This window comes from Mustela erminea, chromosome 2, assembly GCF_009829155.1.
Source record: "Mustela erminea isolate mMusErm1 chromosome 2, mMusErm1.Pri, whole genome shotgun sequence".
NCBI classification, from domain to species: domain Eukaryota; kingdom Metazoa; phylum Chordata; class Mammalia; order Carnivora; family Mustelidae; genus Mustela; species Mustela erminea.
This window is the reverse complement of record NC_045615.1, coordinates 91,844,291-91,916,379: the sequence shown is the minus strand read 5'-3', so window position 1 is coordinate 91,916,379 and position 72,089 is coordinate 91,844,291. Positions and strand designations below refer to the sequence as shown.

The window sequence follows — 72,089 nt, the reverse complement described above, 5'->3', positions numbered from 1 at the left end:
ATCACTAAGGAAAGCAAAATTATACAATTCTACCCAGAGAGCATCTGTGTGATAGCAGCAGTTAAATTATTAAAACCAACTCGTTTTTAGAGGAGCTAGTTCTGTTGGATTCAAGACACATTCAAGGGATCTTTCTATGTTTCAGAGACAGTGCTGGCTCTTTTTACTTACATGATCATTTCTGTCAGAGAAATTCCACCAAACATAGATGATTTGTAATTTTTTAAATTCAATTCACTTTGTATCACACCATTATTTTATACTCTATAACTTTACTTTATGAGATATAGTTTACCATTCAATGAATGTGTCATTTTTGACAAAGCAGAGATATAAGAGAAAGGAAACTGAAAGTTGCCAGAACATTTGCACTATTTTGCTCAGCTTTTTAATTCAATAAATTGGTCTGTCACATGGAAAATTAGTCACCTAAATGTAGATTTTTCCATGCACGAGACTCGATGCCCACAAATCCCATTACTAAATAATAGAATCTATGAAGACTCACTTGAAAATGTGCCCCCTATGGTTTGAGCTGAATTTTGTCATGTGTTCCATTGAATGAATAGCCCCACTGTTGGCCCTATCTCCACAAGCTGACAGCCCAGCGTTGGCTCTGATAAAATGTTTTTTGTTTTGCTTTGTTTTGTTTTTAGGTAGAGTCCATAATCACATTAGAAGCTATGTTAATCCCCTGGCCAATCAGATAGCTGCTCTTGGTGAGGCCATTCTTTTTGGGCCCCGCTGTTTTATGAGTAATGGAGTTCCAGGACATCGATGAGAGACATTACCCTCTCAACATAGTTCCTTTTTGTTCAACAGTTGATGCTTTCTGTACCACACAAAGTCTAGAACACATGGGACAATGTTCACAGAGTTGAACAAAAGAAAATTTTTTTCTCTAAACATTTTTACTTACGATATTAATTATTTTGTGCTCTGTGAAAGTGACTCTCAGTATCAACCCTCTGATCTATTTCTTAGGATGGGATGGGGAGGGAAAAATCCACATTTTTAAAATGTACAATGATCACTCGTATCACTCTACTGTTTCATGTCCAGTTTTGGGTGTTAAGAAAGCATAATAGTAGTTTAAAAAGTTACCTATATCAAGGGCAGTTGTTGGGATGAGCACTGGGTGTTATATGTAAGTGATGAATCACTGAATTCCACCCTTAAAACCAATATTACACTATATGTTAACTAACTAGAATTTAATTGAAAACTTGAAACAAAGGAACAAACAAATAACCTATTAATTTGCTGACCCTGGTTTTAAAACCTGGATTTTTCTCTTATTACCTATTTTTGGAAAGTGACTCAACCTCTCTAAATAGAAGTTTATCCACCTGTAAAGTGTAAATAATAATAAATATCTATATCATAGTAAGTTTTGAAGCGTTAGGGAAATAACACAGTATGAGTTAGTAAATACCTGTCACATCGTAACTGCTGCTATAGTAATTGTCATTATTATTATTTAAGACATTAGAAAAGTCATTTATTTTCTTTATACATTTATAAAATTAAGATAATTCACACCTTTAAGAAATACTACATATATAAATTATATAAATTATATATAATATGTATAAATTCTATAGTAAAATTACACATAAATTATATAGATAATTACATATAAATTCTATAGTAAAATTGTACATTTTTAAAAAGAAAATCACATAAAAATGATACAAAAAATGTAGAATACCACATTAATAAAAATATTTTAATTTTAGCAAATCTATTCTTATAACTCTACTAATATAACTTCCATGAATTCTCCTAACATCTCATAATAACCAATCCTTTAAAAAAAATTGTTGTTTATGAAGCAAACTACTTAATGACATATTATTCAGAGAGACTTCTTTCAGCCTTTACCCAAGGCTCACATGGATATGTACTTAAGGGCCCATCAAAAGACTAACAGATTGGGAAAATAAAGAAGCAATCCCTTCCTATAAAGTTCCAAAGGAGCTTAAATTGTACCCATCAAGAATTAAAGAATTCTTAGAGGCACAGGAAAACACCTCCAAAGATCATATCAATGAGATGCTATTCTCTTTGTTCTCTGACAAGGTATTAAAAAAAAAAAAAAATTACACCTTTTCCAAGGAGCTCTGACACCACATATGAAAATAATTGGTCCTGCCCACCAATTCTGGCAGGCTAGACCTCTGGTAGCTTTCAACACAGGGTAATGAAGTTATCTTAGAAACAACTTTAACAACAAAGAGCAGCAGTGTTTTCAAAGAGCTTATGTCCATATCCTCTGAAACTGTACCAAATGAGCCCACAGAAATTTCAAGGCCACATTGATGTTTAAAAAGATAAGGGGATATGAATATTCTCCATCAAAAGTTGAGCCAGTCAGCCTCTTTCTGGCGCTGAGAGGTTGATACTGCCTAAAACCAGGTGTTACAGGATTTCCTTCTCCTTCCGCGCCCGCGGTTCTTGATCATGCTACTTCAAAGAATGAAGAGGCAGACCAGATGAAGAGTGGTGGGCAGCAAAGCAAAGTTTATTGAGCGATAATAACGTTTATTGAGTAATAGTACAAAGCTCTTGAAAAGGGAGGGGTCGCGAGAGGGCTGCCACGGGAGCTTCCAAGTCTAGGGATTTTTAGGGGCTTGTTGGCTGTCTGTTTTAATCTGATTAACCTTCCCTGTTCCTGTCATCCAGTCAGGTTTTTGTCCTCTACCTGTCATGTGGGAAACAGTGGAGGGCTCCTTCCAGTCTGGTATAAAGTCCTTTTAAGGGTGGTTTCCTTTTTTTTTTTTTTTTTTTTTTTTTTTTGAGGGGCTTCCTTGCGGGTGGGGGAAGCCTCTTGTCCCTGGCTGCTTTTCTTCCAGCTATCCTTCAGTGTAGGGTGAAGAGGTGGTTACCGGGCTGACATGCAGGGTTGCCACGTGACGGACAGAATGATCAAACAAGCATACCCACATTCATTGTATATCCTTATCTGAAACATTAACCTACCCACTCCATCCCTCCACGCGCATGCAATGCACAGTACCAGTGTTTGTTTATTTTTTAATTTTTCTTCCTATTCCAGGAAGAACTTTGAGCCAACTAGTTTCTGCAAACAGGTCCTGGGTAAATTCTTTGGGAAGCTTTATTAGCAGAGATGTTCAAAGGGCCCCAAGCCCAGGCCAGATGAAAACATGGTTATTTACATTCACTATTCCTACTTCTAACTCCCGCTCCTATCTGCTGTATCTCTTCCAAAGAGAGGGGAGTCCAAGTGGGAAGATTGCCAGATTTGGACCTTGGGCTATAACATTTGGAAATTGAATTTATATATTATATATATAATAAGAAGGGTTATTGCTAGGATCAGTGAGAGATACAAAAAAGATGTGGAGGAGCAGAAAGGTTTCATAGAAGGGAAATGGGAAAAGAGAACTTAAGATTTTGAAAAATTCTGGAACCAGCTGAGGGAACTTTATTAGGTAGATTCATGTGTAATTTGGTGTGATTAATCTCAGACTTTTACATATAATAGGATTATTTGGAATAAATTAAGATAATAGATATGAGACCGTTTCATAAAAATTAAAGTGCAGTATGAATGTGAAATTTTAGTTGTAAGTTATTGTAGCTACTTTACCAAATGAAAGGTCTAAGGACACAGAAGAAGTTTAAATTAATAGGATACTAATTATTCTGTAGTTCAATCATTTAAAATTTCTTTTCTCATTCCAAAAAAAAAAAAAAAAAAAAAAGGGAGGGCGCCTGGGTGGCTCAGTCATTACGCATCTGCCTTCAGCTCAGCTCAGGTCATGATCCCAGGATTCTGGAATCGAACCCCACATTGGACTCCCTGCTCAGCGGCAAGCCTCTTCTCCCCTTTCCACTCCCCCTGCTTGTGTTCCCTTTCTTGCTGTCTCTCTATCTGTCAAATAAATAAAGGAAATCTTAAAAAGAGAGAGAGAGAATAGTGTCTGAGGTATGGGTCTGGAAAAATCCAGAAAGCACAGCAGCTGTTTTAGACCTCTTTAAGTCCTACCAACTACATTAGCACTGTTGCCTGCACATTCCTCAAACCCCTGGCCATTCAGTTTTTTCACGGGGGTTATAACACTCAAGAGGCTATACTCACCCAGATGACAAATCCTTCAACTTTCTGGCCTAGAGTCAGATCATTCCTCATTTCTCAGAGTCCTTTCCTGTCCTTGGCAGTTGTGCTGGCTATAGTAAATTGCATTAATGACCCCAATGCTTCACCTGTTCTGGTATACCTGCCTTTTGCCATATGGCTTTGTAGTTCATCTTTCTAGAGGGACATAGTATACTTCATCTCCTCAGACTTTGGACTTGGCCCTATAACTTTCTTTGCCAAGTAGAGTATGGCAGAAATGATGGAGGGCCAACTTTGTGTCTATGCCTCAGAGGCCTTGCAAGACTCAAGTTGCTTTGCTAATCCTCTGCCATTGCTGTGGGCATTGCCGTGTATATAGAGCTCATCAAAGGAAGATAACAGACACAAAGAGGAGCTGCTACAGATGACCTGATTTAGGTCAACCATCCCCGAGACGTCCCACAGATGCATGAGCTAAACCAATTCTTACATTGTATGCTCAGAGAACTTTGTGGTTCTGTGCTATGCAAGATTTTTAAAGCAATTGTTAACTAATACACTGACCCTCTAAAATTAATCACTTCTGGCACCATGGGAGTGAGAGCAGGGCTTTCAAGCCTCCTTCCCTTGGCTCTCTCTCTCTTTTTTGTCAATTCTCTCCACCCTGCATCCACAGAGTTGCTGACCTAATCAATATGCAGATTCCCTTTCTTTAGCCATGGTTAAAAGAATTTTTTTTTTTTTTTTAAATAACACTGGAGAAAATGCACTGTCCTTTTTAAGAAAGAGAATGGAAAACTCATGTATGGGAATATTCAGCTGTTCTTGTATAATCCTTTACACCAAAGTACTGGGAGGTTTAAATCCAGTGTTGAAGATTATCCAAATGGAGAGCAACTAAGACAAAACAAAAGAAAACAGAGACTTAAAAAACTACCATTGCATCAGCAACACCTCTTGGGGCTATCAGAATTAGAACAGATTAAGAGTGGCCAAGCTGCGCTCCTGGATGAGCATGGAGGTGTCTTTGGATCTTGGCAGAACCAAGGTCCCTGAAGCTAGACACCAATTAACTGCGTATGCTTGGGACGTTAAGTCACTCTTCCAAGCATCTCTGTCTTCCTTTGCTAAGATGCGGATGGATAATATAATATTTTCTCAGCTAATCAACAGGGATAAAGAAAAAAACATACTTGAGGCATTTGACAAGTTATAGGCAGCCTCCTTTCCTTTTTCTAACCAAAGATATATTCCAACAGTATCCTTACAATAACCTCCTTATTTTTTGCTTAAATAAGTGACATCTATCTCATGGTTATTACTCCTATTAAACAGTGCAATTTATCATAAAGAATAAAGCACTCATTATTACATCAGATGGAACTGGGTAAAATTCAGCTGAAAGAGTCCAGGGCACATATAATTTTTTAGCCCCTATTTTACATTTCTCTGCTCAAAGGATAAACCGCTTGTATATTGACTTTGATTGGGGGTTCAAACAAACCTGAAAATTCAAAACAACACTCAGAGAAGCCTGTTAAGTTTGTTTATTCTGCGGTGACTTTATCTCCTGTATTCCTCCTTTAAGTTCATATGGGATAGCTGAGAAGTTGATGCAGCTTTCCTTGATCAACATCACTTGAAAAGTTCACAATCCTTAAATAGCTTTTGGACTCAAAGGCAGACTTTTTCCCACCAAAATCCAAATTGACAAGATTATCTTCAATACTCACTGTGGGCAAAGATATATTAACTTGAATATATAAAACATTAATAAATATTACAGTATTTTAAAAAAAGGATATGAACGTAATATTTCCTGTTCTGATAGTTTTAAAGTATAGTAAAAAAAAAAAAAAAATGGGTTACTTTTTTTTTTCCCTTAGAGCTTTTCCTAATAAGCTAAAAAAAACATGAATAACAGTATTTCGTGATTTTCTCCACCTCTTAATACCCCCTCAGATACTTTCAGACACTAAAGAATTTTTCAAAGATTAACCTTTGGAGAAAGTCGTCATTTTAAAAAGAATAAACAAGAGGCAAAAAAAAAAAAAAAAAGTGAAATTTCCCAGGGAAGCGCCTTCTAATTTATACTAATGGGTATACAGGTCATATGGAAAATTAAACACCAAATTCTAAATTTTCAAGGCCAGAGAATTTATGCACACAAATCCTATTACTAGCTAATGGGATTTGTGGGGATCCCTAGTGACCTATTTAGAAAATTTACCCCCTGCCATTCAAGATGAATATATCATACAAACTAAGCCCAAATACACAGCCCTACTGTTGGCTTTATCCCCAGCCTGTCAAGTGATCCTTCTATGATTTCTAAAAGGTGCTGGCAACCGTATCAGTTTGCATATCTGAGTGACAATGCAAAATTACATCTATATTTTCTCTCTTAAATTCCCTAATACTTGTTTCAAATATTTTTTAAAGGTGTCTTTCCTTTTTCTTCTCTTCTTTCCTTCCTTCTGTTCCCTTCCCCTCTTCTCTTTTTCTTCTTCTTCTCTTTCCTCTTCCTCCTCCTTCTCCTCCCCCTCTTCCTTTTCTTAGCCTCTCTCCTCCTTCTTAACCTCTCCTTCTCTTCCTTATTCTTGAGTGTGGAAAAGAAACCAAGCAAACTTTAAAGCATTAATGTTCTCCTTTCCTCTGTCCTTGGTTGAAGAAATGGAGGCTCATGTCATGACCTAAGAACGTACCACTGCTGTGTTTCAGAATTCTCTTTGAAGTATGTAAATATAAATTATAGAAAAGGAAGTATATGAATTTTTGAAGGACTATTTGCATTTGCAATAAGAAGGAGGAGAAGGTGAAGCAAAAGAAAAGGAGGAGAGAGACTAGGAAAAGGAAGAGTGGGAGGAGGAGGAGGAGGAAGAGGCAAAAGAAGGGAATGCAGGAATAGTCAGGCCTGTCAGGCACTGAGATATCTAAATCACCGGAGTGACCAAACGTGGTGAAGTTTGTTGGGGGTGTTACTTTGTTTGGACAATACTCTTTTTCCAACATCCATTCTCTCAGGTAGATAGGCGCCAAATACTCTCATGCAGTCCTCTGGCTGGATGCAGATTCACTCTCCAGAAGTACACATCTCAAATTCTTCTTTGGAACATGCAATCTGGAAAAACAGGTGAACAAAACCACTAAAACTCCTGAATCAAATTAATGCAAAATTGAACCATTCCTCCTTGAGTATGTAAAGTTATGCATGTTTTTATAACTAAAGCATTAGACTGTGTGATACTAACGAAACACCGGACAGCATTAAAAGAAATGGAAGGTAAGAAAAGTTTGGACGAGGAATTCTTGGTATCACTCAGATCACTTTATATAATCTCACATAGGTTACCCTTATAAATAAACTCAAAATAGGTAAAACTTAAATTCATTGTTGGATTTATGTGAAGCCAAAATAATGATGTACAATAAGATAAGCTTTGTTAAGTTCTTTTCCCTTAACACCAAAAGATTAGATTACTTACGTTTTAGCAACTGGACCTTTTAAAATATATGGAAACCACAATCAGCTTGTGTGTATACAATTTATTATTATATTATTAGTTTATTTCCTGTAGAAGTTGACTTTCTTTCCAAAATTTTAGGACATCCTAGCAGATGCACTCAGTATACAATCTTCGATTGTTTCACTGTCTGTTCACACATGTATATTTATGACCTCTTAGGTTCATTTCTTTAACTCTCAGTATTGCATTTGGAATCATTAGACTCAATTTTAATTTTTGATTATTTTTTGAGAATTTTATAAGGATTGATATTTCATAAGTCTTATTTTAAAGATATTCCAAAGTTGAAAGATAACATTTTTTAACAGACTAAAACCCATTCTGTTTTGTAATTACCATACTCTTATTTTTTTAAAGATTTTATTTATTTATTTGATAGAGAAAGAGAGATCACAAGTAGGCAGAGAGGCAGGCAAAGAGAGAGGTGGGGAAACAGGTTCCCAACTGAGCAGAGAGCCCTATGTGGGTCTTGATCCCAGGACCCTGAGATTGTGACCTGAGCCAAAGGCAGAGGCTTAACTCACTGAGCCACCCAGGTGCCCAATACTCTTATATTTTAAAAAGTTAAAAAATACATTATAACATAATGATCTAGATTTCATATATGTTGAAACATTTTTATATTTCATAATCCGATGAATACTTTTTTTAGTATTTTATTTATTTGAGAGAAAGAGAGAGAGAGTGTATGAACAGAGGGAGGAGTAGGTGGAGAAAGGGAAGAGGGGAAGGAATCTCAAGCAAACTCCACGCTGGGCATAGAGTCTGGCATGGGGCTTGATCTCACAACCCTGAGATCATGACTTGAGCCAAAATCAAGAATTGGACCCTTAGCTGATTGAGCAACCCAGGTGCCCTGATAATCCTAGGAATTATGTTATCTTTACTCTTCATTATTCATTAATGGATCTCAACTATAAGAAAGATCCTAAAATAATAAAACTAAAGAATGATGAAACATTTAGAAAAATAATGCAAAAATGAAATATACTGTTATCCTTCAGCTTTCTTAGTATGTTGGCCAAAGTATGCATTATTTTTCAGGAAGGCATAAAAGAAACCTGCCTTTCATCATTTTTTGCATCCTACTTTCAGCTTCCATTGATCACAGCTGAAATTCTGTTTTTTTAATTTTTCTCCTTATATTAGCAAAAAGGAGAAAACTGACAGAGAAAGACATTTCATAGTCATCAAGCAAACCAGAAGATGAATGCAAAGAGACAGAGAATAGTACTCTGAAGCATGTGATAATAAAATTGATCATGTAAGCAACTATCTCAGATCATGTGTCTTCAGAATGATACCTTACAAGAATTTTTTCAAACCCAAAACTGATCAGCAGGCAATATTCCTCTAAAGCTAAAAGGTAATATAGTTTTCTTATTCAGTTAGTCAATCAGTGGGAAGAAGGATTTCACCACATAAAATTTTTGATAAAAATCTGGACCATCACATTTTGCCAGAAGAACATATGGCTATGTTATTTTCTATTTTTTGATGAGGCAATAATGCCCTAACACTATTATTAATACTTGATAGTTTGCTATGACTAAATTATGCTTGACTTTCTAACAAAAACTAGGTAATTAAAATTTTAATTAAAAAATTCTAGATTACTTGTAAAAGACTTAAAATACTTTACAAAATAAATAAAAAGTGTTTATTAGAGCCAGATATAAATAGTTGGCTATTTTTCCTGAAAAATTGAGGGTAATTTGCACATATTCTAAATGAGAGAGTTTGTATGTTCTAAATTAAAACTTTCTAGCTAATCTAATAAAAGTACACTTCCTCATCTTGACTTCTAATGTTGGCTAAGGAAAGAAAGGGCTCACAGACTGATTGCTGCTACCCTTGGACCTGCAGGATATGAAAACGAGTGGGGCAAGGAGCCAAAATGAGTAGACAAAGTTCCTGGAGTGACCTAATTTTTTTCTGAATGTATTTGTGTTCACATACAATTTTCCATATTTATTTCATAGGGAACATATTACTATTGAGTTTGGCATTTGAAAGATAAACGCTGTTGATCAAATTACCAACTAGGTTGGTTTAAGAACTTTTCACCAAAACTTTTGGAACCTACTCCCCAGTTCATCCCAGGGCAGTAGCATCAACACTCATGACAGCAAGAGAGTAATATAAAAGGATTCTTTGTTGTTTTATGAGCATATGCCAAGCCAAAATTCCCATTGTGCACCTACATGACCAATTATCAAAATCACCATGTCGGTTCAACTACAGTGCACATATATTTTTCCTTATTTGCAGGCCTATAATTACTCACATTTAGCTCAAACTTTTATCTTTCTAAAAAATGGCCATAACATTTTTTATTGGTTGTACACATATGAACAGACCTCATTTACATTGCTTAAAAAAACTTATCAATCCAATTAAATTAACCTGAAAACTGAACTGAGTGGCAGAGGTCTAGATATGTTAGTTCTTTTGAAATACAACCATCAGTTCCAGAGGCCCACTCATGTGTGTCAAAAGACATTCAGTTGCACAGATAGCTCAGTTAACTCTCATTTACTTGGTATCAATTCATTAAGCTCTCTCAACTGTGAGGCATTAGTAGCAGAAATCAATTCAAAGTTTTTGGGCAATCCTGCCTACTGCCTGGCTCAATCTCTAAGTTTCTGTTACAAAATTCGAATCTTTTTCTCCTTGTGGCCCAAACAATAAGCTTCCTGATATTCACAGCTATTAGTGTCCTATTGCTCTGTCTAAAGGAAGGTAAACTGAGAATCTAGCTCTTTCAATTATTTGTACAAATCATAATTCGATTTTTAATTAATTTTTTATTAAGACTTGATTTTTTTTTTAGAGCAATTTTATGTTCATAGCAAAACTGAGGGGAAGGTACAGAGATTTTCCATATACACTCTGTCTCCACACATGCACAGCCTCCCCCATTATCAACATCCTTCACCAGAGTGGTACATTTGTTACAATTGATGAACCTATATCTGTACATCATAGTCACCAAAAGTCCATAGTTTACTGTTCACTCTTCATGTTGTATAATGAATGGTTTGGGACATCTGCATAATGGCTAATATGCATTATTATGGTATCATACGGAGTATTTTCACTTCCTTAAACACACTCTGTACCTGGTCTATTTATCCCTCCCCACGCCCAGTCCCTGGCAACCACTGATCTTTTTACAGTCTCCAGTTTTCCTTTCCCCGGAATGTCATACGGTTGGAGCATACAGTATGCAGGCTTTTCAGGCTGGCTTTTTTCAAGTAATGCAATTGAACTTCCTCCATGTCTTTTCATTACCTCACAGATCATTTCTTTTTAATGTTGAATGATTATTCCATTGCCTAAGTATCCAGAGTTTACTTATCTGTTCACCTACTGAAGAACAATTTCTTTTCTTCTAACCAAATTTGGCAATTCTGACCAAGCTGCTATAAACACCATGTGCAGATTTTTCTGGAGATGTAAGTCTTAAATTCCTTTGGGTAAATATTGAGGAGAGCAATTAATGGATCATTTGGCAAGAATATGCTTAGTTTTCTCAGAAATCACCAAACTGCTTTTCTGAGTGTCTATACCGTTTTAACTTTCCACCAGCATTGAATGAGAATTCCTGTTGCTCCACATCCTCATCAGCATTTGGTGTCATCAGTGTTCCAGATTCTGGCTATTCTAACAAGCATATAATAGTATCTCATTGTTGTTTTACTTGGCATTTCCCTGATGACATATGCTTTAGAGCATCTTTTCATCTTCTGATTTGACATGTGCATATCTTCTCTGGTAAGGTGTGTGTTAAAGTCTTTGGCCCATTTTTAACAAGGTTTTTTCTTACAGTTGAGTTTTAGGAGTGCTTTGTATGTTTTGGATAATTGTCCTGGATCAGATGTGTCTTTTGCAAATATTTTCTCCCTGTATGTGGCTTGCTTTCTCATTCTTTTGATCATAATTGGACTTACATTTCTATTCTCCAATAGATCTTCTATAATAGAAGGGACACATGGAATAAAACTCATATATAGGTACGTGTTGTAGAGCAAACAATATAGAACTTGATTTTTATAATTTAATAAATATTTTAAAAGACCTGCTGTGCATTAGGTTCTAAGTGAGTCTCTTAAGAGAGATGAAAAAATAAAACTAACTGTCAAAACTATATTGCTAAGTGTCACAGCAGAAACCTATACCAGACTTCAGCATTCCATGGGATTAGTAAGGAGGAACTATCAAGCTTTCATGGAAGGATTCTCAGGGAGAGTGTTAATTCATAAGATGTTGCTGTTCCAAACATGTGTCTCTCAAGTCAGTCAATTTGCTATTTCTCTCAGTGACAGTGTGTCCATCTTTTCCTGTGACTCTTGGTACTTTCCTTTGTATTTCCAGAGCTGCCTTCTATGAAATCATTCTGGTTATTCTCTTGTCCCTCAGAACAAACCTTTATTTCCCTCCAAGTCTCCCCCGCCATCATTATACTTCCTTATTAGAAAAAAATGCCTGTAATTTGGGAGCCTGTCCTGACTAAATTGTCCTTATTCATTCCATCTAAATATATTTGTTATTCACTATAATTCTCTATCCCTTGAATAAATCCACATCCCACCTTATTCTTCTTCTTATTATTTTTTTTTTCATCAGCCTCTTTTCATCTGTGACTTCATCCTTTGCAGCAGCTTAAGGGGCTTGCCAAATCATCATTCTAAAGCCATTTTTATGTTTTATAATTTTTACAACACAAAAGCATAATCCCCACTAAACCCAGGTAGGAAATGATTGCTATTTATGAATGCCTTAGGGTTCATACAAATAGCTCTGTTATTTTTTTAAACGTTCATGTTCTTGATGGGCAAGTTGAATGCATATTGAATTCACAACCATTTGTATGTGTTTGCGTTTCACTTTTCAAAGATCTGTGAGTGCCATATGTAGAAAAGAAATCACACAAAGGCAAACTAATTAGTAAGAAATAGCCTTGAGGAAACAAACCTGGACCTCTTGGTTGTTGCCAACCTAAAAAACACAAAATGTCATTCTACTGTAAAATCCCAGAACATTCCCTTTTTTTTTTTTTTTTTTTTAGAATTCCACGATCAGAGGAACAAATGCTGCAAAGGTAAATAGAAATCCATGTAGCCATAGCAAATGTTGTTTGTGTAGACCAAACCCAAATAAGCACATGGGTACAGACTGGAGGGTTTTAATCGGAGGCCATTTGTGCACAACTAAAGATGTCTTAATGAGACAGAACCACAAAAGGGAAGGTACATTAACACAAAGCTTGTTTATAACTCAGCTGGAGATCATTATTTTCATAGGAAGGGTTCCATATTTTGTTATTTTCTACTAGTATTGGATGACTAGTGAGTAATTTACAATTTACAAATTGTAAATTTTGTCTATTTGTAATTTACCAATAGAAAAATAAGAATAACTTAGTGAACAGACAATAGTGCAGTTTTTTTGGAAAACTATCAAAAAATTCAAACAAAACCACTCATACATGTGGATATACAAAGTCTACTCCTTTTTTTCCTGCATATGTTATTTTGTTAGTGAGTTATAAAATAGAAGATGAACTGCTTCCTTTCACTAGTGGAAGTCCATAGTTTGTCTTGTCAAGATTGTATTATTATTTAATTCACTATAAATATTCCGGTAGATTTTGAACTTTCCTCTTTAATGTAGAGAAATATTCAAAATCAGTCTCATTTAGTGAAAGATAAGCATGTATTAGAAGAGACAAATTAAATGAAACAGCGTCATCCAAGTTACTATTCAAGAAAACTTATTCCAATGTGTCCTCATTTGAACAAACAGCCAATTCAATGGATTTGACCTTATTTACAGAGTCTTAGAAAAAGAAGAGAAAAAAATCTGGGAGGTAATGGGAGCCACTACAGGAATTTTTGTCATTCTCTCTCTCTCTTTGCCATTTTAATCTTCGAGTCTATTCCATTAGAGTTTTCTCCTTTAGTACCTTTTCTGTACTTTTCTATCAGGGAAAATCATTGTACTAATGAAAGAGTGTATTTTTTTTTTTAAAAACATCAAAGTCTGACTGAAACAAATTTGGAACTAGAATGTCTTCAGGAGAAGGAGGTTTGGAATGCTCCTAAATTTTTCATTGTGTTAACCCCAGTATATTATAGCAAAGAGCTTGTATTTTGGAAAGTATAATTCCCAATAAGTGAGGTTGGGAAGTAGAAGGGGGAATGTAGGGTGGCCACACTGACACTATAAGCAGGTCAATTTATTTTAGTTAAAACAGACATTGACCTGGTAGTTTTCTGAGCCAACATATATTTTATATAAATACCTATATTATATATAAATATACGCCATAGATAATGGCAAATGGGAAGTAATATGACATTACTCTTGGTAAATCTGCTTTTGAATAAGACCAAAGCAACTTTTCTGATCTGTTTTTTTTAATATAGTTTAAATCGTTGAAGCTACATATAAGAGAAGATGACTAGCAATTTCTTCTTATATTCTGAATATACTTCTATTACTTAGCATTAAATACAGTCTGTTTTAAGAACTGTTAATGCATGTTTTATATAGTTATCACACCAAATAGAGCATTGTAATAGATATATATGATGTCACATACATATTGCGTATTCAGTCCTGCATAATACCTTGTGATGTATAGGATTTTAAGAAATAAGATGAAATAGCTCTAGATTTTAAAAAATCGGATTAGAACAAGTACAGACTTTATAATAAGAAGGAAACTAATCTTCTACCCCACAAAACACCACTTCTGTTGTAAATTTTGAAGTTTTACTTTGCTTAATTATTTGGATGAATCATAGAACAAATACTGACTTGAATATATGATACCACAATTTCTTGGCAATTATTTTTTATTATTTATTAGAATTATCATGTAAATAACTTGTGGTAAATTGATATTCAAGAAACATCACATTCTATTCCATAAAGAAACTTGTAAACTTGAAAATGAATAAAATTTCTTAGCAGTAATGAAATAGATTAAAGGAGATTAACTATTTTTTTTTGAAGATTTTATTTATTCATCTGAGATCACAAGTAGGCAGAGAGACAGGCAGAGAGAAAGGAGGAAGCAGGCTTCCCACTGAGCAGAGGGCACGATGCGGGGCTCGATCCCAGGACTCTGGGATCATGACCTGAGCCGAAGGCACAGGCTTTAACCCACTGAGCCACCATGGCACCCCAAGGAGATTTACAATTTTTAACATAGTATGTGAGATGTACACCCGACATATGATTTTTAAACTATTTATTTTTCCCCTAGTTAATAAAACTTTTTTTCAAAGAACCCTATCCTTTACTATGTTAAAAATGTGAAAACCAATAGGTAAGATAAAATCAAAGTCAGCTGAACTAACTCTGGTTTAATTAGTTATTTTTCCCATTCCCTTAAATGAAGATGCTTACAGAAATAGTAACATTTTCATAAACTAGAGACCTCAAAATAAAACCATATGTCCTGCTGAGGCTACTCTTTAAGCTCAGGAAATACCAATTATCTTTGTTGTTGTTTTTTTCTCTAAACTCCTAAAAATTTAGACATGGTTTTGAATTCCAGTTTGGCAACTACAAGCAATTCCCCATCAATGTCACTTATTTTTGTGCCTTTCATCTTTTTTTTTCCAAGTTATGTTTGATGTTTCCTCAAAGAGCTTTTTTCTGAATGAAAGAAAAAAAATGTGGTCTTAGTTCACAATTTGGTTTTGTATCCTTCTTCACATACTCAAGCTGACTCTGAGAAGGATTAGAAATATCTTCTGCTCTCTGCTAAAACTGAGTGGTTCAGCTGCTACAGAATGATCATTCATTTTTAATTTTACAAGTTTTTTTTTAAATTTAGCAGAATGTGCTATTTCTTGAAAATCGATTTACCATAAGTTATTTACATGGTAGTACTAATAAATAATAAAAATAATTAGGATTAAGGAAATATTGGTTTCTCATTGGAAGTTATCTTTAAGATCTGCTTCTCTTGGGTGCCTGCGTGGCTCAGTTGATTAAGTGTCTGACTCTTGATTTTGGTTCAAGTCATGATCTCAGGGTCATGAGATGGCCCCACTTCAGACTCCATGCTCAGTATGGAGTTCTGCTTGGGATTCCCTCTCTCCTTCTCCCTCTGCCCCTCCCCATCTGAAATAAATAAATAAAATCTTAAAAGAAATGAAAAAAATAAAACCCTCTTTCTGCTAAAATTTTCTGACTGATATATCTAAATGTATCCAAGATTAACCTACCTCTATCTTTTTAAAAACATTCTGGGCTATAGTTATTAATTCATTCAGAAAATATTTATTGACTAAAATATGGGAAGAGAAATATGGTGGTGAAGTATGTCTATACAGGCTTTCTATCCTGTCTACTAGTGTTATTAGACACTAGTACAAGTAACTAGACAGTGAAGGGCTTTTATTTTTTTTTCTCCCTCTCTCATTCACTGTCTTTTACATAAACCAACAGGTGGCAAGTGGCATACTGTTAGAATTTTTTCTGCAAACCACTCTTCTCTTATTATTATTACAATATTTCAGCATTTAGCTTTTAAACATTTAAAGTTTTGTTTACACATTTGGAATCAATTCTTTAACAATTCAGAAACAACTGAAGTTAATGGCGTTCACCAACAGTGTTACAGTGTTGTGTGCCTTCCTTTTGCTTTTCACAGAGAGTAAGTAGTTCACTTAATTCTCACTGAAATCACATGCCATTGGTTTATTATTATTTTTCCTAGTCAAAGTCAAGGTAATAGATGCAGTTAACAATACATATAGATAAGGGCACACAGCTAGAAAATAGTAGAATCATGATTGAACCCAGGACCTCTGATTATTTTAATGTGTTTAAATGTCTTCTCATGAACTGTTCTCCTATCTCTGCAATTATGTACTCCACTGAGACAGCGTAGTAAAATTTAGAAGAGTAGGAAAAAAAAAATCATTATCTTTCTTGCTGGCAAGGACGCAGAGAAAGGGGAAACCTCCTACACTGTTGGTGGGAATGCAAGACGGTGCAACCACTCTGGAAAACAGCATGGAGGTTCCTCAAAAAGTTGATAATAGAGCTACCCTATGACCCAGCAGTTGCACTACTGGGTATTTACCCTAAAGATACAAATATAGTGATCCAAAGGGGCACGTGCACCCAAATGTTTACAGCAGCAATGTCCACAATAGCCAAACTGTCCATCAACAGATGAATGGATAAAGAAGAGGTGGTATATATATACAATGGAATACTATGCAGCCATCAACAGAAATGAAATCTTGCCATTTGCGACGACATGGATGAACCTAGAGGGTATCATGCTTAGTGAAATAAGTCAATCAGAGAAAGACAACTATCATATGATCTCCCTGATATGAGGAAGTGGAGATGCAACATGGGGGTTTAAGGGGGTAGGAGAAGAAGAAATGAAACAAGATGGGATCAGGAGGGAGACAAACTATAAGAGACTCTTAATCTCTCAGAAAAAACTGAGGGTTGCTGGGGGGAGGGGGTCAGGAGAGGGTGGTGGGGTTATGGACATTGGGGGGATGTGCTGTGGTGAGGGCTGTGAAGTGTGTAAACCTGCGATTCACAGACCTGTACCCCTGGGGCTAAAAATACATTATATGTTTATATAAAAATAAAAAAATTTAAAAAAAACATTATCTATCTTTATAAGTATGTTGAAAATGTAAATCTCTTAACCTTCAATGTTCATAGGATTTATATGAGAATAATCCTTTTGAATATTCTCTTTCATACCACCTTCATCATGGAGAAATCAGGAGCCATAGAACTTTAGAAACATAAAGAATATTAGAGATTATCATGCTCATGACTCATTCTTAAAATAAAATCATGCATAAAATGTTATTAGATATAAATACATAGAAGACCTTCTGGCCTTTATGTCAATAAAACTACAAAATACAGTCTGTGGTGTGGAGGTAAATCCATGCTATTTCCATGAGATTTGGTGTTTCTTTTGTAAAATAGTGATGATGATATCTGCTCTCCCCTCTATAGTTTTTTTTTTTTTTTAAGGATCTGTTGAGCTAATGTGTACAAAACAACCTTGTAAAGTATAAAGTGTCATAAAAACATAATCTGTTATTATAGAGTATTCACATAGTGAGGTTTCTGTAATATTTTATTTCTAAATAGCATGCTCATTTCTTACAATTTCACTTACAGGGAGTATATCCTTTAAATATGCAATTTTTGTGTCAAACAAAAGAGAGCAAACTGACAGTGGGGAAGATAATACAGTCTCCTAGCCTCCTAAGGAAACTTACCTTGTGTGTTAAATTTACTTTAAAAAATTAATGGGAGATTCGGAGTCTATAGTTATCCTTTCCTAGAACTCCAGTGGGATGGCCTAGAAAAAGAACCAACTGCTATCCATAAGCCTGTTTTTCAGATTTCGGTTTCACAAAGCAATTTGAAGCCCTAGCTCTTAAAAAAAAAAAAAAAAAAAAAAAAAAAAAAAAAAAATTATCCAAGCCACCAGCCGCTGAGAGCTGTGTAAAATGAAATGGAGTTGGAGGAACAAAACCTTTCAGGATCGAGCAGAGGCCATGTAAACAGATGTGGGTGCATTGAATAGAAAAGGTTGAATAGTTGCTTTGTTGCCTGCTTTCTGTTTGTACCACAGAGGGTCCTCTCTATACAAATCTCTCTGGCAGATGATGTGCCACATAACTCTTACTCCCTGTAGAAACATACAGAACCTGATCTTTGCTAAACACAGGCACCCTCAGCGCTTGGCTGTTTATTTTAACGAATGTTTATTTTAATGAATGTTTCATGTAAGAGCAAACATTTATGGTAATTTTGAAAGAGAATTTATGAAGAACGTTAACTGCAAAGTCAATGTAATTTTGCTTTTTAATCTACTGAGGGATAACCATCCATCTCAGACTGCATTGTACAAAGAAAAACCATATCCGTGAATACTTTTAAAGTTGCATTTATTATTGACAGACATTAAACGGTGTAGTTAAAAGAGAGTGGGAAGGTGTGTTCATAGTAAAAACACATAGGTGGTACAGACTATATATATATATACACACACACACATATTCACACATACATGCACACACATACACACATATGCACATATACATATATATATATAAATAATTTTTGTCTACAAAGAAGTTCTGTTATGAATGTAGTCAACGCTCTGAAATGAACCAATAACCTTCACTCTAGCCTTAAAGATTTTGGTAGAAAAGTACATGGCATTGTTGAAATACTCTACACATGTCCATTGATTTGTTTGATGATAAACTGTTCTTGTAACCCTCCTTGTAAAAGGTCAGACACCAGAATTTGGAAGACTGCCCAGGTTCCTTGAAATAACCCCAGGGGCCTGGCATTTTGTGATCCAGGATGCCTTGTGGGGAGGCTTGGTGGGCAGTGGTCAAGAGCGGTGGGGAGATGCCTGCTCTACCTTTTATTATACTCTTATTTTGAGTCAAATAAAATCAACACCAGCCTCTAAGGCCAGGAGTAGCCTACAGCAATAAAGTAGAAAATGTTCCATCATAAATGTATATGGTCATATTCAACTCTTCCCCTGTAGTAGATTTTTATTTCATCTGGAACAGAATAAATGAGTCTCCTGAAAGCTGGTGGATTTACAGCTTGAATTTACTATTCTTCCAGCATGGTGTTAACTTCACTAATAAAAATGTTGTGTCTGCTTTGCAGAAATTCTCTACTGAAACAAATCATGAATATCCAGGCACAGGAGAGGGGCACAATTTCAAGAATAAGAAATAGGGAGGAAGGGAAACATTGAGAACATGCCCTTTTTTTTAATGACATAATAAATAATAATAAATCATAAAAGGCATAATCTTAGAAAGCAATTTAACATGTTATAATCAGAGAGAATTCTCTTACTAATGCTTGTGTCCTCTGGAATTATCCAGATACTTTTTACTTTCATGAAGTACCTAATTTATACAAGTGTGTAGAAATATTAAGTAGGAGAAAGGACAAAAGGATGTGGTCTTTTTGAAATTTATCTCTTTTCCCCTTACACGTTTAAATACTTGGATGGTTCTTCATATGCTCTTTGGAGATGCTGAGAAATGTGTAAATAAGATAGCCTTCTTAAATTTCTTGTTCTGCCACCCACTCTGACTTTGTCACTGATCAACGAGTGTGCCCTGAGCATGGAACTTAAAAAAGAAAAAAAAAAAAAAAAAAGGAGGGAAGAAGAGGCGGGAAAGCACACTGAGAGAAGAAGAAAGAGTTTAGCTCTGCACCCAGGGAGCTCCCTTTTTTCTCTATCCCTACAGAGGCAGCACTGTCAGCCTCCCCTTTGGTCCTCTCTGACAGGGCTGGGGCCCTTCTATACATGACTGTGTCCCATGCATTCATGGGCCGCTTTGACACCACAGCCGCTTTTGTTCAGAGCCAGATCATTGCTCTCCCCTCTCTCAGCTGCCATATGGTGCGGTGGAGACCGACGTACAAAGACAGACAGGGAAAGCAAAGGACTGAAAGAGGGAGGTAAGAAAGAAAATCAGGAGACGGCAGATGAAACTGATTTATGTCCAGTGTTAAAAGGGCAAGTAGGCAAGGTGGGGCTCAAAAGGGACAGAGTAAAGGGAGGGACACAGATGCAGTGTATGAAGCTGACATTCTTGGAATATGAAACTTCTCAGAGATAAGCAACCAGGCCGTTTCCTGTGAGAAGCAGGCTCTGCTAATTCTCCAAATATGGTGCTTAAAAGAGAAAACGGCTACTCTGGTTTGTATCTTTTGTTATCAAAAAATTATTTCCATTATTCTTAATGGTCTGGGCTTCCATTATTTTAATTTTTCATAATGATATAGCTAACAAAACCAAATATGTGTTTTTATGCACATTCTCCCATACCTACGCTGTGATAACTTTTAGTATTCTGTGTTCACTCTCTTCACAAGAAAATTGTAATGTACATGTGTTTTCTCTCCTTAGTCAGTAGGTAGACTCCCAAAGAGCTCTATGAATACCACATCCTATTTTGAGAACATTTGGGGGACCTACTTTTTTCAGGAGTCTATGGCAAATCCTGTCATCACATAATTCATAATTTTATTTTTATTATTTTTTAAAGATTTATTTATTCATTTGAGAAAGAGAGAGAAAAAACATGAGCAAGAGGGCCAGAAAGAGAAGGGTGAGAATCTCAAGCAGACTCAATGCTGAACGTGGAGCTAGATGCAGGGCTTGATCCCATGACCCTGAAATCAGACGTAAGTTGAAACCAAGAGTTTGGACATCTATCTAACTGTGGCACTCAAGTGCCCCAGTAATTCATACTTCTAAATTATAGTACATAAACAGTCCTAATTTATAGACTTGCTTATAAAGAGCTTTAAATCTCAAAGTCAAAGTGACCTGAATACATAACGCTCATATATTTTTATACTTTCGGAAAAGTTTATGCCAATTATGGTGAAACATTTGATTTTTCCTGCATTTCTTTTCATTATAATTCAGTGTATATACATCATATATCTATGAATCCATATCTAAGAATCAAAAGAGGCAGAAGTACAGCTCTTTTGTCATAAAAATAACCTGATTGTTTTGATCATTTCTTTAGGAAGTGGTACAGCAAGTAGCTTAGCTGCCCCAACTTTCATAATTAATTCTGACCTGATAATGTTTGATAATGAGATAACCTGATGTGAAAATATTATTTTATGGACTCTAAGGTATATTTAAACACCCAATTACATGGCGACATAAGTCATCAAGTTCTTTTTTCAGATATAAGTTTTCAACCTTTTATAAAGAACACAACCTGCTTGAAATTCTATTTTTCACTTGAAGATCAGTACAACATATTCTACTAGTTTTACTCCCACACGTTGACAGATACTTCTCAATAGATATTACTGACTTTCCCTAATCTCTCCATCTCTTAAGGTTGGAGTATGCCAGAGCCCCTTCTTTGGATTTCTATTTATCTCTAGCTGCACTTACTTCCTCAGGGATGTTATCTAATCTTATGGCTTTAAGTACCATCCATACAACACATTCTCATCTCCTAAACTCTACCTACTATTTCTAGCTGTCATGTCAGCATATTCTTGTTTTTGTCAGACAGGCATCTCAAACTTAATGTGTCCAAAACTAAACTCTTGATCTGCACCCACTAAACCTGCTTCTCCATGGGTTTCCCACTCTCAACCAATGACAGTTCTATCCAGCTAGTCCCTCAGGGCAAAATTCCTGAAATCAATATTGACATTTTTCTTTCTCTTTCTTTCACACCACACACATCTGAAGCATCAGCAATCCTTATTGATTTTATCTTCAAAGTACATCCAGAATCCAACTCCTTCTCACTAATTCAACTGCTACCATTTTGGTGGAAGCCATCAATGTTTCTCTGCTGAATAATTTCAGTGATTTCCTTACTTGTCTTTCTGGTTCCTTTTGACCTTCTATTATATTCTCTGTAGAGCAGCCTGGGTAACCATGTAATACTTTTTATTGTATCTTGTCTTCCTATGTAGAAAAATGCCCCAGGGTGCCTGGATGGCTTAGTCTGTTAGATGGTTGCCTTTGGCTCAGGCCATGTCTTGGGGTCCGGAGATTAAGCTCCATAGCATTGGGCTTCCTGCTCAGTGGGGAGTCTGCTTCTTCCTCTCCCTCTGTGTTTTCACACTCTTTCACTCTCAAGTAAATAAATAAAATGTTAAAAAAAAAAAGGGGGGGAAGGGAAGGGAAGAAAGGAAGAAAGAAAGAAAGAAAGAAAGGAAGGGAAAGGAAAGGGAAAGGAAATGAAAGGAAAGAAAAGGAAAGAAAAGGAAAGGAAAGGAAAACCTCCCACATAGAAAAACAATCTGGCCACCTCTCTGACTTTGTCTCAGCCATGTTGGCTTCTTTCTTATTCTGAAAATGCACTAGTCACATTTCTGCTTTGTACCGGCTATTCTTTCTGTATAGAAATCTCTTTCTCCAGACTTTTTTACTTCAAATTTTTGTTTAGATGTCATCTTCTCAGTGAGACCATCCCTAACTCTCAGTTTAAAACTTTAACTCTCCTTTCAGCTCAACACATGTTCTCTCCTTTCTTGCTATTTTTTCCCACATAGGACTTTTCACTTTCTAATTAAAAAAAAAAAAAATCTGTCAAAGTAGTAGCATGAAACAATGGAGTCATCATGTATAACACATATAAAGTATGTCCATTTGTGAAGTCTAGAGTATAGTTACCACATCCAGTTACTATCAGAAATAGAGCTAGAGAAAATTGTGGTTTTATTTTCTTGAAATATATATAATTTTTTGAAATATAAACAATTCACCAAAATATATTTTACACTTGCTTCTCTTCTTTTTTTTTTTTTTCATCCAGTTCCAAAAAATTAAGAATTGATATATGTGAGATGCCAGGACCTTACAATATTCCACAAACAGAACTGACTTTAAGATAAAAGCAAAACTGCCAGTAAGAGAAAAATAACCATTAACATTCTACAAAACATAACTGGATATTTAGAAAAATTAAAGTAGCAACTTAAACGGGCCTTATATATATTTACCCCTCAGAACAGATAAATCAAATGAAAAACTTAGAAAGAAAACATTCACTCTGTACATTCAGAAAATGGTGAGAAGATAATATTCCTCTACTTGGAAGTAGGCAAGGGTTCTAACTCACCTATTTCTCAACCTTGCTTTTTTTCCTTTTTCTCAGTATTCCAAGGACTTTCTGAGGCTGTTTCTCTAGTGATAGAGTACTTAAAACATGGTAACAAGGTTATTTGAAAAATCAGCATAAACAAAGTCATTAGAAGTTACTTTTCCAGGGAAGATCCAAGGTTCTGGAGTCAGCAGCATCAGTGACTAGCTCAAATGTTTAGATCCCTCAGTAGCTACTCAGATACTAAATTTCTTTGAGCCTCTGTTTCCTTCTTTGCTCTACAGGAATACTATCTACCTCAAACCACTGTGGTGATGATGCTGGTGATAAATACTTCTAAGGCATGTTCTAGCACGTATAAAATACAAAAATGTCACTTACTGTCAGTATTAACCTAATAAAATATTGAATGATATATACAAGTTAAAGTTAAGGGAATGAATCTCTTATAGTCAAATTTTTCCTCTTTAAATTTGGAAAATTCATATTTCAATTTAATTTTACATAACTTGCTCTTATGGTTTTTACTAGCCCAATTTAAAAAAGGGAGAAAGCTTAATCAATAATGGGGATACCTGGAATCTTGTTCATCACTATAATATGTGCTTTTCTAATCTCAAAACATACAGAATGGCTATTCGGTAGCATAGAAAGACAGAATCACCTGATCTCAGCCTAAGGCTTATCTAACTCCCACAGTTTGGATTCCTTAATTTTTCAGAAATAATGATGATCTGATTCAAGAAAATCAGCACAAACTATTGAACTCAGAAATTCTGAGGAGCTTCAGTCTATGAGATGTTGAGAGAGATTGTGGTTATAAATAAATGCTTACATTGTGTGTTTGTCAGCTTCAGCTGCTAAATAAAATACCATAAACGGGGTGGCTTAAACAATCGACATTTATTTCTCACCGTTCTGGAGTCTGGGATACCCACGTTTAAGGAGACGAAAGATTTGACTCAATGAGAGGCCTTTTCCTGACTCGCACACCTTACTGTGTTCTGACATGGCAGAGAGAGTTCAATCTCCTCCTCTTCTCATAAAGACACTACTCTGATCATCAGCCCGTCCTCCCCCATGACCACGTATAAACCTAATTACCTCTCAAAGTGACATCTCCAAATGCCATTACGTTGTGAGTTAGAGCTTTAAATATGAATGTGTGTGGGACACACAAATTCAGTCTCCTGTATGTTGAAAGCAGCAGAAGACCTGAAATGAATTAATGAACTGATGGAAATCACCATTAATAAGAATAGTGATGCTGACTTTCAATTACAGGCCCCACCCTTAAAGGGTGCCTCTCTTTGCATGTCTATTCTTTTTTTTTTTTTTTAAATATTTTATTTATTTATTTGACAGACAGAGATCACAATTAGGCAGAGAGTAAGGCAGAGAGAGAGGAGGAATCAGGCTCCTTGCTGAGCAGAGAGCCCGATGCAGGGCTCGATCCTAGGACCCTGTGACCGTGACCTGAGCCGAAGGCAGAGGCTTTAACCCACTGAACCACCCAGGTGCCCCTTTATGCTTGTAGTTATCATCTAGATTTTGTCTAATATAGCCACTCTTTTTATCATTGTGGAATTATCCTACATGCTGCAGCTGTTTTTCTGCACTCACCACATTGCTTGAAGCAGTAGACTACCAGCTTATACATCACCTTGCCCCTCTCCCTTGGGTGGTTTCTGTTTACCTTACTCTATGTAAACTGTCTAAACAGCCATGATCCAACCTTAGCACATGACCATTAATATATGTCAAAGATAGCTGATGGATTAAGTCCCAAAGTCTTCATATTGGGCAAATAACTCCCAGTGTATTTTGATATCCACTAAGCTCTTTGTACAAGATATTAAGCTAGGCATTTCTCTCATTTAATATTTATGTTAGCTTGTAAGATATAAACATTATCATCCCATTTTTTAATCACGAAAACCAAGATTAGAGTGATTAAAATATCTCGATCCAAATTACACTGAATATAAAAAGGAGACAGGAGTGAACACATAACTTGTGACTTCAAGTCCAAATAAGTCAACTACAATAAGTTTAATATTTTAGATAGGTGATAAAAATCAGACCAATCAATCATAAAAAAACCTTCTATAGTGACAAAAATGAGATCCCTCAGGCATTTAGAAGGCTGGATGGTACCAGCACATTACAGAAATTAAATTAGAAGCTCTCGTTTTCTTTTAGTGGACTGGCCTCCCTTAAGGAATTCTGGACTCCTTGAGTGACTGAATATACATTTCAGTAAGTACATTCTTATGTGCTGTCTAAATAACAATGCAATAATAGGAATGGGTTCAATAGGTGATGGGGGTTAGGAGGGTACTTGTGATGAGGCCTGGGTGTTGCATATGAGTGTTGAAACACTAAATTCCACACCTGAAACTAACACTACACTGTATGTGAACTAATCGGAATTTAAAGAGAAACTTGGAAGAGAAAACTAAACAAAACAAACAAAAATGCTGTAATAAACTGACATGTAACACCAAGAGTTTGAGCCCTTGACTATCTTTAAATTAACCTATCTTGAATTTTATTCCAAAATAAGGCTACTTGAGCTAAGTCTTTAAAGATAGGAAGGGCTTTGCTAGTAAGCAAGTTGTGTTACTATATAACTTATATGAGAGAAGTGCCCTCTCAACTTCATCTTAGCCCCCTGAGGCTTTCTCTCTGTTTTGTCCTTATGTGGAAAATCAGCACTTCTTATTCCTCCACTGTCACTGGGGACATCACAACCATCCTTCTGCCATTCTTGAGTATATCCCTCATTAAGGAAGGAGAGTGAGAAATGGAACAACAAAAAAACGCGTAGGGGGAAAAAAAAAAGTAGTGGAGGTGATGGGCTTGGGACCTAAGAAAGAACCCTGACTTGGAGAAGAAAGATAGAAACCTTCGATTCAAATCTTACATGTGGCATTCATTAGTGGTAGGACCTTGGGCCTCTTTGAATTTCATTGTCCTTATGTCCAAAATGGATATCTTAACATTTACCTCAAAGGACTTTCATAATGTGCACTTTATGTAGCTTATGGGAATGCATGAGCAAAATACAATAGGTGCTCAATAATTATTAGTTCCTTTTCTTCATGCATATTCATTTATTTTCCCAATTAGAGTATACATTCCTATACATTGCAGTCTCTATGTTAGCATTCTTCATGAAACAAAACTTAACATGGTTTGTCATGTAATAGTCCCTCAGTAAGTGAAACAACATAGAAAAAATATAGAAGGAAAAAAATGGAAGTTAACTTTTTAGTATATCTCTAGTAGATGGCTCTGAAATATCTTTTTCTGGACAGTGCTTTGTTTATTTGAGGTATAGAATACTTGTAAATACAAAATTTTCAATCAATAAGATTTTTTCTCCAATCTGCACAATAATGAATCCAATTCCAAAGAACACTTTTTTTTTTCAAATTGTACATTTTATTTTTTAAAGTTATCTAAAACCAGTCTGCTTCTCCTTCTCCCTCTGCCTACCCTCCCCCTGCTTGTGCCTCTCCCCCTGCTCCCCCTGCTTGTGCTCTCTCGTTCTCTCTCACTCTCTCTCAAATAAATAAAATCTTTAAAAAAAGATTATCTAAAACAAAAAATGGGAAATTTGTGCTGTTTACTGAGAGAGAAGGATTCCCATTCTGCATCAAAAGTCCTTCCCCCTCTCTCTCTGTCATGGATAAACACACACACACACCTACCTCAAACTTTCAACGTGTTGGTAAATTCATTCTTCACAAAAATATAATTTGAAACTTGAGCCTTATTGGGAAAACTCACAAATTAACTGAGGTGAAATAATTGCTTTCATTCTCTTCTGTTTTTCTAAGAGGACTGACACATGCTGAGATGAAGTAATATGACCTCCTACACGTGTTTTCCATGAGGAATATGTTTGTTGCATAGTCATTGAGTTAAAAGCAAGCTTCATTCCCTGATGCACAGAGGTAATTTGGAAAATGAGCCAGAGGAGTCAGGACTGCTATTTCTCAGTCTGCTTTAACCATTGACAGAGTATTTTTATACAGAATATAGAGATATTCAGGTGAGGCAGACACCCCAGAGAATACTAGGGAAACACTTATTTTCACATGGCTATTACGTTATGTTCACTAACATATTCTAATAACATAATTCTTATTTCAAATGTAAACAACTTTTATACTATTTGGTACTGTGCCTAAGTCTAATTCTTCTTTTACCACTCAGATTTCTTGTAAATGACACCCACTGAACTTTGTCCTTCACTGTTACTTGAATCTGATTAAGGTAACCCTATATCTGTTGTGTGTTCTAATTAACTGAAGTATCATTTTCTCTGAAAAATACCCAGATATCTTAATAAGGTCAATGTCACCACTTGTCTAATTAACATTTATTTTGCTGGAGTTCACATGCTGGGAATGTCCACTGGGATGCTGGTGGGGCTCAGAACTCATCACCGCAAAATATGGCACCTTAGCAAATTGAATATTTTAAGCCAAAAGAGACTGAGAAATAGAAAGTGCTGAAAGGACTCTGACCTTCTCCCCTGAGGCAGGTCATAAAGACCCTCACGTGGGGTGCCATCTCCATACTCAGAGGAAAGGGACATCAAAGAGACACCAAGAGGCATCTAAACCAATAGGTCTTGCTAAGTTGTCCCTTATACTATACATGGCTCATACAATTTGTCTTATCACATTCTTTCAAACTTTCCACTCTTCAATAAACCTAGCATAAAAATGTTCAGGCTTAATCACTTCTTCAGGTCCTCCTTTACTTATGAAGGCTCCTATGTCATATGAAACTTATATTAAATACATTGGTATGTTTTTTCTCTTATTAATCTGTTTTTAGTTACAAAGACCCAACCAAGAACTTCTATGAGCAAAAGGAAAATATTTCTCCTCCCATACGATGTCTTATTGGAAGGAAGTGTTGTTATTAAATATAAATTGTCTCTGTATAACAACATAGTTGAAAATTGAAGATAACATATAGTTCTTTTAATGAAATTTATTTTGAAGTTATAAATTAATGGTCAACAGTTCAAAAAGATCCATTAAAGTTGTGTTTTAAATTTTAAAAAAAAGCTTTTTACTGTATCTTATTTTTACTTTATTTGGATATTCTCATTTCTTTTTTTTTATTTTTTGATTTTATTTATTTATTTATTTTGACAGACAGAGATCACATGTAGGCAGAAGCAGACACAGAGAGAGGAAGGGAAGCAGGTTCCCCGCTGAGCAGAGAGCCTGATGTGGGGCTCGATCCCAGGACCCTGGGATCATGACCTGAGCTGAAGGCAGAGGCTTTAACCCACTGAGCCACCCAGGCGCCCCTGAAGCATCTATTTTATTAATTGACTCTTAACACTAAAGACTATGGCAACTATTTGCCTGACACATGATTTTCATTACTGAAATGAAATCAATATGGTGTGTCTGAGTGTGTGTACTTTGGTATAGACACGTACTTCTCAATCTCATCTTTAATGCATTGATGCTAACCTGAACTCTGGATTAGCATACGTTTGAGGTCTTAACGATTGAAAGAATTTTCTGCCCACCGGCCAAAAATTATTTTTCTCTTGAACATTGAGATAAGAAACAGACCATTTTTTTTTATATAACTGAAATTGTGAAGTCACTTCGATTCTTCCAACTTCAACCCAAAGCAGCAGTTCTTTCCTGCTAACAATTTCCTCCTTGCTCTTTTGCACCCCCGCCCCCTCCCAGCAACTGTAAACTAAAAACAGATTTTTAAAATATAAACCGACACTTTCAGAAGAAATTCGTTTCTCATACAATATAAATTTTGAAGAAATGTTAGAAACGGTGGTTCATGAGAGGGAGGATTGTTCTTCATTGACTTACAGGTTTTAATGTTAAAGCTGCAGCAGAGCAATTATATTCTTCATAAAACTACAATTTAGTGACTTCTGACCTTTTTCTCATCCGGTCCCCAAGTAGTGCTCATTCCAATAGTAATAGCATGGGGGGAAAAAAGACCCACATTTACAAGAATTTAGCTTCTGGCAAGCATCATTTTAAAGAATTCACTTCCTGGCTCATGGTTTACTTGACCTGTCTTCTCTAGCTTTTTTCTTTCCCTCCACCCTTCCCCCTCTCTTCTTCATGGCAAGCTGACTTTTAACTATTGCATTCACTGCTGCTTCCTGCTTCCTTTGCTTTCTATTTTCATATCCATGGGAATGGAATCTGTTCAGAATTATCAGACCAATATCCTCACACGCCATTACCACTACTCCAGCCATCATTGACTACAGAAGTGTGAGCATAATTAATTCAGAAGTAAGAATACATCATAAAATATTAGCTTAGTTAAACTTTAAGTCATGTCTGGGTATTCCTTGTTGTTTCAAGCTATTAATTCCAAAGAAAAACATGATTTTTGGAAAGTCTAATTTGCTTTCGGGAAACAAAATAGACTCTTAATTAGGAAATGATTTTATCTTATTATTTTAAATGCCTATTTATATTCCACATACTCCATTATTTTCATATCTCCCTTCAAAAATTGTAATTTAGTAGTCACATGTGTGAAGAACCAAATACCCATTAATTGTTCTATCAACTTTGAGAATCAAATTTGAGGCAAAAATCAAGGGAAAAATTAAGTTAGTGCAGTTAAACCTCAGTTTATAAAATCAATGCATCCTTGAAACATCAGGAACAATGCACAAGAGAATCATACCGGTAAATGTGGAAAAGGTTTTCAGTTGTTTTATTTTTAGCTAAATGGGATTTCTAAGTAATTTCTCTAGCTTGAGAACATTTCCAATTAAATATAAAATTACATACCTTCTCCTTAAAAAAAAAAAAATAGTTCAAAAGGAAGAGAACAACAACAATTTAGCCCAGCAACTATATTCATTATATTTTTATATTACATACACTAACTTTTTTTTCAAAGCAGAGTTCAAAACATCTGTTTTCAATAGGGTATGGGAGAGTACAATTAGCTCTTCTTTTTTAAAATTAAGTGAAAGGAAATTAACTTTTCGTCATTCTAGTTTTGTTCATATAATCACCCTCTTGATCTGTTTCTTATTACCTAGTTTCTTGTTTCCATTTCTACTCCTAGGTGGCTATCTCCACATTTCCCATTCAATTCTGTTCAAATTCTGTTCAAAATTAATAATTCAGGATTTTGTCAGTTTCCCTCTCAAGCATAATTTTCTGTGCAAGACACTACCAGCTTTATTGACTTATCTGCCTCTCTAGTAAAATCAGTGGTCACGCTCTTCAAGGGATTCCCTATTTTCTTTCCTTAGTGTTTCTAGTAACCTTCATTCGTTTAAAAGAATCAGGCAGGCATGACAAGTGTGGAGATCCACATATCTTGAACAGTGAAAGACACTGTGGAGGTAACTGCACATACTTTCTTCAAGCCAAAGCAAAGGGTATCACTGTGAGGCAAAGTGGTAAAGGTAAGCCTAGAGAGGCCAAGGCCACAAAGGCCTTATTTGTTATGCTGTACGATGTAACATTGATACTAAATACTAGGGGAAGTTACTCTCATTACTGATGTGGGAAACAAAGGTAGAAGAAAAATTATTAAATTTCCCTACTACCTAGAGACCTTTGGCATGTCCTTGAAACAGGCAGAGTTACATTCTTCTAGGGGTTCAACTGCCTAGATGTTAATACTTTGTTAAGGTCAAGAGACAATCTAGCCTGAAGGCTCCGCCCCTCCAGGATCCTGTAAATCTACTGTAACGTATAAAAATTCCTTTGGAAGCTTTATTTCTAAATCCCCCAATATACATGTTGGTAATCATCCCCCAAGCATATGGCCCACCAATATACATCTGAAGGGTCTCATGACTAAGGTTTTATTAGAGGGTAATAAATAATATTTCCCAACAATCCCCCTCAAGGTTCTGGAAACCTTGCATCTAGAATCCCTTAGAGAATTACGCTATCCCTAACCCCCACTCAACCCAAAAGTATTAGGTTACTCTTCATGACCCCATTGCAACTCTTTCTGCCTGTGGGTCCTGTCCCCATGCTTTAATAAAATCACCTGTTTGCACCAAAGACACTTTCTTAGCCATCGACTTTGAACCCTAATGTCTTCCCTACGTCAATTATCCCACATTTGTGTTTTAAAAACAGATACAGGTATATTCCTTGAATTGTATGCACTGAGTAAATAAGTGTCAGAGCTGGGACACTTATTTGTCAAAGCTCATTGGTCTTTCTACTGCAACATAATTTCATCAGATCTGCATAATGTCTGTGGAATCTATCATTGTATGGTGCCTTATATCATAGTTCTCTATACTTAATTCCATAGAAATTTCTAACTTTGCTGTTTCTTTTTAGTAAAAAGATGTTTAAAATTGTCATATAATAGAAACTTTTCATCTAGTATTTTATTTTTCCATCCATTCAATTTTTGCTTATAATTTCTTATTTTTTTCTATCATTTTTTCTTTCATTTTCCCTCCTTAACCTATTCTGGAATCAATGTCTTTTTTTGTTGTTGTTATTATTATTTTTGTTGTTGTTGAATTTGAAACTATATTTATTTCTATTCTACAGGTGGTGACTCCCAAATTTAACAACTTTACTTTTCTATTAATACATAAAATTAATCAGATTCCAGGACCTCAATATGTCCAGCAAGATAAGGTTTTGAAAGAACACTCCCTAAATAGGTATATGCTAAAATCACCAGAAAATTTACTCTCAGAAATTATTTTAATTTTTTAAGATCTATTTATATATTTGAGACACAGAGAAACTCAAGCACAGTCCCTACTGAGCACAGAGCCCAATGGGGCTCAGTCTCACCACCCTGAGATCACACCTGAGCCAAAATCAAGAGTCAGACACTCAACCGACTGAGCCACCCAGGTGCCCCAAAAAATTACTTTAAAATCTTTTGTTCAATATAAATTATTTTCTCTTTCCATTGAAATTTATAGGCTCACTATCATTAAGGTTTCATAGTATGTATATTTTAATACTATATGGGAATCCATTTGTAATAATATAGCATTACTATTTATCTTATGATGTAACTATTGAAAACAATAAGGCAATTAAGATAGACTTTCTAGATCATAAGGTGGTTTTAGTTTCAATAGGTATAATATACTTCCTTGCAAAAGTAGTTCCAGAAATATAAAATGTGAAATTTCCCAAATGCTTGCCATCTGAATTGCATGTCATATCCTTTTAAAACATTTTCTATTAGATGGTTGGCTCTTTTATATTGAATTATAAAATTTTTAAAATATATTTGTGTTATAATAAATTCTCTCAGTCTATGGCTTTATCCTGTTTAAACTATCATTTGTCACAATGAAGTTTTAATATTAACTTGGTCATGCTATAGTGCAATAATAGTAATAGTTTCATAATGATATTGTCCCTTTTGTTTTAGTTTTGTTTTCATGTGTTAAAACCATTGTTATTTACCCTAGTAGCATGAAGATATTTATATATATGCATTTTAAGAAAGATTTATTTTTAAATCATCTTGAATCTATATTTTTAAAATTTTAGATTTTGCTACTCTTCTTATACTATAATGCTGTGACTTCAATATTACTGATTTTTACTATTTCTATAAAATTTTTAACTACTATCTTCCCAAATGTTGCTTTGGCTTTCTTCTCTGGTCTCCACTTTTAAACTCCTTTAAGAAATATTTTGGCCTTCCCAGACACCTGGGTGCATCAGTCAGTTAAGCGTCTGACTCTTGATTTTGTCTCAGGTCATGATCTCAGTATTGTGAGATCAAGCCCCACAATGGGCTCTGTGCTAGATGTGGAGCCTGCTTAAGATTCTCTCTTTCTCTCCATCTGCCCAACCCCCACCCCCTGCATACACATATACTCTCTCTCTCTCAAAAAAAAAAAGTAAGTAAGTAATATGTTGACCTTCTTTCTACCCCCTATGTCTCTTAACTTCTGTTTCATATTTCTCAATCTTTATCTCTTTTTGCAGCTCCTATATAGTTTTCCCAGATCTATATATGAGTTACCAACACTCTTTCCTGTGTTCCTAATCAGCTGTTGGGCCAGTCTAAAGAGTGTGTAATTTTCATTTACACATTTCCATTTCTAAAAGATTTATTTGGTCCTTTTTCTCTTTTTACAATCTGCCTCTTTTTTATTCAGCGTTTTGCATAATGATTTAACTCCCTACTTGTACTACTGTAACAATTATAATAATATTATAAATGTATCTTTGTTCTATTAGGTCAAATTCTTGAAAAGCTAATCTTGCTACTGTGTTGATTCTACTTCATGATATAGTTCTTTGGTTCAAATGTTTTCACTGAAATATTACTTTGAAAAATTTCCCCTTTCCTCTTGGCAGTCATGATTGTGGAAGTGTCCTTATAGGGTCATTTGTAATTTTTCCCCTACTAAGTAACTCAAGATGATATCTCATAGACAGCTTTCATGGTTATTTCTTGAGTTTGAGTTTTCATATCATGCAATAGTGTAATTTTAGACTACTCCCATGCAAAGCTTTGTTTTTCATTTTGCACAGAATTTTTTTTTTTTTTTTTCTACATGGAGCCGTGAGTAGAAATAGTTTTATGGGTCATTGGTTTTTTTTTGTTTTTTTTGTTTGTTTGTTTTTCTTGTCCTTTTTTTAAGGAGGCTACGTTTATTCCAGAGCATTGGCTTCTTGCTTAGGTTTCAGAAAAGCCCTGGGTTATTATTGGTATTATCACTTATTTAGTAATTCCTTCTTTCTGGCATCTGGGAATGTTTTCTTTCTTTAGAAACTTACCTCTCTCCTCTTCTTTTCTATTCTCTTCTCTGCATTTCCTTTTCTTTCCCTCCACCACTTCTCTCTTTTTTTTTTTTTTCACTCTCGTATCTCTAATTTGTTAAAATTTTGTCTTATTACAGGAGGGTGGCAGGTCTCAGGATATTATGTTATTGGTTATCTCTTAACTCATTTTGACTAGACTCATTCAATACAATCCCAACATTTATTCTTGTTGGCAACCTCTGCCTTTTCTAATCCACAGAATACACAGATTTAAATGCCCTCTTCCTAAACAATACCATTAGCATACCAAACACTGTATATCTACCTTTTTTGTTAGTTTCTGATCTGATTTGCAAAGCCAAGTTTACCATAGGAATTAGCATGTAGTTCAATGTACCTACAAAGTATTTTTCATAGAATATTACATTCCTCCTGGACTATGAAAATAATCATTAGTAGGGCAACACACTACATAATCTTAAAAAGAAGATAATTATTTATAACAGTTGAGATTCTACATTGAAGTAATGATTAACCATTACTGCTTCTTTGAGGACTATACTTAAATTTTATTGACTCTCAGGCAGCTATTGGGAAGTTTCTCATTGGTGATATAACAGATCCTGTTTCTAAATTTTTAGAAATAGTGGGGCACCTGGGTGGCTCAGTGGGTTAAAGCCTCTGCCTTTGGCTCAGGTCATGATCCCAGGGTCCTGGGATCAAGCCCCGCATCAGGCTTTCTGCTAGGCAGGGAGCCTGCTTCTTCCTCTCTTTCTACCTGCCTCTCTGTTTACTTGTGATCTCTGTCTGTCAAATAAATAAAAAAATAAAAATTTTTAAAAAAGAATATTCTATCATTCTACACAGTAGTCTGTATTCTTAGGCCTCATTCATGACTCACCTAAAGGGTTGCACAATTTTACTCATAAAATTGTTAAACCATGTGATTGTACATACTGTAGTAAAATCTTTCTGATTTGTGAATTTATATTTACAACAATTCTAAGAGTCCAGTATAGCTTTTAGCATAATTTTACCAATGAAGAAACTTGCCCAAGACCACACATCTGGAAAATGGTACAGTCAGGATTTGACCCAGACACTTTGCTTACTGATCCCTTGCACTTGACGACTGTGCCGTACTGTTTACTAGCTCCATTCCACTATGTAACCAAATTGTAACTCTTTGATTGAACGGAATGATTTTGTCTCTTATTTAAATAAAGATCTGGTCTTAGTGAAATATATCTAATGAAATATTTATTGATATGACTACTTGTTATTGCATTCCTATCTTTATTATAGAATTATTTTATCATTATTTACTATTTTCAAAAGCCTTGAAAAAAACTATTATCCAAATAATCTCTTTACACAGGAAAATAAGTTTGGTATTGCCCTTAATTTCTGACACTGGAGAAAAACTTATTATAATACTTAGAAATTAATCAATGAATGCAATTAAAAGACAAAATAAACAGTTGATTGTATCAATGCACATTCCTCTTTATAACCTGCAGATGTTCACAAAGTAATTGAAAAAATAAATTTTATCTCCCCAACTGATGAAATGTATTTGCCACTAGTTGTTCCCCTTGCTATAACTCTTAAGGGTTTTTTATTTATCTGACTGTAGGGGTTGGGATATCATCAACCAGTATGAGAAACTCCTCCAGTTAAATGGAAGGAAACATGTTTTCATAAACTCCAGATTTTGGTACTGACTTTTGTCATGAACTCTATGATAATAAATAAATAAATAAATAACAGTTAGTATGCCAAATCTATGTGTTTAAAAGTTACCAGTTTTAATGTTCGGAGACATGCTTGTCATTATCACATAACTTGAATTACATAAAATATGATTCAAATCCTCTGTGGAAACATTTCAAAATGTGGTATGCGTTAGATTCTTGCATTTCCCAAAGGTGATCAAAAGAATGGGATTAGAAAAATGGTGCATTTGGCAAATCCTAGAGTCTCACATCCCCATCGCCCATTCTTGCATTTAAACTGATCATTTACTGGTAGCAGATGGGTAATAGGATGAAAGTTTTCAATATGGTGTGGTGGGCATATATATTTCCAGACACAACATGAGAGAGTACAAAGCAGCATTCTTAATGTGATTAACAAAGAGGCATGGAATCTGCTATCAATCTTCCTTGTTGCTGTCATAGCACTTCCCAGGACTGTTAGAGAAACTTTACAATAGCTGAATGCATGTTACACATACAGATGGGGAAGTGCCCCAGGCAGTTTGGCAAAATTTACCAGGAGTCCATTTTTCAAATTTCTGCTTTCTGAGTCACCATTTCATCTGAGTCTGACATTTTTATCTCAGAAGTTCTGCTACCTTGCTGTTGACATGGCAAATAAAGACTTGGCTGTGTCATCATCCCGTAACCACATTTGCTGCATTTAAAATTTTTTATTATCCACAATATGCTTCACTGAGATTAACACTAAATTACAAGATGGAAGTTTATTTGAATCTATTTGGAGGCACATGTTTTTCCCCTGTGGTCTAGGGAAACTTCTTTGTCAATCTCAATTTTTCTAATTGCAGGGAAAAAATAAAGCATATTTCTATCACAAAGGGTTTTTGTGAACAATGTTCTAATTGATATATTATTTCAGTAAAAAGTTGTGAACAATTCATATGAGCTACTATTTGCAGAATCTTGTTAATTATAAAGGGCAAAAAATGTAGGATCACCACTTAAAGTAATGCCTGTGCTAAAGAGAGGTTTGCTAAGTTATTGTTTATTTTAACTCAATCTTTATTAAAAAAGCTCTTTGCTATGGATAGCTATTAATCTTTGTTTCCAATCAGAACTGTAATATAAAGGGATGGTTTTAATGGCTAAGATTTCCTGAAAAAAAGTCTTAGAATAATGTTGAATGGATTTTCTACACACACGAACAAGGGAGGTTTTTCCTTGGGCTTGCGAAACTGTTGGATTAAGGTCTTATTTAACCCGTCATGATTGCTAGTTCCAAATTGGAATAGAAAAAAGATGAGATTAAGAGCCTGGGTGGAGGGTCTGGTTTTCATTCAGAGAGACAGAAAACGGAAAAAAAAAAAAGAAGTGACAACCAAGATACATTTCTTAGGTGAAACAGAGAAGTTGAGGGACTCCTTTATATTTAAGATTGATCATAAATATAAAGTAAAAGAAAAGAATCATTTCAAATGCATGTGGGAGCTTACACAGAAGAGACTTGAAAATATTTGAAAGAGAAAATACTGGAATTGTGAAATCCAGCTAACTTAGCTGTGATGCAGAGAGCTACATGAGATTTGGTAGTTTGGATTTGTAGTGTATCCAATCAACTTCTTTTTGTTTCCTTTCCACAGCACTGCTCAGAGATTAGAAAGAGGTGTGAGTGATTAAGGGGCAGTTATGACAGAAAGTCAAAGCCGTGGAGATTCTGTAGGTAAGCAGAAGGATACAAGGAGATCAAGTCTCTGGGCTGTTGATAGATGGAGGGAAATTTCAGTTTATGAGAAAATAAGAGAGCTTAGATTAATAAGTAGAGATCAGGGAAGGATAATTTCAGAAACCATGATCTTGAAAGAGGGAGAGATTGGGATAATGATGACTCCAAATGTGTGGCCTGTTTATATTGTAAATATTGTATCATTATTGAAATTCATAGACAATGAGAATTCAAGGAATCGTAAGAGCAGGTCATGAAGCCACCATATGTAAATAAGTTTGGATCTTTATTTTTAAACATTATACATAATTTACAAAGTCCCAGACCTAATTATTAAGTACATTCTTGAATATTAATTTCACTCAAAGGATATTTTAAGGGCACAAAATGGTTTTCAGACGTCTTCTTTTCTGTTTAAGGCAGAAAACCAGCCTAGATCATTCCCTTAAAGAGGAGAGAGTCTTCCCAAATTAGGGCACACTAGGTGTGTGGAGATACTTTTCTTTTTATATAGGAAGGGACAAGTTCAGTCATTCTATATCATTTTTAAAATGAATAAAGTCACCCCCTCCTTTAAATACAACTTTTCCATATCTAGCCCCATAGGAAAAAAAAAAAAGTTGGCTGTCTTTTAAATTTTATTTTCATTAATAACCATTTATAAAGTAATTCACCTTCTCTTCAATGTTTTTTTTCTTTTCTTCTTTTTGCTCTGACACTTTAATCCTGCTGACATCTTTCGACACATAATGAAAAACAGCTTTGCCTTTTCCTGGTTTCCTCATTTCTGAGTACTATGGCAACGGATGTTAGTTGACTTTAGTAAAACTTAAAAATGTCACATTGCTCTTCATTCTTTGATGAATGCACATTCATGAATACAGCTCGATGCAAAAGCAATTAAAGGCAGTCTTAAAAAGCACCATAACCAAAGTCACCCTCAGATGATATTCTCCAGGTGTTATATTTAGAGCAAAACATGACAAGCCATTCCTGGTATTAAAAAGACAAGTCTTTCTGTCTCTGAGAATGATTAGTAAGCACTTTTAGAAACATTTTTTATGAAATACAATGATTTCTGTATATAAATCTTAATTCCCAAATTACTGAACTCACTCAGAATCTCTTATTTCCTCCAAAATGAATGAAATCCATTAAAAACATGAAATGACAAGACAAATAGACAAATTATTTAATGCAAATATAAATTACAAGTTAAATCTAATGTCATTGAAACATATAAAATACACACATAACTTTTAAGTTATTTACTTTTAGCAAGAAGTTTCAATACAAAAACATATTTAAGAATGATTTGCTTGCTGTATAATGACAAATACATGCTTACCAAACAGAGACCGATTCGATCTTTAATTAACAATCTATTTCCAAATGATTATATAGTAATAATAATACTATGTACTACTATATACTACTACAGTAATAATAGTAATGGCTGTTTATTGCTTTAAAATTTAAGTAAAAATAATTCATTACATTTATGAGTAAATACTTCAGCATTATCTATATACATTTTCTTGTTTGGCTATAATTTTTAGTGATGATTCTATATTAAATCACATATGAGACCTCATATTTGCACAGGGTACTATTAACCAATTATATTCATCTGCCATTGCTTCATTTCTTCATTTATCTTAATATCTGTGCGATGTGTAAGTGGCATATTTTATTCTTTACACTTTATAATTGGGGAAACCAGATTTGAAAGCTTAACATTTGAAATTATGAAGTTATGAAGAAAAATAAAATATTACCTGGACCTTAGACTTAATATTTAAGGCTCTTATTATCCTAGGTATTCCACAGATATACTTTAATTACATACATCTTCTAAATAGTCAATACTCCTTTGAAAAATCAAAGCTGTTACATAAGAATTTTGTACAGCAGCCATCAATGAAGACAATCAGTGACTACCAACCATAACATTGTGTTGGTATGTTTCCAGGCTAAGCAGCACAGAGAAGTCTTTGAAGTCCATGAAAATGCCATATCTGAAAGAAACAGAAGTAAAGTAATGATAAATATACCCAAGGATTTGCCCACAGTTATTAATTAATTAATTAATCCTAGTTCATTGAAAGGCATGAAAAAGTGTACAATAAAGTTAAAGTTTAAGGGGAAAGCTCCATTTGTATATAAATAATTTGAATGTATCAAAGAATGCCATTCTATTTAAAGCCAGCATTTGGAGTACCTACTCTAGGGAGCTCAAAGAAAATTTCCTTCTAGCAATTCCCAGTGGTCCAAGGACAGACAAAAAGCTTAAAATGAGTCTATAACAGAAGCTAGAAACATGGAAATTAGTGCGGTTTTAAAAATCATTCTCTGCAGGAAAAGGTCATAAATGAGGTTCATGGAAGTGAAGCCTAAAATAAATAGTTTGAGCTTCCAAAAGAGATGCTTCTTGGCCACACAGTCACACAGGGGACCTGGTGGGAAGCTCATTAAAGAGAGTGCCAAGACTCATTCAAGAAGCAGTAATAGTAAAGGGGTTAAGAGTGAGAAATCAGAAAGAAGACAGATTGGGTTCAAAGCTCAGCTTTGCCAATTTGTAGCATGTAAACTTAATAAGATGTCTTAACCTCCTTTTCCAACTTTCTCCATACAGAAGATAGGAATGAATAACTACCAATATCACAGGGGTATTGTGAACAATAGATGTGTAAATAGAGTGAAAGCAAATAGATCATTTACTTGGGCCCCACTGATAAAAATATTTTCAGGCTCTGTGACACTCGGGGATAGTCAAATTAGCGAAGCAGCTGTCAGCAGCCTGTATTCCTGATGTTCCCTCAGTAATGCCTCATTTGTCCGTAGAACAACATAGAAAACTGTCTACTAAATTGTATTAAATGTATTTCAAAGGTATACTAATATCAGAAAATATAAAGAGAAAAATGGAGTTGACAGTATGAACCAAATGTGAATGGATAAAATAAATCATTAATGTTCAAAGACGTTTGAACATTCTGGGTGTGTAAAATACATAAAAGTCAGCTAAGACAAAAATAGATTCAAGAGATGAATAGGTACTTCATAAAATCTGGACTATGAATGGGCAAAATGATATAAAAATACTTTCAACTTTATCATAAACTAAAGGTGAACAATAAAATCATATAGCTGGTGGGGCTCAGTAGGTAAAGCATCTGCCTTGGGCTCAGGTCATGATCACAGAGTCCAGGATCCAGCCCCATACCAAGCCCCACATTGGGGCCCCCACTCAGTCTGCTTCTCCCTCTCCCTCAGCTTCTCTCCCCTGTTTGTGCTCTCTCTCTCTCAAATGAGTAAATAAAATCTTAAAAAAAAAAAAAAAAGAAAGCATTACTGTTCATTACAAGTGGCAGAATTTTAAGACAAAGGCAGCAGAGATGAGCATATAAGACGCTCTCACAGCTTGCTGGTAGGCACGTAGAACTGACATGCACTTTCTAAATATCAACATGGTAAAGTAGGTCAAAAATCTAAAAATGTGCATAGTGTGTTACCAGGTATTCTACTATTAAGATTTACAGCTAGAAAATTACCAGATATACAATATTCTTTGGCATGTTTATAGCTTGAAAAAATGCAAACAAAATAAGAATAGTTCATAATAAGATTGATTAATTAAATATGCTGAAAAAATATTTATGCAATGAAATATGTTAATCTTTAAAATAATAATGTAAATCTATTAATTGGCATGAAAAGTAATGCATGATTTAATATTAAATATTCAATGCAGGTTACATAACTGTGTAATATCCCATTTAAAAGACACACACACACACACACATACACACAGAAAGAGAAATGAGGCATAGAAATTGAAGGGAAAGACAGCAAGAAAAAGAAAAAGAAAAGAAGCAGATAAAGCAACACCAAAACTACAGTGATGAGACACGCATGGTTTATGTAGTCTTCATTATACTTCTCTGTTTTCAATATGTTTCATGGGAACTTATATTTAGTTGAAAATAAAAGCATTTCCACTAAATAAGGGTAAAAAATATTTTGTCAGTAGCTTTTCTAGATAAAATCATCTGGGTCAGAACACAGCAGTTCTGCTCCAGACCAAAGAATCTCAATATGGTAGCTGAAAAGTAAAAATAATAATAATAATAATGTTCATTGTGTTTCATCTGTGAGGCAGTGATCCTTTAAACCACAGAATAAAATGGTTCATCTTCCTGGAATGTCATCTCACTCAAGGATTTTGAGGAAAATGGCTTTTTGTGTTGTTAAAATGTTTTGCAATATAGGAGCATCTTGCCTCAAAAATGTATATGCTTCTGGGTTTTTCCAGTGTGTTTATTAGTGTGGTTTAAAATTTTAAAAAATGGTGGATGGGTATTCTTTTTTGAAAATCCATATTCTTAGGCACAATGATAATGAAAATAGAACTAATTTTAAAAGCTTGCTTTTTCACATGCATGCAGGCTTACTTAGGTAAATGTATGCTGCTAGGCCAGGTTTTTAAGCAAGTTTGAATGATCAATTTTTCTCATGAAGAGATAATTAGAAACAAAACCACAAATACATTTTAAAAAATTGACAATATAAATGAAATTATTTTAATGGAAGAGAGCTTCAAAAATTATTACATTTAGTAGATTTTATTTTCAGAACTAAACCATTTTTGCGAGCCCAGCTAACTGCAGAAATTTAGGTTTGAGAGTTTATAAAGTTGATTCTGGGACAGACGGATGATTTGATATGCTTAGTTCATTTACATGCTTAGAAAATATACAATTATTAGTCATCTCTATCCATAGAGGAAGTGGACAAGTAGGGCCCCTTAACTTGGCAGAATGTTAGGTAACTAATTTATAGTCAGAAATAATATTAACTGTTTCTGTAAACCTGAGGATTAGTATGTGGTTCTTTTAATAAAGTGTTTCTTTTTTGTTCTCTCACATCTTGTTCCTTTCTATCTCACAGTAAGTTCGGCAAGCAAAGTCACTTAATAAGTGTAAGCTCTAAGCCATTTGTGCAAATAGCAGATACTATTTTCTCCCACATCTTGCTTCGCCTTTTCCTAGACTTTTCGCTTCTCTATCACTTGATTAAAAAATCAAAAGATTTAACAATCTGTGAGACTTTAGGCAAGTCATTTAATAATGCTAGATCTCTTGATCAGTAAAAAAGGATTGAGTATGGCTAGATTATGGGGTTCTTAGGGTAACAATTCAATTAAGAAATGTACTTGTAAATATAAACTGTGAAGATCGCAGATATGTTGGCAATATCATAAGTGTTTCCTACCTCTGCAGTTTCTTTTTATTCCATGGTATAAACATTATTTTTATAGACTTTTACATTTTTGTCATGTAACACCTGTATATTAGAAGCTATTCAACATGTTACTCATGTAGGAGACTCCAGGATATCAGATTTCATTCAGAAGTACTGAATGAAACAATGCCACCATAGTCTGCTTCTGGTTTTTCACTTTAGCAAGTCGCTTATTGAGAAGAATGATTTCACATGAAAAATGACTGGACTTTTATCAGTTATGCTTCCACAAAGAATATTTAAAAAGCAGTCCTTTAAAAAATGATGTGGGTTATTTATAACTTCCCGTATTCCTTTCGTCTTAATGGCAACACAATATATGATATTTTATAACCCCTGTAATTTCCATTATCAGTCTGCAACTCTGCATTTCTTTCTTTGTTGACGCATATACTTGCAAATTATTTATTCATCCCAAGATATGTCCATGCAGCTGAAAGAAAAGAATAATGTCAAGGCTGAGCCTGAGTCAAAGTGACTCAGTAAAAGGCACATAAATCTCTCCTTCTTCTCTCCATGTCTCAAAATAGCGTAGTAGCAAAGTTTTAGAATAACTCCTGAAAATACTGAGAGATGACTTCTGTGAATTAAAGTTTCATTCTCTTTTCTACCTTGCCAATATTAATTCCACTTTATTTTCTATTCCAGACAGTGTTGTAAACATGTAGGTTTTATCATTTTTGAATATTTCCCATGGAAGACAGGATTCTTCTCATTCGGGTTTTAATTTGTTTTTGTAAATTTAGCCTTTCACATGGATGTCTTTTGAGGAGAGCATACCAGGAAATCTTTATTTTCAAGAATATTGTTTCTGTAAACTTTCCTAGCCTTTATCTATTTTTTTCTTCCTGAGACAACTGGTTTCATTTGATTCTTTTAACTTATAGTCCATGCTATCAAAGGTCACCATCCTTAAACTTACTTCCCTGAGAACTTTTCACTTTCACATATTGTGTTTATAAGGCTATTACTGACTTTCTAAAATTACTTCATACTGTTATACTACTCAGCTACAGAGCGTTCAAAGAATACCACATCCAAGGATAGTTCTGTGTGTAAGGCATTCTCTGGCAGTAAGAATCTGTCTGCATAATGACATTGAACTGACTCAGGAACACAAATGAATTAGTCTAACTTGCTGTTTATTTTCTTCATAAAAGAGAGCTATGGGCGCCTGGGTGGCTCAGTCATTGGGTGGCTGCCTTCGGCTCAGGTCATGATCCCAGAGTCGTGGGATGGGGTCTCACATCAGGCTCCCTGCTCAACAGGGAGTCTGCTTCTTCCTCTCTGGTTCCCCCTGCTTGTGTTCTCTCTGTGTGTCCCTCTCTGCCAAATAAATAAATAATTTTATTATTTATTTTTAAAAGAAAGAGCTATATATTTGCTATCAAAAGCATTAGCCCATGTTTGGCTATTCTTAACATTAAGTTGAGCTCCCTGCACGAAGTTAACATAATTTCCCAGTCACGTGTGTCGTCAGAGTGTTAATACACATATGCTGAAATCAAGTCCATATTTTAATTTGTAACAAAACACCAATACATAAGTGAACAGAACAGTATAAAACACATAATTTTAGGACACCAGTTAACTTCATAAATACAAGGGGCACAATGTATATCGTTAACTTTCTGGTACTGGGAATCTCAAAAATAAAGGCATGAGTGGTGGTGATTGCACATGAAGTGTAAAGTTAGGAAGTATTGTAGGGCAGCACAAAGAAAGGAAGGCCATCAGATTCAATCTAACTAACAGTTAGTAAGCATCTACTATGCAGAAGACATTCAACAAGAAAATAAAGTAAACATAAAGATAAAGAAAATATTGTCTCTGTTCCTAAGAAACTTACAAGCGGATACAGAGAGACATTGATATGATGGATTGCAGGTTGCACATGAAATCTAATGCAAAGGAACAAAACAAGGGCAATGAGAGCTGGAAGAAGAAAAAAATCATTAATTATGGTCTAGAGAATCAGGAAAGCCTAGAGATGGGTGCATGGATGAGATTCCCATCAATAAGATAAAAGAGACACTCTTCTTAAAGACACTGGAGTAAACACAGGAACAATATTGACGGTGTATAGTGTATATTTAAGAAGGATTAGAAGTCATGAGCACCTTAGAAAATAGTACAGGAATAACAGGAAGTTCATATCAGATTTTAAGAATATGAGGAAAAACTTTCCTAAATCCAATACTAATATATGAATTTCCATGCATAGTATGGATTCAAAAATTTTACAACAGCAAAGCTGATGGTCAGAATTATTCTTCAGAATTACTATTCTGGAGATCCTATAAGTCAATTGAATGAGACACTGTGGAAAAGGAATTCATTGAAGAGACAATTGGAATCATCTAAATGAGAGAGAATGACAACTTAAACAAGAAAAAAACATCAGGTTACACTGAAGGTAAAGAACTGATTTATTAGCTGATTTCAAGTCGAGAAAGGAGAGGAAAAGTTTAAAAGGGACTCTAAAACTTCAAAGCTGAAGGACTGTAATAGGCAATTAAAGATTCATGGGACAAAGCAACAACAACAAATGTGTGTGTGTGTGTGTGTGTGTGTGTGTGTGTGTGTGTGTGTTTGGCTTTGATATATATTGACTGGGGACTGACTGGGTAAAACTAGGTAGATCTTGGCTGTGCCTATATGTATATGTGTGTTATCTGTCTGTGTCAGCCTGGGACATTCTGATCTAGTGTCTTCTCAGCTGGTTGACTCAGTTATAGTTCATGGGTTTCTCACATACACAAGTCTCCAGCAAGCTAGTTCTGTTCTCTTCACATAGTCTCATAACAATTCACAGAAACAAAAAGAAAGGGAAAATGTGCAGGCACGGTTTCAAATCCCTGCTTGTATCAAATTTACTGTTATCCCAGTGTTCAAAGCGAGTCACATGGCCGAGGATAGAATTCTCTTGAGAGCATACTTCCAAAGGGAATGGTAATTGATTAGGCCCATAGATGAAATCAAGTGGGTTTCCTCTTTTAGAACACATGAAGCGTATTCTCAATTAGATTCCTAATCAAAGATTAAATTTTCTTAATCCCAGCGGATATGAATATCCATTCTATCCTCACATAGTTTGAAAATTTGGTTGGCTATCTCTTATAATTCCTGGTTGGAAATCATATTTTAGTCAAAAATGTAAAATTCACCTTTCATTGTCATCTAAGTTTCAAAATTGTTATTGAGAAGTTCAATGTCAATCTATAACCTAGGGAAAAATTTCAATAATGTTAATGTTTTTGTTTTCTCTTTATACCACCAAATCATCACTAAATCTATATAACAAAGGGGTGGTCAACTAAAAGAAATAAAAGCTAAATGAGTTAGCTTTTGGGGAATGGGATTGTAGAGTACAATGAAGATGCGTTCTTTCGTTATAGCCCTTTAATAGTAAATCTATGCATTTATTTATATCATGAGCATGAATAAAATATTTTTTGGTGTGAGAATTGTCTAATTTTTCTGGGCCTGGACTTGTAGAGAAATTTTATAAAGAAAGAGCTCCATGTAAAACTAAATTTTAGCCTAGACTCTAATTTCAGTATTACATATACTGAAATATCTGATTCTGAATTAATAAGCTGGTGTTTGTACATGAATGCCCAGATTATAGCTGTTATCCAAGGAAAATACTTCTTTTAAGATAGTAAAAATAGAACCTTTTCCTTTATCTGAGGAGTATTATGGGAAGAAAATACATGACCGGAAATTCAAATGTATCATTTGAAAAAACAAAGTTAGGTTTCAAAGTCTCATTTAACTAAAGGATAAAACTTTTAAGTATAGTGTAATGTAAATGCACCCAAGTTAATCACTGTACTTTGATGGAGCAAAGATTACCATATAAAGTAAACCCTTTTCTCCCTCTGTATGAAACAGACATCACAACAAGAGATAAGTAAGCTAACACTATGGTCATAAAGCAAGGATAAAGTGTTTAGTGATTCTCCATTTTATGAGAATGTATTAACAACTTCAAGTTTATCAGCCCCACAATTTCCTTCAGTCCCCCTCAAACAGATAGAGAAGGCTTCAATCTCAGTAAGCACAGGAACCTACAAGTTCATGACAAATCTGCTAATCTCCATGGTCCACATTCCTACCCTAAATCCTCACACAGATATCATGAAATAGAAAGAGTGATTTCTCTGTCTATCCTCACCCATTTCCAATCACATTGTGAACCCCAGACTCCTGTGCATATATTATCTATACACACTTCCAATCCCTCTCATCTTTAACTTATCCATATTTGGTAGTCCAAATTATTCAATTTGATCTTATATAAATTCTTTAAATGACTAGTGATCCTCCACAAATAACACTTTGGCAATTTGTTATTGCCTAGTTACACAAGGAGAAACTTAAAGGAATGGGACTGACTACAGTATTTTGCAACTTATCTGATAACCTGTGATTTCCTGTGAAACAATGTAAAGAACCATGAGTATTTGTTTCCTTAGTGAGATGTTTAATGAGATCCTTACTTCTGTAAGTTACAGTGGATGCCTGAATTCAACTAACATACATATTATTTGTACTGAAAGAAAATAAAAGAACCTCTACTGCTATATGTAATTCTATATTCAAAAGGCAGAGTTTAAAATATTCTTCTTCTTTTGTTGAAAAAATGTTGAAAGATGGCATTCATAAGAACTCCCATTGATAGTCACCCCAAATTAGGTCTGAATATATAAATGTAAAGAATTAAAAGGAAACAAGACTCATCTGAGTTGACGGTTATTCATGGATGTGGCATATATACAAGAGAACGTAGTCCATTATCTAGTCACATGAACTGAGCTGAGCTAAGAAGTAACAGATAACCCGGGACACCTCTCCAACCATCAAAATTCAAGTAAGGGATACATAAAGTTTAATACAAAATGTAAAAAGAATTGGAAAATTGTGATAAATTTTGTTTTTACTTCTAAGATCTAAGTATTACACAGATCTCAATTTTGCTTAAAAGACATCTGAACTTGACCTGAATTAGTTTCAACAATGAGCATGTGGGAAGTTTGGTTTTGCCTAGTTACATATACGGTCATGAAGTAAAGGTGAAACATCATTACATACATCATCATGTAAAAGATCTCCTCAAGATCCTTGTTTTTCATGTATTTATCATCTTGGATACAATCTCAGTTTTTGGATATTTCAAGTTCTGGATTTCCATACTTTAAAATGCTCAAGACCTGTTGATATACTATTGTTTAATCCCACCTTATTTCTAAATGGTTTCATACCAGAGTTGACCAAGAAGAACCATAATAAGACATGACTTAATAGTTTTAGATGAAATTTGGGCTTGGTTGCCCTTCTTAATCATATTGGCAAAATGCCCAGATTCTCTTTGCAAGAACTCATTAAAATTATTTGTAAAACTGGTGAGGGTGGATGAGGGAGGTACCATTATGCTATGTTGTCTATCTTTGTGAGTTTGTGTGCATGAGAGGTGGGGGGAGGTTGTCAAATGAGAGCACAAGGAGCAAAATTGAACTCTTGTCCTTAAATAGGGGCATTTTTGCACCATGAGTAAGGAAGATAGATGATAGGTAGATAGATAGATAGATAGATAGATAGATAGATAGATAGATATAATGACTTCAAAAATGAATGCATGTAACTTAATTTAAAATGCCACGATTGTTCTTATTTTTCTAATTTCACCACATACCAGTGAACGTTTGGTCTACACAGTGATGTAGAGATAAGACAGCTCAATAACCATTTTGAATTGGTCTTTTTACCACTGACACAGAGAAATAACCCTGATGGTAAATGACTGTCACCTGAGTAGAGACTACAGTTTCATCAGTGAGTGATATCATCACATTGCACAGGTAGAATCTGGAATCAATTAGTGTGATATGCAGATATATATGACTCTGTTTTGAAAGAAAGAGAAAAAGAAAAAAAGTGTAATCTGACATGATAATGGGAGTGAAGTAATGAAGATTATTAACTGGAAAGTGACAGAAATAACACACAAGGAATACTCAAGAGCAGATTTATACTCTGAAGTACTAGTGTTTATCAAACTATCTATAAGTGTATCCTAATGGGACCTTATCTCTGAGGATATCATCTTACATCTCTATTAGAAATTCCTGACTCTCTCTTCTTTGTTCTTTATATACTTAGATCAAAAGTCTGTGAGCTGTGTGAACTACAAAACATCTATGTTCACATAGAGTTCAATGAAAGAAGAGGAATTTTGCCAATTCCTCTAGGCTTGAACAACTTAAGGTCAAAGGAAAAACTTAAGAGACAGATTTATATGAGATGATTTTATTAAAAAGAAAACAAACTAACACACACTCTCATTGTTTATTCTTTCAGATTTGATGACACCCACCTTCCTTCATTTCCTTACAACAGTCTCCAGCTTTATTTGGTTTTTATCTATTCTAGCTTTTCCAAAGTTGGACACTGACAATCCTTAAGGGGATTCTATCGACACTCACATGTGGGGGTTTTCATGTGTCCATGGGTATATCCTCTTCTTTACCTAGATTTACTGGACATTTTCAAATATGGGTTATAGATAAATGGGAATTTTAAAATATTAAATCATGTGTTTCTTCTGTATTCAGGGGACATATTCATCAAGACATTTCTTTAAGGGAAAGAATAAGCAAGACTATGTAAGAGAGGGGAGAAGCTACTAACTCAGGCCATTAAAGAGCATTTTAATGACTCATCGGAAATTGAAAACTTCTTTCTCTTTCAGTCTTAGGATATGTCATTCTCCAGGAGTCATTAATTAAGTTTTATAAAATTGATAACACAAGAATCTGTTGAAAGCCAGTTAAAATTTGTTCTATGAAATGCTTCTTTTTTTCCCTGTCTTGTTCTCAAAATATATTTCTCCCGCCTTAGTTGACTCAAGTTTAGCAAATGAAAACTTAATGGAGAACATGGAGCGCAATATGTCTTCACAATAGCAGTGTTTACAGAACAAATTGATCCATTTTTGCAGCTGGAAATAAGAGTTCAGAGAGATTCTAAATGTCAGGAAACTTACAAAGTAAAGGCACTTGCAAAAATGCAGGGTTTTTTCTTTATATTAAGTAATCTCATGACTTTTTTCATTTTTCCTACTTCCTTTCTATTCTACATATTTTCAAATAGTCTAATAAGCAAATTAAAAATACACTGAGATATGTACAGAGACTTATCTGATGTAATATTAAATATTAACTAATTAAGTCTGACATAAATTTTAATTATTAGTTTTTGTATCCCTTTTTTTTTTTTAAAGATTTATTTATTTATTTGACAGAGATCACAAGTAGGCAGAGAAGCAGGCAGAGAGAGAGAGGAGGAAGCAGGTTCTCTGCTGAGCAAAGAGCAAAACACGGGACTTGATCCCAGTACGCTAGGATCATGACCTGAGCCAAAGGCAGAGGCTTTAACCCACTGAGCCACCCAGGCACCCCCAGTTTTTGTATCCTTTAAATTGCCTTCATAATTAGGATGATATCCGAATAACCTTAAAAATAATTCTAATCATAAGCATATTTTATACTAGCAACACTGTTTAGAAGCCATAAGCCAGTGGAGTCAAGTAAGCAAGCTATTATAAAATTGTCAATGTAAGCTATTTATCATATATCAAATACAGTAAATAGATTTAAGGTAATATAATAACTAATGTGGTTAATGTGGTTGCTTAGAGTACTAAGTTAAAATGGAATGTGAGGTGTCTTTTTTCTTTAATTGAATGACCACTAAGATTGATAAGCAAAGCTACTCTAAGAGAGAAGTTATAGCACTTCTATTACAGATTTGCCATTTCTAATATAAAGTTATGTTTAGAATTATTTACTACAAAGAAAGCAAACTATACATGAGAAATTTCTATTAAAAATAATTCTGTATTTGCACAATATTTTCAAAGCCTTCCTTTCACTAGTGCTTTTCTCTGTGCCTTCAAGTATTCATTGGTTCATTACAAGGGGAGCAGTTTAATCACCTATATGTATGGCCCCATCCTGGACATTTTTACTACCTGGAACTCTTCTGCCTTCAAAAAATGTAATGTATCCATCTGAACCACTCTCTACAGCTCTCAACCAGTTATATCTTTATATCTAAGGTAATTATTCCTTGAACTCATGAAGACTCTACAACATGATTGCCATATTTTATTCCATTTACCATTTTTCTGTGAAGTTCAGGGTTTTTCCTCTGTAGCTTAGATGCTATGGTCTCTCATTTCAAGTATAATTATGCCACAGGGAGTAGAGGCTATCAAGAATGTCAGCTTCCTTCCCCACGATTCTGTTCCTTCCCCCAATTTTGACATTTTATTTCTTTATACCCATCCTTACATCTTGCTCTTCTGATCTAAAGAGAATGCATCTATCTGATGTTTACAGGCTATTTGCTAACTATGCTTTAGATGCCATCTCCTCCTGCTTCTCCATAATGGTGTCATGTAAGTTTCCCTACTCTTTTTTATCTCCATCTCTACCAACATATTGCCCTTAGCAAATAAACATTCTTAGATTGGCTTCATCTTAAAAATCACAGCAACAAACACAGAAATACCTCTCCAGTCTACAAATTTCACTCTAGTTACAGGCCTGTCTCCTTCTCTCCTTTCTCAGGCAAAGATCTGGATCTTTCCAAACTGGAGTTCATATTCTGTGATTTACAAAAAACGCAGTCCATCACAGGGTTGGACAATAATGAGCCTTGAAATCAGTGTGGGCTAGAATCTTTCTTCCCATATTACATTGGGCAATTTGTTTAAGCTGTCCTTAAAAGTTTCATATCTATAAAAGGAGATAACACTTTCCCTATATGGATATGTAAATACTAGACTAAATTATTTAAATTATGTAAGGAATTTAGTTTACACATGCGACAGCTTTTGTATTGTCCAGTTGATTCTTCTTTGTCTTTTCCCACATCTCATATCCATTATCTCACAGTGCTGTAAATTAGACTTCATCATCTCTCACCTAGATCCTTCAACAAACTCCTAATTTGTATTATAGCCTAATGGCAAGTTATTCCAACCCATCTGGACACCCAACTACCAAAGTGTTTATTATTTTTAAAAGAAACTGTCCCATATTACTACCTGGATACTTTAAAAGGGTTCCTATTATCAACCAGTGGTCTAAAATGTCTTCTCTAATTATTTGCATGAGAATTAACTGGGACATTTCCTAAAAATGAGTATCTCAAAGACTTACCTACTGAATCAAGATCTTTAGGCAATTATTATATAACACCACATTATAGGTTTGATTCCCATTTACTTTGTGTTAAATGTGAGGGTCGTTTTTATTGGTTACTATTCTCCTTAAATTTGATGTTATACCATATTGAGGTACCTGCGTGGCTCAGTCATTAAGCATCTGCTTTTGTCTCAGGTCATGATTCCAGGCTCCTGGGATCAAGCCCTGAATGGAGGCTCCATGCTCACCGGGAAGCCTGCTTCTCCCTCTTATAATCCCCCTGCTTGTGTTCCCTCTTTCACTGTCTCTCCCTCTGTGTCTCTCTCTGTCAAATAAGTGAATAAAATCTTTTTACAAAATGATGTTACATCATACTGAATTTCTGTTGAAGTTTTCCAAACATGAAACATTGTATCATATTGTATTGCCTTTGTATATAACTCTTCAGAAACCCGAAATATTTTCACCTTTATTTAATTAATTTTTCAAGATTTCCCTGTTTCCAGAAGTTTTCATTGACCATCAGCTTCCATCTCTCTTTTTCTACCCTTGTATGAGTTTAATGCCCTTAATACTGCTTATGCTTATGTCTATCATTACACATAGCTCATTTTAACATCTTTCCCATCATATGGTAATTTTCTTTATGAAAGTTGGAAAGAAGAGACTTTTATCTCTACATCCTCAGCATCTAGCACACTATTATTCATAAGAACTGTACATCGATTTTGTCTATTATCACCTAGTTACTTATCTATCCACCTACTTATGTAATTGTCTATGCATTTATTTATTTGTATACTTCTTTATTTATATGTTCTTAGATCTATTACACTAAGCATTAATTAATTTATATAAATACATAAAATATGTATAACAAATTTATAAGCTATGTAAAAGGGAATAAACTAAGAAAGTTAGATTTTACTGAAGATGAGGTATATCCAAACCTATCACAATGACTTAAATACTTACACTATGATTTGTTCTTTAAATGCTAGATATTGTCCATAAGAAATGCAATATTGTCAAACTGCTCAGCAAGTATTCTCCCAGAGCTCAGAAAAATACTGAAATTAATAAAGAACACCATCTGGGAGCCTGGGTGGCTCAGTTGGTTAAGCGAGTGCCTTCTGCTCAGGTCATGATCCTGGAGTCCCAGGATTGAGTCCCACATCGGGCTCCCTGCTCAGTGGAGAGTCTGCTTCTCCCTCTGACCTCTCCCCTCTCATGCTTCCTCTTTCATTCTTTCTCTTTCAAATAAATAAATAAAACCTTAAAAAAGGTTAAAAAAAATTAAGAACACCATCTTCAACAACACTGTTAAACACCTACAAATACTATGTTTAATAGAACCCCAGCCATTCTATATTGCATAGAAGTTAGATGGAGCTATCTGAGTTCTGTTCAATAATATAGAAAGAAGTAAAGTTTATTCAATCTAGGCATGGTCTCTAAGGTCCCTCTGATGAGGTATCTCATGCTTCGTCTCTTCCGTCCTCTCTAACTCATATGGGGAACACTGAGAACCTCACAATGAAAAAGGCACGAGAATGACCCCAAGCCTCTTAATTACCAGACAGAAGACTGCCCAACCAGACTGAGATGGAAGACATAAATAAGCTTTTATGGTGTTAAGTAGCTAAAAATTGCGTGGTGTGCTTTTTTTAATTTTATAACCATTAACCAATTCTAGATTTAAAAAAAAAAATTGTCAAAGTAGATCTTTCAACTGGTTCCATAGGATATATAGTTTTTAGATATTTATTTATGTATTTATTTGTCAGAGGGAGAGAGAGCGTGAGAGAGAGTACAAGCAGGGGAAGTAGCAGCCAGAGGGAGAAGCAGGCTCTCTGCTGAGCAGGGAGCCCAATGCCAGGTTTGATCCCAGGACACTGGGATCATGACCTGAGCTGAAGGCAGATGCTTAACCAACTGAGACACCCAGGAGCCCAAGATTTTTGTTTTTGTAATAACTTTTACCATAAGGTAATGGCAAAATAAAATGCATTTTTTGATCCTGAAGCACCAATGAAATTAATAGGTACCAAGATTTTGGATGATCTTGACAATTTAAGAATAAACTTTAAATGTATGGAAGATTTCATGGACTGACTATTTTTATAGTAATCCTCTCTCCATATTATGTCCCTTGTCTTGGCTTTTGATAAATATTCAATGGCCGTGAGGTGTTGGGTGCTCCTTCAGTTTAAGTAAAAGCATAAATTAATTCATTTCTCTTAACTAAAACCACAGGAAAAAAATGATGGAGAATAGAATGGAGGTCATAAAACCTCCCACATATGAAGATGAAGTACCTGTTTAAACTGATTTAAGAGCAGAATTTCAGGAATGTTTTCCCTATACTTTAAAGCTATAGCATTAATCTTTCTGCTAATTCTGATTTCAACTGTATCTTTAGTGTAAGCTCTGAAATGCCCTGAGGATATAGAGTGACAATAAGTACAAATCTAGCTAGTAATTGGTGAAAGTCAGTTTTCTCTAGTACTAGCAATCTTAATGGTATTACAGACATTTAAATAATGGATAGAAATCCTGGAAACAGCAATATCTTCATGTTACTTTTGTCTAACATGTTTTACAAGTTGACTAGTGTGTTTGGAGGATACCAGTGACTTAAATACAGAGTCATAGTTCCCAAATAGCCCATATAAATACCTACAAATCACGAATAAAATCTTTTAAAGATTAGTGATTGAGCTCAATATGGGTAAAGACTAAATTTTATATTCTTATTCAAAACATTTTCACCATAACCGTGACTCCTTTTACCAAAGTCAAGCTGTCATTCACTCACAGTTCTGCTTTCCTCATGAGATTTTGAGTACTTCCTGCTCACAGTTCTATCTGGAGTATGTAATAGGAAGTTCTTCCCAGTATTTTCCTCTTATTCTCCATCTCCTGTAAAAGCTAAGGAAGGCGGAGGTATGTGAAAACAAAAACTTGTGGGAAACAAAACAGAGCAAAACTTATGGGGAGATGAACGCTAATAAATCTTTGCTACATTCTGAGTAAAGAATTGGATCAATTTTTAGTACATTCTACGTAAATCCCACTGATCCTTAGACTTAAATAATTCAACCGCAAGGAATAATACAGAATCACAATACACAGTGCAAATTTACATGATGAAACCCGAGATACTATCATCTTCTTTATTTATCAAAATGGAAAAAATAACTGTAGCTTTTTTTCTTAAATGTTCTATATCTTCAGTTACTTTGGAATGCTATATTTAAGTTGTGTATATAATGTTGAAGAAATACTTTCCATAAACGATCCATAGAAAGCAGACTTTTTAACTTAGTCTCATTGTCCTTGCCTAAGGGAATAAAAACACAGGTACAAGTTATTCTACTTCTTGAACATTTTAAGTACCAAGTGTGGTCATTACCTTACCAGTCTTTCTCTCATTTGCATGCATCTCGGCCTCCATTTCATTAAGCTGTCAGTGTCAGGCTGAAAGGAACTTTTCCTTATCTGAGCTGATAGATAGCAGTGAAGCTTGTTCCCTTGTGTCTACATCTTTCAGTGAAAAAGCAAGATTGGGAAACAGATTTATAACAATACATGGATGCACTGAATTAGAAAAGACAGTTTCAGAGCAATGACATGCTTTTTTTCCCCTCTGATGCACACTCCGCCGAGATATGTCAAATACACTGTATTAAAGCTTTACAAGTTTTGAAAGCTTTCTCAACCTCTTTCTTTCGTTGTTTTTGTTGCTGTTCTTTTTACTTTTCCTTGTTTTGTGTTCCTTTCCTCTGAATAAGGAACACCCTTTCTAGATTGCTGTGTTGGAAAGAGGATTATAAATGATAGTTTCTTCTCTTACATTCGATGCCTAATTGTTAAAACAGGAGCAGCAACTATTTCTTAAAGGAAAACTTTACAAAGTAAATAAATAAATAAATCTGTCCCAGCAGCAGAGCAGCCCACATCCATCAATGAAGGATGAAGCTCTCAGTTTATTGTAAAGGGCCACTGCTAGAATAAAAATGCTTTGCAAAACCATCCCCAAAATGAATTTATTCAGTTATGTGGAGGATATGAAAATAAGTTCAGTAGTTTTAAGTTGTTACTCTTTACAGCCAGATTAATGCAATGATGTGACTCATGGTGTGAGTCATGACACATTGTAACTAATACTACCTGCATTCTCAAGTTCTGTCTGAGTATTAGGGTTATTACATATAATGACACAATAAATGGTATGTCTTCAGCTTTTATTTACCAGCAATGAAATTTTCCTAAGCAAAATCAAACTAGATAATAAATTTCTATTTGGTGTCATGAATTTTCCTGACTCCAACAACAGTCCCTCTAATATATGGACCTTTTCAATAATATCCCAGAAAGACAGTCCTTGTAGCCTTTTTTGCCATTTCCACAACAGAACTACCAAACTGAAAGACAGAACAATTAAAGCATTCCAATTAAAGCTACTGGGTGGATGATGGCCTTTGTGTAATATTCATTGCAGACCCAGGTTATGTTGAAATAATTGAAACACTGTTAGGAAGTTTCCCCCATCCAACCTCCCCACTAGCTCCCTGTACTCCTCATTCTGAAACACATTAGAATTAACACATTTTGGAATTTAGAATTACTGCAGCCCTGGAAGGTGGTGGGTGCTAGGAACACACCAATGAGCTGCACAGAGCTTACCTTACCTTCAGCAACCTTATAGTTTAATTTGGGATGCAAAATAAATGTAGGTTATTATAAAATCATGTAATATAAAAATGATATATACAGATGGGTATGTGACTATATACGAAAATGATACCTCATTTTGTGCTGGCACTTCTGGGAAACTTTCCTAGAGAGAATGATGCATAATCCAATCACTAAGTGATGGGCAAGGATCAGGAAGGTGAAGGGGTATCACAAAAAAGAGCCAAAAACATGACCAAAACTCAAATCTAACATGATTGTTCTGTAACTGTGCTAAGCAAATTACAATGTTTCTGCATTTATTCATCCTAACACTCCAATATAGTAGGAATTCTTACTGTTTATAGGTAAGAAAACCAAGTCTCAGAGTTATAAACAGATTATCCATGATCACACAGCTAATAGTAGATTATTCTATCTGATGAATACTTTTATCTTTTATTGGATTATAATTTCCAGAAATGAGGGAATTGCCATAAACAGTATGCACTCAATTTTTGATTGTCAAATTAATTAATGTGTGAATGACTCCAATGCCATTCATTTATTGCTATATTATGCTCTTATTTTACTAGGTAAAGAAAACAGTTTACATAAATGCCTCAGGCTAGATAAAGCATGATTGATGCTTTTAGAGATCTAAAAGTGCTTTAACTTAACCAAAACTTTTATTTCCTATTTAAAAATTCCCAAATGTAATATAACACATTTTTTTTCCTCTTAACTTTTATCTACAGTGCAGGTAAGACAGAAGCCTGTTACATGTTATTTGATGTCTCCCGCAAATGTGATTTAAAAGTAAAAAGTTGGTTTTGAGTTTCAGGGGAGATATATACTAGATGTGTGATCATGGAGAAATAAAAATATGAAAGTTTTCCCACGTGTAAAATGCCATAAAATATCTCTCCACCAGCTTATTGCAAGGTTTAAATTGAATTGCCTACGTATGGTCTCTATCACAGTACCTGCCAATATTGAGCATCAATAAATGTTACTATTCTTTCCCTTGTCTGATTTCTGAGTGGAAGCTATTACTTTTCTTGAGTTGCTATTTTGTTGTATCAATCTGAAAAGCAGGTTTCTCCAACCTACACCACCATCAATATAAAGTCTAAATTTGGGGTGGTAGAGGTATTATTTATTTTTTAAATATTTTATTTAATTATTTGATGGAGAGAGAGAGATCACAAGTAGGCAGAGTGGCAGGCAGAGAGAGAGAAAGAGAGGGGAAGCAGGCTCCCTGCCGAGCAGAGAGCCCAATACGGGGCTCAATCCCAGGACCTTGAGACCATGACCTGAGCTGAAGGCAGAGTCTTAACCCACTGAGCCACCCAAGCACCCTGAGGTGTTTCTTTGATAGTATGTAAAATTTAACTTCAATATTGATTTCTTGTTATGTGATTTATTTGAAGGGAAGCTCCAATTTTAACTTACATTTCTTTGGAGAACAAAGGTCACAAATTATAAACTATACAGCCTCTGTCTACCATTTATTCACCAACTATATGTGTCATGCCTAACTGGTATAGAACACTGTACAAGGTGCTCCAAGACATAAATCTGTCAGTGAGCTGATAATCTAGTAGAGGGTGTGTAATACTAGAGTAGTGTTGAAAAGAAATGATAAGGAAAGGGTTGGAAAGATTTTGGAATTTAGAATTACATTATTCAAATAATAATAAATTGTGGTTGACTTGAGAGCATAAGGAATGACATGATTGAGGTTTTGTACAAGGGAATAGGAAAAATGGTGGAACAAATAATGGAGAGAGGAAACTGAGAAGATGAGAGGTTTTGGGGAGGTTGCTGAGCTTAGCTCTGTACATATTGGACCATCCACATGAGATAAATGATGCAAATTTGCAAAAAGTCCATCTGGAGTTTGATCTAGAAATAAAAATTTTAATCCTGCTTGAAAAATTGTTAAATGCTAAATGGGAGTCCCATGGGAGAAATAGATGATTAAGAGGTAGATAGATAGACATGACTGAAGATAATAAGTAAGTAGAAAGGTTTTAAAAACTAAAGATAGAATCTAACCTGGAGGAATATTTGTACTTTGAAGAAAGAAGCCTAAAGAGAAGCCAACAAAAGAGAAAGAGAAGAGTAATAAGGAAAAGAGAGAATGAAGGAAAGAAGGAAAGGTCAAAAAGAAAAGATTGTTATTATAGTTAATTAAAGACTAGAGAATTCTAAGAAGTTAAAAAGTAAAAAAAAAAAAAAAAGCAACACTGGAATTGGCAGTGTATTTTTGTTCATTATATGGTACTCAATTTTTGCTGCTTACCTCGTACAGTTTAAATTATTAAACATATCAATATGAGAGAGATTCAGTGATGTTTGCAAATAGCAAAGAGTAAATAATCATCTTTATTAGAGGCTTTTAAAAATACATTTCATAAGTAGAGAGGGATTATTAGAGTACGTCCTACTTACTTTCATTAATCTAACTTCCAGGAACTTTAGGAAAACTTTAAGGAGGTTATCTCACATATAGAGAATAATAGCTTTGTTAGTGTCAATCTACTGGTATTTTTATATTAATTTATTATGGATTGCATCCTACCTCAATGATAGTTGTTGTTTTTTTTAACATGATATCTTAAGATAGAAAAAAAGAGTAGTAAGATTCTTCAAAATCAGGAGAAACAGTTAAAATTACAGTGTTAGTCATTGTTAAAAAAATAGTCACTTGAACCTTTAATACATCTCCTCATCATTAAACCTGGCATCCAGTGTAAGCTTTTTTTGTTTATTTCTTGTTGTTGTTGTAAAGATTCAAGGTTTATAGAAACTTAGGCAATTATTAAAATTATTTCATCCTACTCTATTGCTTTGTTGCTTAGGAGAATTTTTTTTTTCTCTGATACTTAAGTTTTACAAATATTTCACAAGAAAAACAAAACAAAAAACTGAAAAAAACAAATTTTCCAAAAGAGTCCCCCAAAATGGTTTCTTTCAGGAGGTTATTGCTTATAATTTGTTCCACTGTGTTATTCACACTTGAGGGATAGTTCAGATAAGCAGTTTAGAGAAAGTTTTTTAGCTAAGCATTTTGTAAAATTATGGTTATTTTAACTATAATCCTTTGGTTTATATGGGAACATTAAACATTAGGAATATGATATTTCCAGCTGTACTTGTTCCCAAATTATTAGAATTCTTTAAAAATTGCTCCAGTTAATGTTGGCAAACTCAGTGTTGATCCAAGGTACATAAATAGGTGATTGATATCTTTAAAATGAAGAAACATATCTTCACTATTAGTGAATATTGGATATTATGGATATTTAATTATTCCATGACAATGTCAGAGACAATATACAAACCCATGAATATTCAATATTCAGTATCCATGAATATTGGATATTATGGATATTTAATTATGGATATTTAATTATCCCATGCCATTGTCAGAAACAATATGCAAATCCATGAATATTCAATATTCAATACCCATGAATATTGGATATTATGGATATTTAATTATTGCATGCCAATGTCAGAAACACTATGCAAATATTCACATACATAGAGAAGCACCGTAGCCAATAGAAGCTAAAAGTAGCAGTGGTTTAATGAAGAAATAAATGCATTATCTTTCACCTTTCATTTAGCATCACTGAGTAACAGAGCACAACTGTTTTATGAAGAATGTATCAAGAGAGAAAGTTCTTGCACTTTTTTATCTCATGGCTAAGTTGACCCATGTGAAAAGATGTTCTAGAGGCTGGACCAATGATATCATCATCTAGGTTCAAGAGGAAGGCCAAAAAAACCTGGATCTATCCTTCTAGAATTGGTTTAAATGTAGATCCTCTTAGTCTGAGTGTCTTTGAATGAGTGGCATATCTCCCTCAGTAATTCTATTTCACTAAAAGGGCACATTGTGGCATGGTGGCCATTAAGTGCTCTTTCTTCTTTTCTCAGTTTTAATTTTTGAGGGTTATTCTGCCTCTTGCATTCCATTGTCGTTCATGAGATTGTAACACAAAGATATGCCTTTTTTCTCTCCACCATGGTGGGTTCATCTCCTGGGGTAAAACAAAAGAATAACTTGACAAGACTTATATATACACTATGAAACAGAGGGATAGTTTTTTTTGTTTTTGTTTTTGTTTTTGTTTCCCTCCTGGGATTAGTGATTGCAGGAGAGGTATGACCGGGGTCATATAGGTGTAATTTATAATGATACTTTCTGAAAATGAAACCAAAAGAGAATGAAAAGCAGAGAGAGAAAAAGCACCCAGTAGTATTTTGAACTCACATTCTAGATTGAACACTGTCCCTTTCTCAGACATAGGAGTTAACAAATTACGTTTCAGTCTAAGGTAGTTTTAGTTGAATATAGGTCATTTTGCAGTTGAAAAACTACCTTTTTGCAAACATATTAGATTTAGTTTGAGTTTTTCTTAGGAATATTCTTGGATAAGAATAAAAGGGAGCATGATACTGAGCCATTACTCTAAAAGTCCTCTGTAAATCCATAATGAGTGTCATCTGGTATGTATTCATTTATTCAACAATTTTTTTTTTAGTGTCTCCTTTGGGCCAGATGTTGTTCTAGGAAATGCAGGTACAGTTATCCTCCAGATAAATATTCTGAAACCTTTAGTATGGAGTGGTATACATTAAACACATAAATAATTTCAATAATAGTAATTACTACACAAGAAAAAAAAATACCAATGTCTATGGGCTGTTAAGTAATGGGTAGTTAAGAAAAGCTTCTCTGAATAGAACTTTTAATGATGAGGCAATCTAACACACAATAATAGAGGAGAACAAAGAAAAGAATAAGCTTGTCTTGCTCAAGAGACTTAAAGAAGTTCAGTGCACTGAGACACAATGAATTAGGGGAGAACCATAGGCAATGATGCTGCCAGCATTCCATTGTTGTCGGTGTTGTTGGCTATTCTCATGAGTTCATATTTTAATTTTGAAGGAAAATGGTTAGAACATTTCTAATAATACAAATGTTATAATATTTTCTTTTTAATTCCTACTAAGTGTTCTATGGAGACTGTATCAAGAAAGAGCAGAGCAAGACTGACAAAGGATACCGTGATGTAACATGGGAAAGAAAGACATCGCATGGAGTAAAGTAGCAATGGCTATTCTAATAAGTAATCAGATTAACTGTATGTCTTGGGAAATGGTATAATAAAAATGACAAATGGTTGGGGGTGCAGAGGGAAGGGATAGTCAATACTAAGAAAAAAAAATTCAAGTATGAAACGTGTTAAAACTGTGAGAGAACCTTGTATGCTCAGGCTGTTCTCAGGATTAGAGATTACCTGGACTCCAAAAAGAGACAGTCATAGTGATTTAAAGTTTTGCTTTTAATTTAGAAATGTCTGAGTTCAATTCCTAACTCTACCATTTCTTAGACTTACAACTCCTTATTTATTTGTTCGACACTTGTTAGGCAAACTGATGTCTATTGATGTGTTAGGCATTAGAGAGACAAAGGTGAACAAGACAGCTATATCCTCTAATCGAGAGGCAGGTAAATGCCAAATAAACAAATATAGAGGTAAAATAATTAGAAATTACACATAAGTGCTACACAGGAAACAAGTAGGAATAAAAGAGACTGGCTTTAGATGACATGGTAGCCATAAGAGTCCTCTCAGATGAAGTGATGTCTATGCTGAGATCCCACTGTTGGGAGGAAACAAATTAAACAGAAATTGAGATAATAATGTTCAAGGAGTAGAATGGCATACAAAAAGTCTGGTGACTTGAGTTTCTTCATCTGTTACAGGGGGGTGATGATAATCTTTATAGAAAAATTTTTGAGAATTAAATAAGAGAAAGCCTATGCAAGACTAACTATAGCTCTAAAGGCATAGCAAACATTAAATACAGGTTATAAAACTCTTCTAATCGGTAGAATTGCTAAAATAGGAACTAAGTATCGCATTAGTTTTATGTGCATTGGTTTAATTTTAGACAGTGGGCCTAGTTGTGAAGCCTCCATCATTTATACACAAACTTTATAATCTCAGGCCAATTGCTTATTAAGGTCATAGATTCTGAGATTCCTCTTCTAAAAAATGGGATCAGTCCTGGGAGGTCAGCCTCCCCAGCAGGGAAGACAAGGGTAGATACAATCTGGAGGGACAGAAGAAAATAATCAGCACAGGGTCATTATCTCAGGTTTATAGACGAGGACGCTATGGTAAGAGATTTCATATAATTACCAAGTACTAAAGGCAGATTCTGGATCCAAAGTTTGTGATAGATTATATAACTGCCACTCAGTGTCTCTGTATCTTAGTATATTACCTTCCTCTTACATAAACTTTGAAGCTGGAAACTATGTAGATGATTCTGTATTCATGTAAGAAACTTAGAAAGTTTTTTTTTTTTATGTTCTAAGATGGAAATGTACAACCTAGGATAGGAGCATGAAGTGTCCTCCCAGTGGACATTTGGCAATATGTGGAAACCTGCTTAGTTGTCAGAACAAGTATAAGGAAAAAAAGAATTGCTATTAACATCCAGAGGGTAGAGGCTAGAGATACTGGTAAACATCCTATAATACTTAGGAAAAGCTCCTGTGATAAAGAATTATCCTGTTCAATATGTCACTGCGCTGAGGTTGAGAAACCCAGGGTTAAGATAATAAAGAGATACATATCCTATTGATGATGGAGGAGGTACCATATAAAACAAGAACAACAACAACAAATTACAAGTATTCTGAAAGGGATAAAATAAAAATATTCAGGAATACACAGAGTGCAGTTCCCTAAACCACAAGGGATAAAAGTTTTTACTTTCTCTGGAAGCTGTAATCTATAAGAATGGCATGAGGGATGGCCTCTATAAATAACTGCTTTTTGATGTAACTCACCCTTGGAAATATGATACTGCTTTTCAGAAGTTGTAATATGGAGGAAGATAATAAGTTTTAAAACCTAGATATTTTGCAAACTCACAGTTATGTATAATTTTTGAAGACTGCGGTGACAAGTAGATGAAAGATCAATGAGGTCTCCTTCAGGAATAAGGGACAAAAATTCAGAAGGCCTCTATTAAATCTTACTGACGTACATGCTCTGATTGGGAATTTGAAAAAAAAAAAAACCTAATAATTCAAAATCTTATTTCTATCCTGCAGTGGACTCTCTGTCAGTTTTTGGCCATCCAATAATTGATAATTCTTCTATATCCTTATATTTTGGCAAGAAATCTTTTGGTGGGATCTATCTATTTCAAACCTCATGGGCAAGGAAGATGACAGTGGGATGGGTGACAAGAGTTAGTTGGCACCACTAAAACTGTGACTCATAACCATATGCTCAGGTGTCTCAGAGAAAGTAGAAAGAGCCTCAGTTAAAATGGGCATGAACTAAAGTGAATCTGGGTATGGTAAGAGCAAGAGCTCTGGATTCAGATGCAAATACAGCAAGTGACTTAATAGAACTCCACCTCATTCCCTTGAACACTAAAAGGGAAATGAACAATAGTACTTACTTCGTAAAGTTTGGATAAGGAACAAGTTATGTAATACATGTAAAGTTACTAGATGAAGGTTAAACATATTTTTCTAAGTGTTATCTTTATATAGGAATGAATGTTGAGCTAATGAAAAACGGGTATATTGTGATTTATTCCATTGTAAGATCACATACTCAAAACATGTCTTTTCATACAGATTCAAATTAAATTCAAATAAAAGCTATTGAATATGTTATTTTAAAAATAGCTGAACAGAGGAGCGCCTGGGTGGCTCAGTCTGTTAAGCGTCTGCCTTTGGCTCAGGTCATGATCTCAGGGTCCTGGGATCTAGCTCTGCATCAGGCTTCTTGCTCAGAAGGGGGTCTACTTCTCTTTCTTTTCTCTGTCCCTGCCATCCCCACTCCCACTCGCCCCTCCACTCTCAAATAAATAAAATATTTAAAAAGAAAAAAGAATAGCTAAACAGAACCTACTGGGATTTAGCAATATATTTATTAACAATGTAACTAGAAAATATTTTCCAAAACATGGAGCAAAAAAAGAACACCATTAAATAATGCTTGTTCTGCAACTGATAATAAAGGTTACTTCCAGGATCAAAGGTAGTGTAGTCTCAACTAATTTGAAATGCATGTTCCTTAAAGAGAATGATGCAACAGACAAACCTGAAAAATGGCACACTTTAATATGGGATCTTCCTTTGTAGATCATACTTATACACATTGTGAAGAGTTTTTCTTCCTTTAAATAAAGGACATGAATTTGCCTAAGTAATTATAATGTTTCATGAGATGCTTTTTTGGAAAGGAATAGGACCTTCTTCACTTAAAGTTGGGATATGTTATCCTTTGGACTGGGGAGGAGAGAATTGTAGGAGAATTGTCTCCTGGAGCTCAAGCCAAGAAACACATGAGATGGAGAAAATCAGGCTCTCATATCTATTTGTGAATTGGGGAGAAATCTCATGCTAGTCCCAGTTGATTTGGGGGAAATGGATATTTAGCTGTTCAAATGCTGATAGTTCTCTGTCTCACTCTCCATAGTTAGGGAGGGACGTGGCAAGTTTGTGAACATCTCACATCAGATTGAGAGGCCTGTATCATGCACATCCTTTTTATGACATGTTTGGAGAAAGAGAGAGAACTCATTATTTTTCTTTTGAAAGGAACAACACTCCTTGGATCCAGCAGAGCGATGGCTCTTTGGTCTTGGTTTAGCCATTGGTCATTAGAGAATAAGGTCTTATCTAAAAACTCAGAGACAAGAAAAGTGGCTAGCTGCAGGAACAATAGATTAGCAGGAAAATGCAGGCAATTAAAAGTTCTGAAGGGAAGATTGGGTCCGCAAGGGCAGGTGTTGTGTGTAGCCGTTTCTCTGGAGTAAGAGCATAGGATCACACAACCAGACCACTGAATACCATACGAGGCTATGCATTTTATTTTAGGGGCTACCTACAGCTTGGACTCATATTGAGGATTAGTGTAAAAGTTCTAACAATAGCACAGTAATGAAACGAGCACCAATATAATGGAAGTTATTTTTCTTTTGGTTTCCTCTGAAATGGAAGGAAAATAGGAATGAGCAGTCACTCCGTGATGAATATAGAACATCACAAAATCGCTTCCCATCTGCTAGCTAAACAGACAAATAACCATCAATCTTTTAAATGATAAAAACAAGAAAATGTAGTACATACATCAAGAAAACTCTTTGACATCTCCTACCAGAAACCTAAGAAGAGGTATTTGTTTAATTTTTAATGTGCTGGGGGTTTTGTTTTTGTAGTGAGATTAATGCTAAATTAACATTTTAAAAAATAATAAAAAATATTATAGAATAATAGAGAACTTTGAGGTTTTTCTGATGGTACTCTCTAGGAAAGTTGATTTTTAAATGTGAAAAGTGTTTTAAGTTCATGGTTATACTGTCAATTATAAAGAATATTACTATCTATTTTTTAAATAAAATACATGAAAAGTTTTACATTAGTCTTTTCCTTATGCACAGTATTTTCTAAAGGCAGATTTATTGAAATGTAATTGATACTACTTTTGCCTTTTTATGTGCATAGTTCTCTTAATTTTAACAAGCGTGTGCAGTTGTGTTTTATTAACATTTTAATACTGGTTTCTAGTGTCTTTGGGGGAGAAAATTGTCAATAAAAGATGAGGTCCTATATTCCCAGCTTTTAAAAACTGACTGAAGCTTACTCAAAAATGCTTAAGAGAATTTCAAAATTGAACCTTTAAGAGACTGAATATACATACGCAGTCTTCTCTTAGAGCTGAGGGAAGAAAAGTGCATATATGTATATTGACAATAAAACCTACATGTTAGTGGCACTACAGCATAAAACTTAGAAAATGGTCACTATTATTTATTATTACATTTGACTTTAAAGTTCTACTCATTTTTTAAACCCTTGATACCACAGGTATATATTATTAAACACTTTTACATATCAGTGATTTAGTGTCTTAATTGAATACATGTTGTCCTCTAAGAAAATTGTATCTTGTTGTAAGTAACTATTGGTAAATTAGCTTCCCAATATACTTTAAGTTGATGTGTTAAATATTCAGTGCATGTACATATAGCTTAAAATAAAATATAAATGTCTTTCATAGCTTAATGGTTTTAAGAAAAGGACACATCCTTTATTAAGATCCATAAATGATAAAATTGATAAATTTTTCAAATGTTTTAGGATGGTTGCACAAGAAAATAATAATGATAATGATATGATGCCAGAATAATGTTATCTATTATGGCAAACTAATAACCTCCAGGGTGCTCAACTTCCATGAAATTCATTTCATATCTCATCTATTATGGAGGATCTGTGAAAAATAGTTTACGATTCCCCTTTTGAGGTATTTGGCAATGCAGGCCTGGCTTATGAAAGCAAAGAGATTAGATATTGTCATTTTCAAAGGGTAAAATCTGTGAAAGCTGTTTTCTAATTCAAGAAGTGTCTGAGTGATAAAAATCCCTTTATGCAAATAACATGGGAGGAACAAAACCCAGTCGTTTTTCTCAGCTTCCAAAATAGATAAATTCTTTTGTTTTAAGCAGTACACTTCTCAGGGGTTGGGGGCTATTTCTATATACACACTATCAAGGATATATGCTCACCTAGGTGATGTTTACCTCCTGACAGCATCCACCCTGGGAGTTGTAGAGCCTTTTTCAGAGAAGGGTTTTAATCCTTCCACATCTAGGCAGTACCATCAGAATTTTAAGTCCACGTTGTACTCAGAGTTCTAGTTGGTGATGATGGGATTCACATGGAATACAGAGTTGTTCGCATTTTATCATCTTACTTTCATATTCTCACTGAGTTCCCGTTGCCTACAATCAGAACCTATCAATGGCTCAAGGCCTCCTGTGAAATCCTGAAACTGTGCAAAATGTCCCATGAATGGGTACATGTACTTGAGAAGTAAAAGCTTTCAGTGGGTCTGCAAGGGAGTTTATAACCAACCTAAAGCAAATGTCTTTTAACTGGACCTTCAGGTTTTCAGACCTTCCATATTTTCTCTTTGACCTGAATAGCCAGTTTTATCCTCCACAAAAGGCACCTTCCCTGGAAATTGTCTCCCCTCTTAATACTCCTGGGGTCTGCTGATTCCCTTCTGCTCCATCTCCAACTATACATATTCTGCACAATCCTCCTGGCCCAGTTTATATGCAACCTGATCCATTAGTCTGTGACAGGAAAAAAAAATAAACCTCTATGTTCCTACAGCCTCATTTCCCAGCTACGGCTCAATTCAGCACTCCTGTTTGGGTTTCTCTTTTATGCACATCTCCTCTCCCTTTGCTTTATAGTGAATGCTTATGGAGACTTGTTTATTTTATATCTTCAAAAGTCTGGTCCTGAGCCTTGAACACATATTGAGAGAAATCAAGTTCTGTTCCCAGTTTATTTCAAACCATCCAGTCTCTATGCATTCCGTGATGAAGTCAGAGGAAGAAAAGGAGTAAAATGACCATTTAACCTGAGCGATCATTGTTTATCCTATTTCTTAATTTTTTCTTCCTGTCTTCATCCCAGAATTACTTTTTAAAATTTTTTCCCTCTTCTACTTTCTCCTTTCACTGATGGTATTAGAGAGCAAATTTTGTAGAATTCCATTACTTTCTGCTATCTTCTGGAATCTTCTATGGAAAACAATTTATTTCATAGAAACTTAACATTTGGCAATTTTTTTTATTCCCTGAATTCAAATATATAATTACAAAATTGAACATGTTATACAGGGTTTTGTTGATCGTACTTCAGAATCTCAATAGATGTGAAAATGCAAATAAATAAATACATAAAGACATAAATAAATAACAGAGGTTCTCACCCATTTGTTACTTTCCTATCACCCTCATGGCCACAGAAATAATACAACAATGTATTTACACATGTGCTATCTCCAAATATCTGGGTTTTTCTTTCCCACAGATTTGAAGACTATTCTGTAAAGCCTACAAACTCCTACTAAGTCAGCAATGTCCTTCTCCCTTCGTGATGCAATGCACATCTCCCAAACCAGCTCTTTCTCAATCTCATCACTTTATGCTGTGGGAGTCCTCATCCTTCACACACTCTTCCCTTCTTTCCAACTGCTAGAAGTTGTTTTCTTCTGTCGCCCTCTTTATTCTAGTCCTTTCCCAGCTCACAGGGAAATAGCCTCATATATCTCATTGGATAATCCCTGAACTCTCTTGGCATAACTCATACTGGCTTTTCCCTTAAAATTGTTGATTTTATTACAAATCCCATGACACTAGCTAGAATCATAATTTTCCTGTGTCTCATGTCATTTGAATAGGATGTAATCTCAATATTCTCTTAGATCCTACTGATACTTCCTCACCACTAATCTCCTTTTTCTGAGAAACCTTTTGCTCTTTGAAGCTTACTTCATTTGATTATATTATAAATTATTATATTATTGTCTCTCTTCTTTGTTTCTATCTAATATATTATTATATTATTGTCTCTCTTCTTTGTTTCTATCTACAAATACTCCAATCACTATCATTCACTGAAAACTTTGGTATACTGAACTTTGGATTCTTTTGTAACTAAACTCCTTCCACTACCACATAAATTTTTTGTCTCTAAGGAGGTCTTCCCAATGCCAACTTCAAAGTTCCCTGACTTCCCTTAATAACTATTCCACTTTACTATTCCACTTTACAGTCACTTCTAACTCTGATAGTTATAATTCTTAAAACCAGACCACCTACCATAAAATATCAGTAAGATCTCAGCCATTTCACTAAGGCATCACATTTATTAAATGGGAATATGGGTACTTGCTCTTCCCAACTTTTAGTACTTGTGGAACAATCAGAACACATAACATGTGAAAATACTTGTACACCATGAAATTCTCATGAATATATATAAAGTAATATGACTTTGACAACTACCCTTAGTCCAATAGTGACCATTATAGAAGTATATGATTTCAGGTGGGTCCATGGAGGAACTTTGATTTTTATGACAATGATTATGTGATTTATGTGTTGCATGTACAATCTTTTATGTCAAAATTAAAGGTCTACTGAAAATGATGGTTCACTCATATTGAAATGGCACTGCCTGGGAGGATTTGGCAGACTCGAGAATACTGAAAATCAAAATGCTGAATAACAAACCAGCTTGAACAATCCCTCTCTTACCTGAGACAGCAAACACAGCTTTTTGTTGGAAAAATATAGCCATATCTCAAAAGTCATATCTAATTGCCATTTGGCTGATTATCAAATCCAAAATGGTTAGGAGTGAAAAAAATAATAAGAAAAGTGAAAGGGGTGGTTATTTTTTGAATATATATAATTTTTCTTCCCTATGTCTTCAAAAATATGGTAGAAATACATTTATTTAACAAAATAAAATTCTGTATTGTGGGTTGGGCATGGTACTACTTGCTAGAGACAAAATGAGATGCAAAGCCATTCATAATCACAGACCTCCTAAAATTTTGAAGGTAATAGGACAGAGATTAGTCAAATAGTCACAAAACCAAAAATAATCACTATTTTGACAAGAGCTAAAATAGAATGTAAAGCTGTAATAGGGTGATTTGACTTGATCGAAGAGGTCAGAAAAGACTTTAGGCTCTGACTAAAATGTAAAGAATAAACCTCTTCTATCAAGAAGAGGAAAAATTATCTGGGTCAAGGTAATGATAAGTAAAGGCCCTGTGATGAGGACTCAGAAAAGAGTACAACGGATTGAGTGATATTTAGTGTCCTTCAGAAGATAGTAAGGGGAAGTATGATAAGAGAAGCTAGAAGGGTAACTAAAGTGTGGAAATATACAAGGTCTTATAAAAGTCCATAATGAAGGGCTATTGATTTAATCATTATCTTACTTTTATTTTAAAATTATGGATTCTCTTCATTGGATACACTTTTTCATCTGGCAAATGATTAGGTTTTCCATTTGTTTTCTTTTACCACTCTTTAGACTAATATAAGTTTTATTTCTTAAAATTTTTAAGTGGAAATATTCAGTCAGTTTGACAAAAATTTAATTTTGTGAAATTAACATAGTGCTCAGATAGGATAAAAACTTATAGGTGATGCAAAAAGACTACAATTATGAAACATTGCTTTTGTCTAATATATTTTTTTAAGGAAAGAGTAAGCTTTTCAGAGATTTTTTATCATTAAGTTTGGAATTTGCATTATAATCAATCAAATTTTCTGAAGGGAAATAAAATAATAACAGTAATTTTGACACCATTTTAAAATATTTTGAAATCAATTGAAAATAGAATGTCTATATTTCAAAAAATCTTGTTTATCTTATGACATATGATATATAGGACTGGATATTGATCTTTCTGTTCTCAGAGACATTTTGTTGCATAACACGTATATTCTTATGGAAATATTTGAGACAGTTCTAATCGGAGGGTCCTGGTTTATGACAAACCTAAAGAACAAATTTCGTCATTGTTAGTTGGGGATGGGGAGAGTCACAGAATTTTAGACTCTTCCTTTAGGACTAGGTGGCTTGAAACAGAAATTTTCAGGCTCCATAAAGATAACTCAAGCACAGAAAGTAACAATACTGAGAAGAGTCTCTTCGGAATTTAACCCTTTCCTCCCTCCTTTCATAGTCTCTCTCTATACTATTTTCTCTAATAATTCATTACTCATAATAAATGAATAAATTACTAATCCTAGTTTACCTAGTTCATCACTTGCTGAGTACGGTCTAGGTGACAGAAACTGTGCTAATGCTATAAATTCATTACCTTCCCTAATAGTCACTGTAAAATTTTGAGGCTGGGATTTTAGTGTCCCAATCTTAAAATGAGATTGTTGAGAATCAATGAGTATCAGTAAGTTGGTCAAGTCTACATGACTAGTTGAGGGCTAGAACTGGAATGAATCCCGGGAAAATCTAACTTCTTAGTATTTGTGCTGTTCACCATTGTGAAGTGCTTCTCCTCTCTCTCTGTCTCACACACATATTGCTACGAACTCATGTACACACGTACATTTATAAATTTGTATAAGCATATTCATATAGGTATTTGTAAAAAAAAATAAATACTTGGAAATAACATGAACAGATCTTATAAACTCATGACCTTGGGTAATTAAAAGAACAACTTAAAGATTGAGCTTAATTGTTAATGAATATGTTACTTTGATCATTTACCATTTTCCTTCCTTGTATTCTAATTACTCGGGGATCTATTTCTCACCTATTAATTACACAGTATTAAATGTTTGCACTTCTACTAACCAAAACACAAATACTGGTACCAACACTTTAAAAATTACTTGTTGGCATATAAATCAATAAGAGATTATAAATTCCTAGTACTTTCAGATTGTATGTCAGATTCAGGAAGGACAGTTGCCAGAAAGCCACATTGCTTGGAACAAATTCTGAATTACTGGCACTG

General features: G+C 34.7%; 1 long non-coding RNA gene across 1 annotated transcript; it reads right to left on the bottom strand.

The window, feature by feature from the left end:
• Positions 1-39,145: 39,145 nt before the first annotated feature.
• On the bottom strand, positions 39,146-55,523 carry LOC116583506. Its single transcript, XR_004282753.1, has 3 exons — positions 55,406-55,523; positions 54,809-54,921; positions 39,146-39,489 (listed from the first exon to the last, which is right to left on the bottom strand). It is a non-coding gene; the product is annotated as an uncharacterized LOC116583506 (long non-coding RNA).
• Between the last annotated feature and the right edge of the window lie 16,566 nt (positions 55,524-72,089).